The sequence below is a fragment of the Hylobates moloch genome, unplaced genomic scaffold (genome assembly GCF_009828535.3).
Source record: "Hylobates moloch isolate HMO894 unplaced genomic scaffold, HMol_V3 SCAFFOLD_1, whole genome shotgun sequence".
NCBI lineage: Eukaryota > Metazoa > Chordata > Mammalia > Primates > Hylobatidae > Hylobates > Hylobates moloch.
The window spans coordinates 135,831,001-135,891,948 of NW_026652276.1; the positions used below are offsets into that span (position 1 = coordinate 135,831,001).

General features: G+C 42.1%; 2 protein-coding genes and 1 long non-coding RNA gene across 6 annotated transcripts in view; 1 reads left to right on the plus strand and 2 right to left on the minus strand.

The window, feature by feature from the left end:
- BBS9 (Bardet-Biedl syndrome 9) overlaps positions 1-19,456 on the minus strand; it is a 547,551-nt gene extending 528,095 nt beyond the window's left edge. For 3 of the 4 annotated variants that reach the window (XM_058445811.1, XM_032758349.2, XM_032758348.2), the window contains exon 1: positions 1,264-1,935. The gene's annotated coding sequence lies outside the window, so the exon portion shown is untranslated. Of the gene's footprint in view, positions 1-1,263; positions 1,936-19,381 lie in introns of those variants that run through there. The other variant, XM_058445798.1, reaches the window with a different exon arrangement.
- A 2,361-nt stretch (positions 19,457-21,817) lies between these two features.
- On the plus strand, positions 21,818-36,724 carry RP9 (RP9 pre-mRNA splicing factor). The gene is made up of 6 exons (XM_032758352.1): positions 21,818-22,002; positions 30,953-30,983; positions 32,077-32,206; positions 34,154-34,245; positions 34,965-35,026; positions 36,090-36,724. The coding sequence occupies exons 1-6, from the start codon at positions 21,851-21,853 to the stop codon at positions 36,286-36,288; spliced, it is 666 nt and encodes a 221-aa protein (XP_032614243.1). The 5' UTR covers positions 21,818-21,850; the 3' UTR covers positions 36,289-36,724.
- On the minus strand, positions 22,715-35,669 carry LOC131384473 (uncharacterized). The gene is made up of 4 exons (XR_009215360.1): positions 35,547-35,669; positions 26,027-26,200; positions 24,663-24,861; positions 22,715-22,960 (listed from the first exon to the last, which is right to left on the minus strand). It is a non-coding gene; the product is annotated as an uncharacterized LOC131384473 (long non-coding RNA).
- Positions 36,725-60,948: the final 24,224 nt, after the last annotated feature.

Consider the following 60,948-nt stretch of genomic DNA (forward strand, 5'->3'; position numbering starts at 1 on the left):
CTTACTACATCCCTCAAAAGGTGTAAAAGTTTTAAAATTACTATATATACTATTGCTGTTGGACTTTTTTCCCTTCAATGAGCATTTCCATCAAGAAGTTGTACCATAAATATAAATGTATAGTTGTAATTTAACCACAACAATTACACACAAGGAAAAATCCCTTAAACTCTCACAAATAACTTGTAACTTATTTTCAAAATAAAGTTTTTTAAAATTCTTCTTTAAAAACTTCTGAGTTTTCTAGTTTCTTTTTTTAATTCGTCCGTATATTCATGAAAAAAACTCAGTAATTGTTTTCTTTTTTTTTTTTTTTTTTTTTTTGTGTGACAGAGTTTAACTCCGTCACCCAGGCTGGAGTGCGGTGGCGCGATCTCGGCTCACTGCAAGCTCCGCCTCCCAGGTTCACGCCATTCTCCTGCCTCAGCCTCTCCGAGTAGCTGGGACTACAGGCGCCCGCCACCACGCCCGGCTAATTTTTTGTATTTTTAGTAGAGACGGGGTTTCACCGTGGTCTCGATCTCCTGACCTCGTGATCCGCCCGCCTCGGCCTCCCAAAGTGCTGGGATTACAAGCGTGAGCCACCGCGCCCGGCCAGTAATTGTTTTCTTTATAAAATGCTACTAAGGTAGAAAATCCTTCTCTGAATGCTGGCCAACTTAAGACCCATAGCTTATCCTGCAGCATCTTTCAAGTTGTTTATCAATGAGGACATGTAAGATGTGTATACCTGTAAGATACGGTTTCATTTTTAAAGTAAAAGTGAGATACCCAAAAAAATACATTTCTCCAGGAAATTGAAGTCAAATGCAGGATTTGACCTACAGGAGGTGCTGATAAAATCAGCGCAGCTCATCTAAACTGTTGTGGTCTCCAAGTAAAAAGAGGAGAAACAATAATCCTATTACTAGAAGGATTGGGGGTATTAGTACATGCATCCTACTTCAGTCGTAGGCTGGGAACTGCTTTGCCCATTTACTCACAGACCTGTTGAAGTGTCTCAGGAGGATGCTCATGCTCCACGTGACATTCCTCAATGGAATCCTTAAAAATTCTCATCCCTTTTTTCTCAAAGGTATTCACAGAATCTCATACACTTTGTGCTCCTAATGTTTGTTTATTTCACTGCAAACATCTTTCTAAGAAATCAATCACCTTACAGCCTCCAAACTATTATACTGCATTGGAGGATCTTGTTCACAAAATAAAACATGGAAAGGGTATTCATGTACCCGAAGTTTAACACCAGACATACCATCTTACCTGATGCCACGTCAGATGAGCTCTGCCCCACCTTTCTGCGAACCCTCGTTCCGCAAATTTTTCTTTACGAACGCCTGACAAGGTCCCAGTGATGGAACAGAGGGAGCAAGAACGGAGGGTGCAGAGAAAAGCAACCTTTAGCTTCACTAGTCCCTCTCGTCTTCCAGCTGAAAGTTGTTCCACGTACCGGGCAAAGAGAGAGCCCCACCAGGCAGCACCACCAGCTCCACAGAGTTGGAGTGATTCCCCCAAGAAGCTCCCCTGCGCCCCCCGTCACCCCCAGAGACCAGCAGAGGAAACGGCATCTATCCCTTGGAAGACACTAGGCAGGCGAAAACAAATGCAAGTCCTGCTGCTCACACAGAGGAGGAAAGGATGGAGGAGGCGGCGAATGGTGTGTAGCAGAAACCCGACGGCCGCAGCGGAAGGGACACCTCCCCTCTCCAGCCTAACTCTGAGCCATCTTCGCCCTGTTGTCATAGCACTTACAACGGACGCCACTGCGCAGGTCACGCAGTGCCGCGCCGCCTTCTGGGGGCTGGAGTCCAGAGGGGCTGAGGCGCGAAGACGGAGACCGACTTCTGAGAGAGCTGCGGTTGGAATTAGATTACTACTGGGGCGGGGTTCGAGTGAACCACGGCCTGGTCCTCATTAGCAGAGAGTGATAATTACTGCAATCCTCTGCCCTGTCCTGACAGCAGTTCCTTAAAGAAGACCCGCCTCCTGCCTGGGCTCCGGGCGCAGGCCACGCCCCCCCGGCCGCGTGCCCGCCCTCTGCCCTCGGCGCGTGTGGGTGGGGCCTAGTGGGGGCGGGGCGTCGCTGGCTTGTCCGTGGTGCTCTGGGATCGCGCGCTTCTGAGAGTCCCAATCGCGGTGTTTTTTTTCCTGCCGGGACACTCATGAGGGCCCCGTCCATGCACCGCGCGACCGTGGCGAGGGTGGTCGCGGTAGCGAGCGCCAGCGTGTGCGCCCTGGTAGCGAGGGTGGTGCTGGCCTAGTACATATTCACCTTGGAGAAGAAGATGGGGCGGAAGACCAAGATCATCGAGATGATGAAGCTTTTGAACAGTTCCCAGTTTTTCCTTTTCTTACTATTTGAAACAGCGCTGCTTTGAAGTTACTTGTGCCTGCATCCTGATACACATGTGTTAAATATATTTTCCGTATATACCTTAGAGTGGATTTCCTGGTATATGGGATTGGATCTATGTCTTCTTTTGTTTTTTACTTATTTTTTTAATCTTTACATTAAAATTCAATGTAGCCAACCTTGAAGTTTTTCTTGTTTGCTTTTTTCAATGGATTCTAGTGTAGGCTTTAAATTTCCTGTATTTCACCACCAATCCACAAATCCCAAATCCACATTCCCAGTAGAAAATACCATTCTAGTTTTAGTTTTTTGGGTTTTTTTTTTTTTTTTCACTGAGACTGGGTCTCGCAGACAGGGTCGCCTAGACTGGAGTGCAGTGACACGATCACCGCTCACTGAAGCACTGAAGCCTCAACCTCCCGAGCTCAAACGATTCTCCCACCTTAGCCTTCCTAGTAAGCTGGGACTACAGGCACAGACCACCATGCCTAGCTAATTTTTGTATTTTTTGTAGAGACGGAGTTTTGCCATGTCCAGGTTGCTCTCGAACTCCTGGGTTCAAACGATCCACCCACCTCGGTCCCCCAAAGTGCTGGGATTGCTGGCGTGAGCCACCGTGTCAGGCCTCAATATTTTTAAAAATGACCTTTCAGTCAAAGCCTTGGTAACAACCAGTTTCCAATTGTATTCTGCTATATAGAGAGAGCAGATTTTTATTAGACTTATTGAAATGACCATATTACCATAAGAAGACTCACAAATGGTTTTCTAATTATGGAGGAATCAAGTAAAGAGAAAAAAGTTATCTTTTTTTACACAAGTATACTTTATCAAATTGCTGTAAATTATAAATAGCTCAACAGACAAGATTTTCTTAAATCTGGAAAAAACTATTTGAGTAAAGAACCAACAACATTTGAAATAAAATCATAAAAATATCATCTTCATTAGTTATTTAAACTCATGTAATTAATTCTTGTTCTGCCTGATCTTGATTAATAGTTTCATGAACCCACTTTTTTATTACACTTCTGGAAATTGTTATATTATCCATTGATCTTCAAGTTGTTAGAAACCTGTATTTAAGAGTATTTTTTTGGGCCAGGCGCAATGGCTCATGCCTGTAATCTCAGCAATTTGGGAGGCCAAGGCAGGAGGATCATTTGAGGCCAGGAGTTCGAGAACAGCCTGGCCAACATAGTGAAACGCCATCTCTACTAAAAATACAAACAATTAACCCAGCGTGGTAGTGCATGCTTGTAATCCCAGCTACTCAGGAGGCTGAGGCATGAAAATCACTGGAACCAGGGAGGCAGAGGTCGCAGTGAACCAGGATCATGCCACTGCACTACAGCCTGGGCATCAGAGCAAGATTGTCTCAAAAATAAATAAATAAAAATAAAAGAGTACTTGTTAGAATATTTTCCAGGAGTCTGTTTTTTAAAAAAGAATTCAAAACAATAATATGGATGACAAAGACTTAAAATAGCCATGGTTAAAAATCTGATGAAGTTAACGACTGAGAAGAAATTTATTTATTGCTATTATATGCAGTATTTTAAGATAACAACCAGAATTATGACTGGTAATATAATACATTTGTATGAATTTTTTTAAAGATAGGGTCTTGCTCTATTGCCCAGGCTAGAGTGCAGTGGCACATTCATAGCTCACTGCAACCTCAAACTCCTGGACTCAAGCAGTCCTTCTGCCTCAGCCTCTCAAGTAGCTGGGACTACACATCCGTACCACCATGCTTGGCTTTTTTTGCTTTGTTTTAATAGAGACAGAGTCTTGCTTTGTTGCTCAAGCTGGACACAAATTCCTGGCTATAAGCAATCCTCCAACCTCAGCCTCCCAAAGTGTTGGGATTACAGGCATGAGCCATCATTCCCAGCAGACTTGTATGGACTTATATAATTTTTCAAACATTCATATCAACAATATTCCCGTAAATGCAAATAAAAGAAAAATCTACTATCAGTTATCGTTTGACAATGTTCTCATAAAATTTACCAAATAACCCAAATCATTTAATACCTCTAAAAGGTGAGAAAGATATGTTTTAATGCTTTCCAGGAGTCCAGCTGGAAAATTCCAAAGTTAATTCTACATTTAAAAAACTTAAATTGGAATTTGATTTTGAGGAAGTTTTTTAAAAGGCTCAAAACACTGTATCAATACAGAATCACAAGTTACTTGTGAAATAAGTCATTTATATCACCAGAGTGATAATCAAAAGCCTTAAAAAGCCATACAAATAATTATATTAAAATTATCTTCACCATTTTAAACTTCAGGTTTTAAAAAAAATCAAATCTAACAAAAGCAACACAGGAAATTATGTTGATAAAATGTATAATCTTCCTTAGGCCAGGTACCAAAAAAGTAAAGAAAAACTTTCTGCAATGTGATTGTTTCTCCTTTTGGGGAGCTCATTTAGATAACCTGGAGGTTGAATCTGATGAAAAGAGTACTTGAATTTAATGAGATACAGGAAGATGTGTCCCAGGTCATGATTATAACAATTCACATGTATCAAGAAAAGCCAAGAGTACAGAGTCAAGTTATATTGAAAAAGAGCATTGATTTCTAGGCCTTCAGGATAAACCTTTAGTGTCAGGCCATACCAGCAGCAGTTAGAACCAAAAGAAAAAAAAATTGTATAGCAACTGATGAAAAAATTGAAGGAGAGAGTTACCATCCCAGGCTTTCTAAAGAGGAGAAAAACCTGAATGCAATGATTTATGACCTGCAAATCAAATAGCAAGACATGGCAAATTTGAACCGCTGAGATATGAATCTGAGAAATTTCAAAAGCAAAACTCTACCTCAAGAAATGATATTACCAGACAGGTGCAATGTCTGTAATCCAAGCACTTTGGGAGGCCAAGGTGGGCAGATCGCTTGAGCCCAGGAGTTCAAGACCAGCCTGGGCAACATGGCAAAATCCTGTCTCTACAAAAAATACAAAAATTAGCTGGGCGTGGTTACATGTGCCTTTAGTCTTAGCTACTAAGGGGGATGAAGTTGGAGGATTGCTTGAGCCTAGTAGGTCAAGACTGCAGTGAGCCGCGATTGTGCAACAACACTCCAGCCTGCATGACATAGTGAAACCCTATCTCAAAAAAAAAGCAATGAAATTATTATTTTAAATGAAGAAGACAGCATTTTTAATGTGAAACTAGGGAAATTAAATAAATCTCAGTGAAAAAAAGTGTTAGAAATAGAAACTGCCTGCAGTTTAGGAGATAGCTGTTAAAGAAATAGATTTTAGAATTCAAAATGAAAGTTTCTTACAATTTTATCAGGAGCAGATCAATACTTCAAGAAAGTGTTGTTTTAAAAATGGAGGGCCAGGCTCTGGTCCTGTATCAGTGCACCTCCAACATCAATGTTTAAATTTTAGAAAACCACTTATAAACTATTTATTTTTAATTCCAGCCAACCTGATCATTCATAAAAGTTTTCTCATAGGCCTATTATTCAGAAATACTCTTTGACTTGCTTAGACATTTTCTCATTTTTTTTAACCCCCAAGTCTTTGTCCTACCATTTTTCATTTTCTATAAAAGCCAATTATTTTATAGGACTAAAATTTACTGTTCAAGATTATCATACAAAAGTATTTTTTCCTAAATTCATTTTTGATTAATAGATACAAATATATTTATAATTTTATAAACTTTAAAAAGCCAAAAATGAACTTACATTTATTCAGTGGTTTGTTTCCATTTTTATCTTATTTGAATGTGATCCAGACATTGTATCTACTATTTAACATAACTTCAGAATTTTAAATTACATAAAAATTTCATTTATAAATATTTATTCTATTTACAATTAACTAATTTATTTTTTATCAATTACATCTAGATTACTTCTTAAAACTGAAATATGAGACAAAGCTAGTCATTGTTGTGTTTATTAACAAGTTTCATATCTGTTAATATCAAGTATTTATCTAAGTAAAAACTTTAAAGTTAAATACATGGGTATCCTGTTGATAACTCAGAAGATATAGCTGTTTTAAGTATATCAACAACATTAAATTAATCTTATATATTAAAGAATTTCACAACAAGGTCATTCTGTTTTAGACTGGGCTTATAGCATCATGACCTTAAAACATCTAGCAAAAACAAATACAAAATGATCTGACCAGTAAACCTAGGCAAAAATGTATGCTGACAATTTTAAAACAAATTAATTAATGAAACAGTTAAGTCACATAAACTAAAAAGGGGGGGTTATTTGCTATATATTTTATATGAGCACTCATTTTTCTCACTGTTAATAAAATGTTTATGGATTTTGGGCTATGACAGATTTTATTATGTTAACACACCACATAACACACATAGACATGCATAAACACATTTAAACATGTTTCCATAAGTAGAAATAAAGTTCTTATAGCTTTTATTTTAGATTTTTAATCATGACATAGTAAATTATATAAACTCAGATGAGAGGTGGAGCAAGATAGCAAAACAGAAGCCTGCACCAAGCATCCCCCAACAAGGACAGCAATTTAAAACTCCCTACACAGAAAAAAAGCACCTTCACGAGAATCAAAATCAGGTAAACAGTCACAGTACCTGGTTTTGGTTTTGTTTTTGAGACAGTCTCACTCTGTCACCCAGGCTGGAGTGCAGTGGCACAATCTAGGCTCACTGCTACATCCATCTCCCAGGTTGAAGCGATTCTCCTGCCTCAGCCTCCTGAGTAGCTGGAATTACAGGCACGTGCCACCATGCCCCGCTAACTTTTTGTATTTTTGGTAGAGACGAGGTTTCACCATGTTGGCCAGGCTGGTCTCGAACTCCTGAACTCAAGTGATCCTCCCACCTTGGCCTCCCAAAGTGCTGAGATTACAGGCGTGACCCACCACACCCAGCCAGTACCTGGTTTTAATTTAATATTGCTGAAAGAGGCACAGAAGAGGTAGAAAAAAGTCTTGAATTGCCAAAACCATTCCTCCCACACTCCCCAGCAACGGTTGCATGGTGTAAAGAGCATTTCTGTGCACTGGGGAAGGGAGAATGCAGCAAATGTAAGGCACTGAATTTAGTGCTGCCCTGTTATGGCAGAAAGGAAAACCGGACAAAACTCAGCTGACACCTGCCCATGGAGAAAACACTTAAAGCAGCCCTAGCCAACAGGAAATCACCAATCCCAGCAGTCAGAAGTTGAGTTCCCTCAAGCATCATGACAATGAGCTAAAGTACTTTGGGGCTATAAGTAAACTTGAAAGGTAGTCTAGGCCACAAGGACCACAACTCCTAGGTGAGTCCTAGGGCTGAAATGGTCCCAGAGCCAGTGGACTCAGGGGGCACATGGCCTACTGAGACACCAGCCAGGGCAGCTGTGGGAGTGCTGGCATCAACTCTCACCTAGTCCAGGCTGCACAGCTTGTGGCTTCAAAAGAGACTCCTTCCTTCCACTTTAGGAGAGGAGAGGGAAGAATGGGGAGGACTTTGTCTTGCATCCTGGATACCAGCTCAGCCACAGCAGGATAGGGCACTGGTCAGAGTCATGAGGCCACCCCCCATTTCAGGCCTTAGTTCCCAGATGGTGTTTCTACACACAATGTGGGCCAGTAGGGAACCTGCTGCCTTGAAGGGAAGGACCTAGTTCTGGCAGGATTCATCACCTGTTAACTGAAGAGCCCTTGGGCACTAAATAACCAGCAGTAATACACATGTGCTACACTGAGGGCCTTCGGTGAGACTCTGAGACTTATTGGCTTCAGGTGAGACTCAGCACATTCCAGATGTGGTTGCTATGGAGCAAGAGTCTTTATGCTTGAGAAAAGCAGAGGGAAGAGTAAAGGGACTCTGTCTTGCACCTTAGGTACCAGCTCAGCCAGAGGTGAGTAGAACCCAAAGTTGGCTCTTGGGGTCCCCAATTCCAAGACTTGGCCCTTGGATGATATTTCTGCACCTGTCCTGGGTCAAAGGAAAACCCACTGCCCTGAACCCAGGCCAGGCAAATTCACCACAAGCTGACTTAAGAGCCCTTGGGCCTTAAGTTAACATCAGTGGTAGTCTGGCAATCCTCTCCATGGGCCTGTGGCTGTGGTGACCACAGGGTGAGGCTCCTCTGCCTTTGGAAAGAGGAGGAAAGACTGGGAAGGACTGCATCTTATGGTTTGATGCAGCTCAGCCACAGTACACTAGAACACCAAGTAGACTCTGAGGTTTTTGACTGTAGTCCCTATCTCCCTGACAGCACCCCCACCAGAACCTGGGAGAACTCATTGCTCTGAAGGGAAGGACACAGGCCTGGCTGGCTTTGCTACATGCTGACTGTAGAGCTCAAGGGTCTTGAGTGAACATAGGTAAGTAGACAGGCAGTGGTTATAGCAGGCCTTGGGTGAGACCCAGTGCTGACTTCAGGTCTGACCCAGTGCAGTCACAGTGGTGGTGGCCACAAGGGTGCTTGTGTCACTCTACCTCCAGCTTCAGGTGGCCCCGAACAGAGAGAGAGACTTCATTTGTTTCAGAAAAAGTAAGGGAAGAGAATAAGAGTCTCTGCCTGGTAATCCAGAGAAATCTCCTGAATCTTGACCAAGTCCATCAAGGCAGTACCTCTACAAGTCTTCAAGAACCACAGGATTACTGTGCATGAGTTGTCCCCTAAAGCAGATAAAGCTTTAGATCACAACACCCAAGTCCTTTCGAATATCTGGAAAGCCTTCCCAAAAAGGATGGGTACAAACAAGTCCAGACTATAAAGACTATAAGAAATACCTAATTATTCAATGCCCAGACACTAAAGAACATCTACAAGCATCAACACCATCCAGGAAAATATGAACTCACCACAAGAACTAAATAAGGCACCAGGGACCTATCCTGGAGAAAAATGGATATGTGACCTTTTGGACAGAGAATTCAAAATGGCTGTGTTGAGGAAACTCAAAAAAATTCAAGAAAACAGAGAAGGAATTCAGAATCCTATCAGACAAATGTTACAAAGAGATTGAAATAATTAAAAAAGATTAAGCATAAATTCTGGAGCTGAAAAAATGCAATTGGCATACAGAAGAATTTATGTCTTTTTATAGCAGATTTGATCAAGCAGAAGAAATAATTAGTGAGCTTGAAGACAGGCTATTTGAAAATACAGTCAGTGAGACAAAAGAAAAAAAAAATGAAGCACGCCTACAGAATCTAGAAAATGGCCTCAAAAGAGCAAATTTAAGAGTTACTGGCCTTAAAGAAGAGGTAGACAGAGGGACAGGGGTAGAAAGTTTATTAAAGGGATAATAACAACTTCCCAAACCTAGAGAAAGATAACAATATCAAGTACAAGAAGATTATAGAACACCAAGTAGATTTAACCCAAAGAAGACTACTTCAAGGCTTTTAATATTTGAACTCCCAAAGATCAAAGATACCTACTAAAAGTAATACAAGAAAGAGAGAAAGATGGAAGAAAAGATCAAAGAACAACTGGAAAACAAATGACAAAATGGCAGGAGTAACTTATCACTTATCAATCGTAACATTGTACGAATATTGGAAAAGAAGTATAAAAAAGTAACATTCAATGTAAATGTACTAAACTCTCCAATCAAAAGATATAGAGTGGCTGAATGGATTAAAAAATCAAGATACATTGATCTGTTGCCTACAGGAAATAGTCTTCACCTGTAAAGACACACGAAGACTGAAAATTAAGATAGGGAAAAAGATATTCCATGCCAATGGAAACCAAAAAAGAGCAGGAGTAGCTATACTATTTTATATATTACATTAGACAAAATAGATTTATATATCAGACAAAATAGATTTCAAAACAAAAACTATTAAAAAAGAAAAAGAAGGTCATTATATAATGATATAGGGGTAAATTTGACAAGAGGATATAATAATTTGTAAATACATATGTGCCCCACACTGGAGCACCCAGATATATAAAGCAAATATTAGAGCTAAAAAGAGAGGTAGATTCCCCAAAAATAACAGCTGGAGACATCAATATCCCACTTTTAGCATTAGACAGATCATCCAGACAGAAAGCCAACAAAGAAACATCGTACTTAATCTGCACTACAGACAAATGAACCTAACAGATATCTACAGAACATTTCATGCAATAGCTGCAGAATACACATCCTCTTCCTCAACATAAGGATTATTTTCAAGCGTAGACCATATGTTAAACCACAAAACAAGTCTTAAAACATTTCAAAAAATTGAAAATGTATCAAATATCTTCTCTCAACACAATGGAATAAAACTAGAAATCAATAATGAGGAGGCCGGGCGCGGTGGCTCACACCCATAATCCCAGCACTTTTGGAGGCCAAGGCGGGCGGATCACAAGGTCAGGAGATCGAGACCATCCTGGTTAACACAGTGAAACCCCGTCTCTACTAAAAATACAAAAAATTAGCCGGGCGAGGCGGCAGGCGCCTGTAGTCCCAGCTACTTGGGAGGCTGAGGCAGGAGAATGGCATGAACCTGGGAGGTGAAGCTTGCAGTGAGCTGAGATCATGACACTACACTCCATCCAGCCTGGGCAACAGAGCGAGACTCCATCTCAAAAATAATAATAACAATAATAATAATAATGAGGAATTTTGGAAAGTAGACAAATACATGAAAATTAACCAATGTGCTCCTAAATGACCAGTGGGTCAATGAAGAAATTAAGAAGGAAACTGAAAAATTTTTTGAAACAAATGAAAATGAGAACACAGCATACCAAAACCTACAGGATACAGCAAAAGCAGCACTAAGAGGGAAGTTTACAATAAAAAGCGCCTACATCAAAAAAGTAGAAAAACTTCAAATAAAAAACCTAATGATGCATCTTAAAGAACCAGAAAAACTGGAGCAAACCACCCCCAAAATTAGTAGAAGAAAAGAAATAATAAAGATTAGAGGAGAAATAAATGATTTTGAAATGAAGAAAACAATACAATCAATGAAATGAAAAGTTGGTTTTTCAAAAAGATAAATGATATTGAAAAACCATTAGCCAGATTGAGAAAAAAAAAAGAGAGCCATCCTGGCTACCACAGTGAAACCCCGTCTCTACTAAAAATAAAAAAATAAATACATAAATTAGCTGGGCATGGTGGCGGGCGCCTGTAGTCCCAGCTACTCGGGAGACTGAGGCAGGAGAATAGTGTGAACCTGGGAGGCAGAGCTTGCAGTGAGCCGAGATTGCACCACTGCACTTCAACCTGGGCGACACTGTCTCAAAAAAAAAAAAAAAGAAAAAAGAGAGTAGACCCAAATAAAAACCAGAGAGGACAAACAAGACATTACAACTGATGATGCAGAAATTCAAAAGATCATTAATGGGGCTTCTTTCTTCTCCCTTCTTTCTTGTCTATTAAACTCTCCACTCCTTAAAAGCAAAAAGAAAGATCATTAGTGGCTACTGTGAGCAACTATATATGCCAATAAGTAGGAAAACTAGAAGAAATGGACAAATTGTTAGACACATACAATCTATCAAGACTGAACCATGAAGAACTCCAAAACCTAAATAGACCAGTAACAAGTAACGAGATTGAAGCCATAATAAAAAAGTCTCCCAGTAAGGAAAAGCCCGAGACCCAGTGGCTTCACTGCTGAATTCTACCAAACATTTAAGGAAGAAATAATACCAGTCCTACTCAAGGTATTCTGAAAAATAGAGGAGGAGGAAATATTTCCAAACTCATTCTATGAGGCCAGTACCCTGATATGATAACCAGACAAAAACACATCAAAAAAAGAAAACTACAGGCCAATATATCTGAGGAATATTGATGTAAAAATCCTCAACAAAATACTAGCAGACCAAATTCAAGAATATATTAAAAGATCATTCATCATGACCAAATGGGATTCATCCCTAGGATGCAAGGATGGTTCAACATATGCAAATAAATCAATGTGATACATCATATCAACAGAATGAAGGACAAGAACCATGTGATCATTTCAATTGATGCTGAAAAAGCATTTGATAAAATTCAACATCCATTCATGATAAAAACCCTCAAAAAACTAGGCAAGGAAGTAACATACCTAAACATAATTAAAGCCATATACGGCAGACCCATAGCTAGTATCATACTGAATGGGGACAAATGGAAAGCCTTTCCTGTAATATCTGGAAAACAGCAAGGGTGCCCACTGTTATTTAACATAGTACTGAAAGTCCTAGATAAAGCAACCAGACAAGAGAAAGAAATAAAAGGCATCCAAATTAGAAAGAAAGAAGTCAAATTACCCTTGTTTGCAGATGATATGACCTTATATTTGGAAAAACCTAAAGACTCCATCCAAAAATTATTAGAACTGATACATTCGGTAAAGTTGTAAGATACAAAATAGACATACAAAAATCAGTAGGATTTCTATATGCCAACAGTGAACACTCTGAAAAATAAATTCAAAAAGGAATTCCATTTATAAGAGCACACATAAAATTAAATACTTAGGAATTAACTTACCCAAAGAAGTGAAAGATCTCTACAATGAAAACTATAGGCCAGGCACGGTGGCTCATGCCTGTAATCCCATCACTTTGGGAGGCCAAGGGAGGTGGATCACCTGAGGTCAGGAGTTTGAGATCAGCCTGGCCAACATGGTGAAACCCCATCTCTACTAAAAATACAAAAATTAGCCAAGTATGGCGGTGCACACCTATAGTTCCAGCTACTTAAGAGGCTGAGGCAGGAGAATCACTTGAACGCAGGAGGTGGAGGTTGCAGTGAGCCGAGATTGTGACACTGGACTCCAGCCTGGGCGACAGAACAAGACTGTCTCAAAAAAAAAAAAAAAGAAAAAGAAAAAAAAGAAAAGAAAAAGAAAACTATAAAACATTGAGGCAAGAAATTGAAGAGGACAGAAAAAAAATGGAAAGATATTCCACGTTCATGTATTGGAAGACTCAATATGGTTTAAATGTTCATATTACCCAAAGCATTCTACAGAATCAATGCAATCCCTATCAAAATACCAATGTAATTCTTTACAGAGATAGAAAAACAATCCTACAATTTATGTGGATCCATAAAAGACCACAATAGCCAAAGCTATCCGGAGCAAGAAAAACAAAACTGGAAAAATCACATTACCTGACTTCAAATCAAACTACAGAGCTATAGTAACCAAAACATCATAGTACTGGCCCAGAAAACAGACACATAGGCAATGGAACAGAATAGAGAACCCAGAAATAAACTCATACACAGTGAACTCATTTTCGACAAAGGTGGCAAAAACATATGCTGGGGAAAAGACCATCTCTTCCATGAATGGTGTTTGGTAAACTGAATATCCATATGCAGAAGAATGAAACTAGACCCCTGTCTCTTGCCATGTACAAAAATCAAATTAAAATGGATTAAAGACTTAAATCTAAGACCTCAAACTATGAAACTACTCCACAAAACATTGGGGAAAATACATAGTACATTGGGCAAAAATTTCTTGAGTAACTCCCATAAGCACAGGCAACCAAAGCAAAAATGGAGAACCAGGAACACATTAAGTTAAAAAAAACTTCTGCACAGAGAAGAAAACAATTAACAAAGTGAAGAGACAACCCACGGAAAGGGAGAAAATATTTGCAAACTACACTTTTGACAAGGGATTAATAAGCAGAATATATAAGGAGTTCAAACAACTCTATAGGAAAAAATCTAATAATCCAATTAAAAATGGGCAAAAGATTTGAATAGACATTTCTAAAAAGAAGACATGCAAATGGCAATCAGGCATATGATCATCAGAGAAATGCAAATCAAAACTACAATGAGATATCATCTCACCCCAGTTAAATGGCTTATGCTCAAAAGACAGGCAATAATAAATGTTGGCGAGGATGTGGGAAAAAAGGGAACCCTCATATACTGTTGGAGGGGATATAAATTAATATGGCCACTATGGAAAACACTCTGGAGGTTCTTCAAGAAACTGAAAATAGAGTTACCATATGATCCAGCAATCCCACTGCTGGCTATATACCCAAAAGAGACGAAATCAGTATGTCAAAGAGATATCTGCACTCGCATGTTTGTTTGCAATAGCCAAGATTTGGAAGTAACCTAAGTGTCCATCAGCAGATGAATGGATAAAGAAAATGTGGTACATATACACAATGGAGTACTATTCAACCATAAAGGAAGAATGAGATCCTGTCATTTGCAACAACATAGATGGAACTGGGGACCATTATGTTAAGTGAAAAAAGCCAGGCACAGAAAGACAAACATCACATGTTCTCACTTATTTGTAGGATCTAAAAATCAAAGCAATTGAACTCATGGATACAGAGAGTAGGGAAGGTTCCCAGAGGCTGGGAAGCACAGTGAGGTGGTGGAGATACTTAATGGGTAAGAAAAATTTAAAAAAAAATAGAAAAAATGAATAAGACCCACCATTTGACACCATAACATGGTGAGTATAGTCAATAATAACTTCTTTGTGCATTTTAAGAGTTTGTCACACAAAAGATAAATGCTTATGGGTATGGATACCCCATTCTCCATGATGTAATTATTAAGTTTTGCATGCCTGTATCAAAACATGTATCCCATAAATATTAACACCTATTATGTACCCACAAAAATTAAAAATAAAAATTATATATATATATGGACTTGCAAGTTTATAACAAGACAGTTGGATCCAAATTATGTTTCTGAAAAAATCAGATAAGGTTAACCTTTAAGACTTTTTAAATGGGTAATAATATGAAGGTGGAGAACCAAATTTTGGGTAGAGCAGTTTAAGTCAATTACCAGATTGGACAAATAACAATTAGCTGTGAAACTGTGACTGGAGTTATGTCAGGAGGCCCAAAAGATAAGAGTTATTCTAACAAGGTCTGCACAGCATATTATTTGCCATTGAAGATGAGAATGCTGCCATTCCTCAACCTTTTTGTAGTTCATGATGATTGGGTGCTCACATAGGTGTGTGAGATGTGCCACCCATTGCCAGTCTGAGGTTAAAAAAAAAAATGTTGCCATTCCTTTTAGTATAGGGAAGACTTCTTTTATATGGGAATTTTATCTTTTGTTCTTAAGAAACAGCACAAGGGTCAAAATGATTTTCTTTTGAATCTGTTGGTTTTCTTGTGTTGTTACTTAAATAGTATGTCACAATAGCTGAGGAGTTTTGGAAGAAACAGTTTAGTTTAGAGAAGGATAGAAGCAATTGTAGAAAAAGATCCTGAAAAAAGACTCTCAGCCAGTTTTGTGCCAGTGTTTTGTAAAAACGCAATCTTTGAGTCATGAGAATTTTTTTGAGCCTCAAGATATCAATTGAGATATAAGTATTATTTGAAGTGTATGATTTTATTGCTGGTGTCTTAGTTTAGTTTGAAGAATAACAGACTGTTTGAATGATCCCATAATGTTTCAACATGTTACCAGCTGAAGTCCCAGATAATATTTTGGCATGCTGTGAAACTTTGACTTCCCATTTCTAACTAAATTGATCTAGATGATTCATTTTATTGCCAAATGCACAAAAGCAAATTAAAACACAAGGACTGAATACACCAAAGCCACACAGACAGAAAATAAAATACATACTTACCAAGAAGGACGATAAGCCGCCTTCTCCAAATGAGGGGAAATCCCTACACCTAAACCTCCCAGCTGAGACTGACAGGAAGATGATGACCCCTCCCAGCAGGAGAGCTCCCGGACAGAGCGGGAAAGATGCCTCTAGGAAAAAAAGCTGGGAAGGCTCTCCTCAACCAAATTCCAAGTAAAACACCATTTGACCAAAGTCAGAAGTCTGGTCAAAGAGAGACTCACCAAAGGGAAAAGAGGCAGCTTAGGGAAGCAGGAGGCTCCAGGGGTTCGAGTGTAGGCACATCTCATCATAGTTCCAGGGGCTGGGATTTTCCCCAAGGTGAGGCAGCTTTGGATCCATGCTTCTGACACCAAGTATGTTTAAGTCAAATATTATAGACAGATGAATCTCTAAGGTTAAAACGTTTTATTAGGGAAGCAATAATCACAATTCAGGGCATACACATAGACCAGGTGGTCTTTGGTATGTGAGATGAACAAAGAGAAGGTTGAAAGTTTTATCAGAAAGAGAAATGTTGACGGGGCATGGTGTCTCATGCATGTAATCCCAGCACTTTGGGAGGCCGAGTCGGGCAGATCACGAGGTCAGGAGATCGAGACCACCCTGGCTAACACGGTGAAACCCTGTCTCTACTAAAAACACAGAAAATTAGCCAGGCGTGGTAGCAGGTTTCCTGTAGTCCCAGCTTACTTGGGAGGCTGAGGCAGGAGAATGGCGTGAACCCGGGAGGTGGAGCTTGCAGTGAGCCAAGATTGCACCACTGCACTCCAGCCTGGGTGACAGAGCGAGACTCAGTCTCAAAAAAAAAAAATAAATAAATAATTAAAAATAAATAAATAAATAAGAAAGAAAGACAAATGTTATGTAGTGTTTTGAAAGAAATCTCAGGCCAGGCGTGGTGGCTCACACCTGTTATCCCAGGACTTTGGGAGGCCGAGGTGGGTGGATTGCCTGAGCTCAGGAGTTTGAGACCAGCCTGGGCAATAGGGTGAAATCCATCTCTACTAAAATACAAAAAATTAGCCAGACGTGGTGGCATGCGCTTGTAGTCTCAGCTACTCTGAAGGCTGAGGCAGGAGAATTGCTTGAACCCAAGAGGTGGAGCTTGTGGTGAGCCAAGATCGCACCACTGCACTCTAGGGTGGGTGACAGAGTGAGACTGTCACCAAAAAAAAAAAGAAAAAGAAAAAGAAAGAAAGTTTGGCCGGGTGCGGTGGTTCACACCTGTAATCCCAGCACTTTGGGAGCCTGAGGCAGGCGGATCATGAGGTCAGGAGTTCGAGACCAGCCTGGCCAACATGGTGAAACCCCATCTCTACTAAAAACACAAAAATTAGCTGGGCATGGTGACGCGGGCCTGTAGTCCCAGCTACTCGGGAGGCTGGGGCAAGAGAATCACTTGAACTCAGGAGGCAGAGGTTGCAGTGAGCCGAGATTGCGCCACTGCACTCCAGCCTGGTGACAGAGCGAGACTCTGTCAAAAAAAGGAAAGCAAGGAAAGAAGGGAGAGAGAAAGGGAGGGAGAGAGGGAGGGCGGGAGGGAGGGAGGGAGGAAGGAAGGAAGGAAGGAAGCTCATTGGCACTAAAGAAGTTTTTGGGAGCTGGCAAGCTCTGATAGGTGAGTGACCACAGTAGTTAAAACCAGTCGCAGAGCCAGGGCAGGCCGTTTCAGCAGCTACCAGGTAAAACTGATCTTAGAGTTACAGCAGTCCATTTTAGCAGCTGGGCTTCTGGAAAATTTAATTCTTGGAGCAGGTCCTGTGACCCCAAGTGCTTTTCCCCCCTGACCCCTTGATTCTCTTTTACTTATGACAAAAATTACCCAATTTGTATAATTAACTTTCACACAAACGTGAGACAGGGACTAGAAGGAATGAAAGGTTATTGGAATAAGAAAAAGAGGGGAAACGAGAGAGAAAGATGGCAGGGAGAGAAAAACAAGATAACAATCAGTGAGAGAATGCAGAGGCAGGGTCCAGAAAATGTGGTAAAATCAGACAGAAGGACACAATGAGAGGAACAGCAAAATCTGAGGCCAAGGTGGGCATGGGAAGCAGCATGGAAGAACGGGGAGAAGGGGACCTGAAAAAGGACTGGTCTGAATCAAAGTCAGTAAACCGGGTTCTGTCAAATCCCCCTCAGACAGTACAGGAACCTCAAGTGTTAATGGTAAAATCCAACGTAATCCAGTAAGGCCAGGCCCTAAAAAAAAATTTCCACCTTTCATTGAGTCTGAAATAAAGGCAGTTTTGTGAATCAGAAAACTTCTGTGGTTTTGAGAACAGTAAACGCTGGAGGCTAAGCTATGCCAGTTGTTAACTTTTGCTTGGCACACACAGGATGGCTAAAGAAATGACCAGCCTTAGTCAGATCACTTGAGGTCAGCAGTTCGAGACCAGCCTGGCCAACATGGTGAAACCCCGTCTCTGCTAAAAATACAAAAATTAGCCCAGCGTGGTGGCACACGCCTGTGGTCCCAGCTGCTTGAAAGGCTGAGACACGAGAGTCCCTTGAACCTGGGAGGCGGAGGTTGCAGTGAGCAGAGATCACACCACTGCACTCCAGCCTGGTCAATAGAGTGAGTCCCTGTCTCAAAAAAATGAAGGGAAGGGGAGGGGAGAGGAGGGAAGGGAAAAGGCCAGCTGAGGAAAAACACCTCCTCACCCCCATCAACATAGCAAGGCCCCATCTGTATTGTTTTTAATTATTAAATAAATAAATGGAATGAAAAAACATCCCCAAAAGTCCATCTGAGCCGATTTGAGGCCAATGGGACATCAGGGAAATTTGTTTCCAGCAGCTTCCTATCTATCCTCTTCTTTACCAAGATTCTCCAAGGGTTTCCAAGAGATTCTCCCACTCCCACTATTCCCACACACCTAAATTCATGAGGTTTGATGAAAAACTCTGGACTAGAAATCAGACCATTTTGGTTGTAGGGCCACACTCTCCTTCTGAGCCTCAATTTCCTTATCTTATATTGTCTTGCATGCCCCCATAGGGTTTCTGTGAGAATCAACTGGGACAACATATGTGGGCAGGGGGAGATCTGCACAACACTATATAACTGTAAAGAATCACATTTATCTATGAGTAATAGAAGACCCAACTCAAAATCACTTCAATAATAAAGAAATGTACTATCTCCCAGAATGAGAAGTATAGATAGGCAGCAACACCAGGACTGGTTGATCAAATGTCTCTATCACATCCCCAAGGACCCAGGGGTCTCCTTCTGTCCTCTGCCATCCTCTGGGGGTTGCAGGCAACAACATCTGGAGGTAGAAAAGGGATCTTTGGCACTCCCAAACATCATTTATTAAGAGCAAAGACAACCTTACCCTGAAAGCCACCTCCACCTGACCTCTCCTCATACCTCATTGGCTAAAATTGCATCACAGGTCCATTGCTAAAACAATCAGTGGAAACGAGAACAAAATTACTATGACTGGCTTAAGACAAGTCAAGACTCACCTCTAGAGAGGAATGAAGAGGCCTCCACTCTCTAACCAGCTTCCTGTAGGATTCCTGAACAAAATCAAAGCTGGTAGCAAGGAAGAGAAGGAGAAATGTCAACTGAGTTGCCAAACATTTGCCCCAGAATACCAATTAAGTTTTGTGTCTGCCCTTCCTCCCTCAGTCTTTCGTACCTGCAAGACTAAAGTAAAGCACGTTGTCTGCCATTTTCCCTCCGATCCTACTGGTTAGCAACTATTGATAGATAGAAATAATTTTTTTTTTGAGACAGGGGCTCACTCTGTCACTCAGGCTGGAGTGCAGTGGCACGATCATGGCTCACTGTAGCCTCCACCTCCTGGGTTCATGCAATCCTCCCACCCAAGCTCCACAAATACCTAGGACTACAGGCACAAGCCACCATGCCTGGCCCTAGAAGTAATTTTAACAGCTGTTTTTAGTGCATGACCAAAGGGCTTCTTATGTTTCTACTGCGCTGCAGAAGACCGTAGACATGCACGCCTGAGGGTCCACTTCACCATGAGAGTTCCTTGAAGACTAGTATTTTGGGTAGGAAAAAAAAAGAAAGATTTTGCATTGTACTCTCTAATCTAGCCATGTATTAGAATGTGATCTTTCCCTTCTCCTACTTTTTCCCTCTCCTCATCTCCCCAGTGGGGAAAGGTCACTGATAAGATAAGAGCTTGTAAAAATACACCTTAGCAGCAAAATAATGGTGTCAAGGTTACACTGTGAAGGGTGATCAATACAAACAGGAGAAAATCTATTCTTTTTTTAGTTGCTCCATTCTGAAAGGTTTAAAACCTGTCCAGTAGCACAGACTAAGGACCAAGTGCAGCTGCCCCACCACAAGTGGGCCAACACCAAGGCTGCTTGACTGGCCTCAAGAATGAATCTCTGGTGTCTTAGGAGGGGGCAGAAGAATAAAATGAAAAACAGAGGGGTTCATGGACAGGAGGGTACGTACAACAGAAAGAAAGCACAAAGAGAAGTCAGAGAATATCAAATCACAAAATAATTTCACAGTCAGGCGCAGTGATTCCCACCTGTAATCCCAGTGTTTTGGGAGGCTATGGCAGGAGGATTGCTTGACGCCAGGAGTTCAAGACCAGTCTAAGCAGCATAGCGAGACCCCGTCTCTATAAAATAAAAAATTTTAAAAAGTTAAAAAGAATTTTGGAAAGAGCAGTATAACATAGAAAATTAATGAGACTGTATAACTGAGGAGAGCCATGTCCTAAAAGAAAAAAAAAGCTATTAATCATGATGCAAGACTTCAAAATATGTTAATCATCATAAAAGTTGGGCAGTTCATGTGGACAATCGCCATGCAATTGCCCATAATCTATCCCTGCAATACACTTTTTCTATGTTGAATTTTCTTTTTAGTTTGCTTTTGTTTTTCTATTTTCTCTTTTAGCTTTTTCATTATTTTAAATTGTCAGCATTATATTTTACAATTCACTATGCTATGTATTACATCTTAACATCATTTCTAACACTGGAGGCATCAACTGTATAAAGACTTTTAGAGAGTTCAAATTTGTTTTATGCATTTTTTGCAAATATGACTCAAAGCTCATTATTACAACGGCGACTGTGTATGTAAGCATTCTACATATATGTAAAAATGTAGAAATTTCCTCGATAAATAAATAAGTGTCTTTTCTGCACATCTGCATTTGTGAAAGATGAAATTTCTCAAGATCTTGGCTGTTTGGGTGACTGGCACAGTGGTGATGTCACGGTGACCCATCCTGTCAAAAGAGGTTGTCTCTCATGGTATTTCAGATGACCGCAGTTATAAAGCTGGGTACACACAATTACCTAACATAATTATATGTTTATACATTTGACTTTTTGAATTTTTTTTTTTTTTTTTTCTGAGAGACAATCTCGGTTTTTCGCCCAGACTGGAGTGCAGGGGCACGTTCTCGGCTCACTGCAACCTCTACATCCTGGGTTCAAGCAATTCTCCTGCCTCAGCCACCCAAGTAGCTGGGACTACAGGCGCCCGCCACCACGCCTGGCTAATTTGAACTTTTTTTATGAATACAGTTCATCTGCTCCTTCCTATGTGACTGTTGCTACTATACCTGAGGTGGGTGTGGCCGGGCGGGAACCTCCAGGCTCCGGGAAGCTCACCCAGGCTCCCAAACAGCGCCCCACCCCGCTTCGGCTCCAGCTAGGCGGCGCTCCCCACCCACCGGCAGCAGCCTGCCTGGCGGCTGGGCCCGAAACACGGAGCCCTGACTTGGGGCCCGGCGCGGGGAGGCGGGGATCCGGCGGCCGACGCTGAGACTTCGGGGCCGCTGGGGTGAGTTGCGGGGCGGCGGCGGGAGGGGGCGCTGCGGGGCCCCGCGACCGCCGCGCGGAGGAAGTGCTCTCTTGGCCGCCGCCGCCGCCGCCGGAGCCGCGCCGCGGGAGTTGCCCGAGCCGCGCTGCGGGGGCCGAGATGTCGTCCCGGCCGGGGCGCGAGGACGCAGGGGCTGCGGGCGCGCGGCGGCCGCGTGAGCCGCCGGAGCAGGAGCTGCAGCGACGTCGGGAGCAGAAGCGGCGGCGGCACGACGCGCAGCAGCTGCAGCAGCTCAAGCACCTGGAGTCCTTGTGAGTCCCGAGCGCGGCCCATCTTCTGAAACTAGGGGCCCGGGGCGCGGGACGCCGCGGTGGGCGCTAGGCCGGGTCCTCCCAGCCCCTGCGAGCAGGCAGGGGGGCCGGGCCCGGCAGGAGCCTGGTGCGGGCGACCGATGTCGGGCGCCGCGGTCAAGGACTTGAAGTCCGTCCTCCTGGTGGGGAGCGAGGGGCGTTCAAGGAGCCAGCTGCCGCTCGGCATCAAGCCGAATCTGACTTGGGAGGTCCTGCGCTTCCGTAGCTACAGGGGGTTCCAGGAGAGTCCAGATGACCCGGCAGAGTGTGGTGTAAAGAAAATTCAAATGTAGGGGAAGGAAATATGGCTTCCTTCTACGCTTCTAAGTTCTTAAGCTGGGCCACAAATTAAATTGTCATAAGACAGATTAACAGCAGAAAAACTTTTAATTATGTACCCGTGCACTAGAGGGCCACAAAAGTGGGAGACTGAAAGAAGGGCCAGGGAATAGGGGCGTGGGCCTTTTGGGACGTGGTGGAGACCTTATGGAAGGGTGAGGGGGGAAATGTATGGTGAATAAAGGTTGCTTTGTTATCCCGATGAGGCGCTCAGGCGATAAAAGTTTCCCCCAAGCAGCTGTCTTCCTGATACAGATACATTTACTACAGAAAGTTTACTCTATAGGTGTAAATTTCTCTTTACAACAGGCGAGTCGAAAAATAATAGCAAAAGGAAAAAAAGCAGTCATACTTTATTTTAGGCAGTTGAAGGGTAGCTGAATAAGTTATCCTGTGTTGTTTGGTTCTGTTACTTATAGCTCAAAGTCATCAATATGCCAGGGTGGCATGTTTGGGGATGGTGTATTCTTGTCTTTTGCAGTCATTTATCAGGGTGGCGTTTCCTAAATTCGAACACAGACCTCAGGTGGAAAGTTCAAGCAGCAACTCTTTCAGTTCTTGTCCGTGATTCTATAATTAGCTGCATAAAACAACCTTTTCTAAGTGTGGCATTCACTCAATTATTCAAGAATTCGTTTCTGTTTTAGGCACTTATAGTTACCTGTGCTAAGTAGGTGTTAAATTGAGTATAGCCTAAAGCTGCCTCCTTGAATATTTTAAGTTTAGCCTAAAAGTTTCTCTATACTTAGTGAACTGTAACCTAAGTGGATGTGTAAACAGACTGTAACCTACTATTATAAGTACCTGAGTCTCAGACAATCACAGCAGCTGATTTTAAGGCCGTCACAGGTGGTCAACCTTTGAAACTCTGTTCAAAGAAGGCAGACGCCAGGCTGTATGGAATCCAGCTTTTTCTCTACCTCATTTGCTTTTCTGTGCATCACTTTCCTTTTCCTGTCCATAAATGTTATCCCACCAGGTGGCAGCCTCAGAGTTGCTCTGGACCTATTCTGGTTATGGCGGTGCCCTCTTTGAAAACAGTTCTTTGCTCAAGTAAAGTTTAATTTGTCTACTTTTAAAAAAACATAATTCATATAAGAAAAGATCCTCAAAGAGTTAAAATCCTTTATAATTAACCTTCTGGGAGGTTTGATGTGAGATAAACTCCTATGTTGGGACCTGGCCTGCTCTTTTTCCAGTGTGGCCCGCTCTGCACGACTTTTCCCCTTAGCATGGCAGAGGTTGCAGGATAGAGACCCTGCATTGTGGGCATCCACGTTACAGGGCAGTCCTGGCCCTTTCAAGTCACTATGTGGCGCTCTTGCTCTCCCAGGGAAGTCAGGTGTTCAAAGAACTTCCCCTAGCATAAGCGCCAGAATGCCTGGCCCTGCTCAGCCCTCAATATATTTAGCTATAGGATGCTAGAGGATGGTTAATTCCACTTATTTGTAGCTCTGAGAGCTTTTTCACAGATGAGAGAGATTATAACCTACTTTTACAGATGAAAAACTGGAGGAACAGTGATTGTCATGTGATCAAGCATACATTGACCAGTTAACCAGCAAATCTAGAGCTGAACCCAGGTGTCTGATTGACTGGTGGGATTTTCCCAGCTTCTGAGATTTAAAACTGAATGAGCTGTTGAGACATTTGCTTTGGCTAGTTCAGAATCTTGTTTGAGCTTTAAATTGTATTTATACCAGAGTAATGTGTAGTTTTAAAATTCAAATAGTACTAAAAATGCTACCAAAAAATAGCAATAGGCTGCCCAGCTCCTCAGTAACCACTCATATTCCCTGTGTCCCTCTTCCCCCTCCCAAACCAGGCTTCTCTGTGTGAACTTTTAGGTTTTACTTCTGGGATTTAACTGTATATTTATTTTTATTTATTTATTTTTTGAGATAGAGTCTCGCTCTGTCACCCAGGCTGGAGTGCAGTGGCGCAATCTTGGCTCACTGCAACCTCCAGTTCCTGGGTTCAAGCAATTCTCCTGCCTCTGCCTCGCAAGTACCTGGGACTACAGGTGTGCATCACCATGCCCAGCTAATTTTTATATTTTTAGTAGAGATGGGGCTTCACCATGTTGGCCAGGATGGTCTCGATCTCTTGACCTAGTGGTCTGCCTACCTCAGCCTCCCAAAGTGCTGGGATTATAGGCATGAGCCACTGCGCCCGCCAACTGTATATTCCTGAATTGTATATTTATACTGTTTACATCAATTCAACATCTTAGACATACCTATTAACTTCTTGTCACAGTAAGGATTTAGTTCTTTACCTACCCTTCTTGTTTCCAATCTTCCAGTATAGTTCCATCATAGCAATTTTTGCTAAACGAATGCTTAGTATTAACATTATTATAACTAGGCTGTGCTCTGTGGCTCACGCCTGTAATCCCAGCACTTTGGGAGGTAGAGGTGGGAAGATCGCTTGAGGCCAGAAGTTCTAGACCAGCCTGGGCAGCATTTATAGACCTTATCTCTGCAAGAAAGAAGAGAAAAGAAATTAACCAGGCATGGTGGTACATGCCTGTGGTTCCAGCTACTCGGGAGGCTGAAGTGGGAAGATCTGCTTGAGCCTGGGAGGTTGAGGCTGCAGTAAGCCATGGTTGCACCACTGCACTCCAGCCTGGGCAACAGAGTGATATCCTGTCTCAAAAACAAACAAAAAAACAGCAATATAACTATGAATTATTAATCACTTTTGAGCCAAGTAGTGTACTCTGATTTATTTTGCTTTCTATACTATTGTTAACTTTTAAGTAGTTAATAAGAGTCTTTGTTTTTCACTTGCTTAATTTTCTACCGCTGTTTTTCCCCCAATGTCTCCAAAATCTGAGTACCATAAAGGTGAAAAGGTATCTTTCCTTACCTATCATAGGAGTCACAGCAGATACTCCTATAACAAAAGATAGGTCAACAAGAAAAAAGCATAAATGTATTTAATCAAAGTTTTATGTGACATGGGAACATTGAGAAAGGAAGACCCAGAGACCCAGAGGAAACTATTTTTATGCTTAGTTTGAATGAAGAATGTATAGCAGTGTAGAAATATAATTGGACAAAAAAGGGTATAATACAGTGGCAATAGGGAAAATCAGCAAGGCCTGTCGATTCAGATTTTTCAGGCCTCTCTATGTATGATAACTTCCTCCCAGGTATGGGGCAGGACCCTTTCTGGAATGAGGGGTCCTGAGCTATCAAACAAGGTAGGTCAGCTAATTTTTTTTATGGCCAGCTCCGAAACAGAAAGGCAAGGAAATGTTAGGGTAATATTTGTAGGAGTTTATTATTATTATTTTAAATATTTTTTAAAATGTTCCACTGAGATTTTATCTTTTTAAAAAAAAAATTAAAGTTATTTTTAGGTCTTCTGGCTTGCTTTGTGGGAGACTTGTTCCAGTTTTTATGGCCCACTTGTGGAAAAGAGGAATTCTGGCCTCTCTGACTGCTTTGGGGAAGAAAGAAGGGCAGGAGACAGGAGGGCAAGAGAAAGTCAGAGAGCAACTTTCTTCTGAGGCCTTCTCTAATCTCATTTAGTTCAAAGTACTCAGCATGCCAAAGCACCATACTTTGGGGTATCATTTTCTGAGCCCCAGTAGTACTTTTTCCACACATAACTACATATCAGGTAATTAATCTTTTACCTAGGCTCTTCATTCTGTTGTCCTTCAGTACACTGGTTACTTTTTAGACCTGGTCCAGCAGTGGTCCTAGGGCATCCTTTCCCACTCTCCTATCTTGCATCTCATTCCTGGATTCCACGTCTTCCTCTTTATATGTTTACTCTCACATTTTACCAAAGCCAATTCTGCAACTTCCTATGAAAGAGTGCATTGGAGGTAAAGTTTTTGACACCTTGCATATCTGAAGATGTCTTTATTCTATCCTAAAACTTGGTACATAATTTGACTAGGTATACAATTATAGGTCAAAAATCATTTGGGGGCTGGGCATGGTGGCTCACACCTGTAAACCCAACACTTTGGGAGGCCAAGGCAGGAGAATCATTTGAAGCCAAGAGTTCAAGGCCAGCCTGGGCAACAATGTGAGACCCTGTCTCTACAGAAAATTTAAAAATTAGCCAGGCACGGCTGGGCGCAGTGGCTCATGCCTGTAATCCCAGCACTTTGGGAGGCCGAGGCCGGCGGATCACGAGGTCAGGAGATCGAGACCATCCTGGATAACACGGTGAAACCCCGTCTCTACTAAAAATACAAAAAAATAGCTTGGCGTGGTGGTGGGCGCCTGTAGTCCCAGCTACTGGGGAGGCTGAGGCAGGAGAATGGCGTGAACCCAGGAGGCGGAGCTTGCAGTGAGCCAAGATCACGCCACTGCACTCCAACCTGGGCAACAGAGTGAGACTCCGTGTCAAAAAAAAAAAAAAAAAAATTAGCCAGGCACAATGATACGGACCTGTAGTCCCAGCTACATGGGAGGCTGAGGCAGGAGGAAAATAGTAACAACAATTTTCACTCAGTTTTGGCGATAGTACATCACTATCTTCTAGCTTCCAAAACTGCTAAGGAGTTTGATGCCATTCTGACTCCCTTTCTTTTATAAGTTACCTGTTCAAGTTCACCTCACCCTTAAATGTTAAGAAACTATTCTTTATTGCTGCCATCCTGAAGTTTCATGATAATGTTAGTCTTTTCCAATTGACTTTTTTTTTTTTTTAACTTTTATTTTAGGTTCAGGGGTACATGTGCAGGTTTGTTATACAGGTAAACTCATGTCATGGGGATTTGTTGTACAGATTATTTCATCACCCAAGTACTAAGCCTAGTACCCAAGAGTTATTTTTTCTGATGCTCACCATCCGCCCACCCTCCACCCTCAAGTGGGCCCCAGTGTGTGTTGTTCCCCAGTTTGTGCAGTTGACCCCTTTTTTCTTGACATGTCATAAATGCATTAACTACATACATAAATTTATGTCTTATTTCCTCTCCCCAATTTTGTTTTTTCCTTCTGTTGATTTTCTGTTGCTCTATCTCTTCTGTCTCCTTGTATTTTCATTGTACTTCGTAGATGTATCTTTTTCTCTACTAAACATTTAATTGTTATATTTCTAAATCAAAAAGCTTTTTCTCATTCTGCAAGTTTTTTATATTGTCCTGTTCTTGTTTCATAAGTGAAATATCTTCACTCATCTATGAGGATACTCACTCGTTTTTCTTTTTTGTTGTCTTTTGTTCCCCACATTGCCTCTATTTCTTGTTTGCCTTTTCTTTTGATTGCTGTCTTCCATTTAGTAATTTTTTTTCTTTCTCTAATATCTGGGTATTCTTGAATCTCAACCATATTTTGTTTTGTTTTGTGTTTTTTAGAGACAAGGTCTCGTTCTGTCACCCAGGCTGGAGCACAGTGGCACGATCATAACTCACTGCAGCCTCGACTTCCTGGGCTCAAGTGATCCCCCCTGAATCAGCCTACAGAATAGCTGGGACTGCAGGTGCACACCATGACACCTAGCTAGTTTTTTTACACTTTTTTTTTAGAGATGGAATCTTCCTATGTTGCCCAGGCTGGTCTCGAACTCCTGGCTTCAAGGAATCCTCTCACTTCAGCTTCCCAAAGTGCTGGGATTACAGGCATGAGCCGCTGCTCTGGCCTCAACTCATTTAAGAGTAGGCGCTATACAGCTCTTGTCAAGGGCAGCTGTGTGTGGGAGAGAAAAAAGAGAGAAGGTGTTGTTTGTTGATCAGATAGCTTCATGATAGGGCGCTCATGCTGCAGGGAACCCTTTTTATCAACAGACTTCCAAATGTCAGTAGTTGGAGATTTTTTTCTGGGGCTCCTAAGTTCCTCTAGAGAAGGGTCTTGAGTCCTCTGCCTGGGGGCCAGGGATCTCTGCCTGGCTGCCAGTGTTGCTGAGTTGGAGAGGCTAACCCTGCAGCCTCTTTCAAGTGTTGGGCAGGCAGCCTCCTGGCTGTAGGAAGGAAGCGTCATCTTCTGAAAACTGTTACTTCCTTTACCCCAGGAAGTCCATTGCTATTTCCACTGTCCCAAATTTGTTGAAAACTTCCTCTGATGTTGCCTCCTTTTGGGATATCTTTATGGCCTTTTTATTTCTTCACTGTCATTTTTAAAGCGTCTGGGGAAGGAGATAGATAAGCATGTTGGTCAGTTGGCCATGTTAAATGGGAAGCCCCACAGTGCTCTTTTATAAATTGAATTCATATCTTTTCATCCCTGATGTGATGGAGTCTCCTGAGTCTCCACCACAGTTTTCCCTCGGTGACCCTGCCTGCCAGGCCCCTGAGGGCATAGGAAGCTTCCACCTGCTCCAACACTCTCTGTCACTCAGTAGCTCCTGGGCTGCCAGGCATAACAGAGTAGACCTTCTGGGTGTATGTGGTAGTTTGACCTCTGCCACGCAGCCATTTGGATGCAGCTGCAGGAACAATTGTGTGGAATGGAGTACACTTGCGTTAGGGACTCTTCTCAAAGAAAACCCATCTCAACAGTTAACAGAAAGAGTAATTTGAAACACTTAACAAAAGATTTCTTACTCTGTACACACTTGAGAAGACAGCGTGTCTCCCCTCAGACATAATTGTAGTCTTCTTCCTACTCAGAGAAAGTTAGTACAGTCTGAATGACTAAGTAAGGCTTTTCAGATGGCACAAAATAATGCACCTCAATCAACTTTTTTTTTTTATCTTAAGAATTAACTGCAGCTGGACACAGTGGCTCACGTATACAATCCCAGTACTTTGGGAGGCCAAGACAGGAGGACTGCTTGAACCCAGGAGCTCGAGGCTGCAGTGAGCTGTGATCACGCCACTGCACTCCAGCTTGGGTGACAGTGACTGCAAAGATAAATGCGTACCTCTTAACTGTCACACCATAGAACCTAAACTGCGCATGAACATACTTCAGTTTTCTAGTCTGTATTTAGTAGTTAAATACTACTTTCAGAAATACATTTTTGAGTTTACTACATTAATGAATTGTTCAGCCCTAGGAAACAACATGAACCACCCTTCTTTAAACTTGTGAAACCACTTGTAAAATGGACTTTGGGAATGCCATTGCTGATAATATTATATTTCCAAATGTGCAGTTGCATCACACTCATTTTCATCTGGGCAAGAACAGTTACTTTTTTTGAGAATTTGGATCTCAGTTTGATTGGCCATATATTTTTTGTATAATGCTTGTGGCTCAAAAGGATTCATTTATTGGATTTTTGGATTTATAGACTTTACTGTCAAGCTCCTTCTAGTCTCTATGTATAAGGTATAGCATTAATGTTTCTAATGAATGGCTACAGATAAACTGTATCATCTTCACAAGTTGTGCAGATTTCCATTGTTTTTGCTCCGTTAGGCCTATGTCATGCCACAGCTTTTTGTTAGAAATATTTTAAGCATCTGCTTTGGGAAAGCACTGTACCACACTTACAAAGCTAATCCTGTTAATACACAGTTGTTTACTATTTAATCTTGAGGGAACAGATCCGGGATTAGTAGTATTTCTTATCCATTGTCCATCAAGTTGCTTTCTCCCGCATCTTATAGAAGGGGAGAATGAATTTTTTTTTTTTTTTTTTTTTTTTTTTTAAGACAGAGTCTCACTCTGTCTTCCAGGCTGGAGTGCAATGGCATGATCTCAGCTCACTGCAACTTCCGCCTCCCGAGTAGCTGGGATTACAGGCACCCACCACCATGCCCAGCTAATTTTTGTATTTTTAGTAGAGACGGGCTTTCACCATGTTGGCCAAGCTAGTCTCGAATTCCTGACCTCAAGTAATCTGCCCGTCTCGGCCTCCCAAAGTGCTAGGATTACAGGCGCGAGCCACCACGCCTGGCCGAATGAAAATTTTTTCACTTTTCCCTTAGTCTATTCTTGACTCCCTTTTCCAATATTCATTGTCTTCTAAAGGGTCCCTTAAACTATGCATAAGACGAGAGCCCGAATGAAGAAAACATTAAATCATTAAGTGTTTCTATATGTTGCAGCCATTCTGAAGTATTAAAATGAGAGAGCCAGGTGTCATGGTGCCATGGTACACAATTGTAGTCCCAGCTACTCAGGAGGCTGAGGTGGGAGGATTGCTTGAGGCCAGGGGTTTGAGACCAGCCTAGGCAACACGACAAGACCCTGTCTCAAAAAAAAAAAAAAAAAGTACTTCCCTAAAGGTTTAAAGGGTCAAGGGACAGACCTGAGCTAAAAATATTTGCATATTACTCTTTTGAGAGGAGGTACAAATTGCTTTAGGAGCCTGAGAGTTGCTCTTTGAGTGCACAAACACCTCGCCTTCAGAATTTCCTTCCCATCTCGCTGCCTGTCCCATCTGGAGACTTGGGTGCTCAGCATTCTGTGTCTCCTCTGGGTTCAGTCCCTGGAGGGAAATAAGGAAGGCCTGGCCAGTCTCAGATGGCAGGTGCCGCTCAGCACAGGGAGAAGTGTTCTGCTCTTCTCAGGCGATTGCTCGTCTGCAAACCAGTGATAAAAGCCTATTGTTGCTAAAATCTCTGATTAAAAATTCTACAGCCCCTTTTTTGCAGTAACTTGATGTGTTATGTTTACATTAACATGGTTGATAAGGTTTTGTTTTTGTTTTCCAGTTATGAAAAACCTCCTCCTGGGCTTATCAAGGTTAGTGTGAAGTTTGTACTCTTGGTTATTCCACCAGACATACTTGTAGACTCAGTAACTTGTTACGAAAAATGGTTGCATGATGTTAAATCTCCTTTTACCGAAAGCCTGTTTCTTTCCTGCAGATGACTGAGGGGTCATAATTTTTAGTTTTGTCACAAGCCTCTGCCTTTGTGGAAATTTCGTCAGCCTTGTTTCCCTTCCCTGAAGAACGAGTGCAGGCCCACGTGGATTCCTTGGCCATGCCCCTCTTCTCTCTTGCTAGGGATGGCATCTCTAAGCTCCTTTTCCTTGTCGGCCTCACCCGGCTCAGCCCCTCGGTCCATCCTGTGCTGGTTTCTTGAGCTCAGCAGCTCAGAGAGCAGTAAACTCTGAGGAGATCTGACAGCTATCCAGTCCCGCTTCTCGGTGCAGGCATCCCTCCTGCAGCTCCCTAGCCACGGTGCCAGGGTGTGTGTGCACGAGGGAGACTTAGAGTGGCAGGCCACGGCCAAGAAAACTTGCTGTTTCATAAATCTCAACGAAGAAATATTCTTTAAAAACATTAGTCTATTATAAATTTAATATGCATAGAAACTTGAAAAAAATCCAAAAGTTTGAAAACACATTAATTGTAAATGCAGTTATTGAGTGGTAAAAATGCACATCAGAGATACAGCATGCGTGTGCCTGTAAAACGTGACAGGGCCTTCAGGGTATAATAAGCTATTCTAGCATAACAGGCCATTTCTATTATTCCAGGAAGCCTGGTTTACTTTAATTCTACATTTTGAGGTACTGAAACTTTTTTTTTTTAATCTTAGAATCTAATTTGGAGCTCACCAGTCATTGCTATATAAGGACAGATTTTTCTGCTTCACCAGTAACTTTTCTCTAAGAACAGCTACATTGTTTTTGGTATAGTTCTTCTGGTACATTTGTTTCCTGTTTTTTCAATCAGGTGTAACTTGTCTTTTTTTCTAGTTTTGAGGGGTAACTAAGATGATGTTGGCACCGGAAGCCCAGGAAAAAGCCAGACAAGGGTGGCTCCAAGGGGAGCAGGAGAGAATCCCAGCGCTCTTGCCATGCTGTTTACACCTGTTCCCTTTTTTAGGAAGATGAGACTAAGCCAGAAGATTGCATACCAGATGTACCAGGCAATGAACACGCCAGGGAATTTCTGGCGCATGCACCAACTAAAGGACTTTGGATGCCACTGGGGAAAGAAGTCAAAGTTATGCAGTGTGAGTGTGGGAGAGTTTCCCTAATCCATGCAACTTACATGCCGCAGTTGACAAAGAGTGTTTACTTCTTTTATTTAACTTGTTCTCACCACAGCCTTCTTATTGCCAAGGCATGTTCTCCATCTTCTAGATGAGGAAGCATCCACCCCACCCCCCACCCCCATGCCATGTGAAGAAGAAAGAGGGCTGTCATCTTAAGCCAGGAAGAAAGCTCTCACCACAAACCCACCTTGCTGGGACCCTGATCTCAGATTTCCAGCCTACAGAATGAATGAGAAAACCAGTTTCTGTTGTTTAGGCCACCCAGAATACAGCATTTTGTTATGTCAGCCCGAGCTGACTAAGACACCATCTTTCTGCAGGTTCCCTTAGCCTCTCTCCTGTGTTGGATCACCCATTTTCCTGTGTCTTGAGTCTTCTTTATTATCATATCCTCTCCTTATGATATAACATCCCATGGCAGTTACCTTCAAAATGGGTTTATAGGAGATAAAAATGTCAAGACCTTTACTTTTCTGGAATCGTCTTTGACAGATTTTTAACTTTACCAGGATATTGAATTCTAATTTAAAAATCAGTTTCCTTGAGAATATTGATGGGAATGCTTCCCTTGATCATTTGTTAAGAGCAAAGACAACATGCCTCAGAGTTCAGTATCTGTCTGTTTTTCTTCTTTGGGTGGGTTATATTTTCCGACAGAAGGCTCCCACATGGAGGGAAAGCCATGCTATGAGTGTTCTGGGAGCCGAGTGGAGGGAGTCTGGAAATGTGTCCATCTGCTTTTCATTCATTCGCGTGACCCTTTGTGGCTATTGCAGCAGCTTCCTTCAGACCTACCTGATGTCTCCCTGGTCTCCCTGGCCAGAGAACCTCTGTTTTACCTTTTCCAAACATTAAACAACCTTCTACCGGGGTCGGGGAAACAGGGTCTCACTCTGTCACCCGGGCTGGAGTACAGTGGTGTGATCACAACTTACTGCAGCCTAACCTCCCAGAATCAGGTGATCTCACATCAGCCTCTGACATAGCTGGGACTAAAGGCGTGCGCCACCAGGCTTAGCTAATTTTTTTGTATTTTTGTAGAGATAGGGTTTCACCATGTTGCCTAAGCTAGTCTCTAACTCCTGGCCTCAAGCGATCTACCCGCCTCTGCCTCCCAAAGTGCTAGGATTACAGGTAGGAGCCACTGTGCCCAGCCAACATTAATAGTCTAAGAGAACTTGTGATTTTATTTACTTAAAAGTGAGAGTTTTGAACAGACTCAACCTGAGAAAGAAGCTTTTATAGTGTCTAAAATAGTAAATGAGAAGCAGAGATACTTTATGAAAACACTTACTCTGAAAAATATACTGAAACACACTTTTAAAAAAATTTACCTTTTGGGCCGGGCGTGGTGGCTCACACCTGTAATCCCAGCACTTTGGGAGGCTGAGGCGGGCGGATCACCTGAGGTCAGGAGTTCAAGACCAGCCTGGGCAACATGGCAAAACCCCGTCTCTACTAAAAATACAAAAATTAGCCGGGTGTGGTGGTACGCACCTGTAATCCCAGCTACCCAGGAGGCTGAGACAGAAGAATATCTTGAACCCAGGAGGCAGAGGTTGCAGTAGCTGAGATCACACCACTGCACTCCAGCCTGAGTGACAGAGCAGGACTCCATCTCAAAAAAAAAAAAAAAAAATTCACCTTTTGAAGTAATTTTCCATTGGATTGCTTCATAAATACTTGGTGATACAATATTATTCCTAAAGGTATAAGACTAAAGGATGCTTGGGGAAGCAATTAGTTTACCTCTGTTTCTGGGATCTTACATGGCTTGTCCATAATTATGTTTTGTTTTAGAATTAGAGTTTAATGAAGAAAAACTTGAATATATTCTGCTGATTCTTTATCTTGAGTAGGTGAAACTGTGTTATCTTACAGAAATATTTCTCTTTTTGTTTTTAGGTTGGCGTTGCAAACGGTATGGTCACCGAACGGGTGACAAAGAATGCCCTTTCTTTATCAAAGGCAACCAAAAGTTAGAGCAGTTCAGAGTGGTAAGTTAAGTCCCAGAGTGTCAATTTACATTTATCAGAGATAGTGAAAATCAGTGAAGCATAAAGTCACCAGTGAACTGAATGTTCACATAAAATACATTCCCAGAAGCCCTTTGACCAAAGTGTGTGCTGTTAACTACATGCTTATTAAATTACATTTGTATGACAAATTAGCTCTTTAACAAAAAAAGGAATTCTTATTAAAGTGGTCTTTGCTTATAACTTGGAACAGTGATTTTTTTTTTTCTGAAACAGACATTGTTATCTATTCAACCCCACTTTTTAAAATTTACTGTGTAAAAAAGTCATGTTTCATGACTAAAATCAGGGATTTAATTTCCCAGTCTTTAAAGAGTACATGTCTTTAAATTGTAAGATTAAAGTGTCCGTATATTTTTTCTTTAGATGACAGTTATTTCCTGTATTTTTCTTTTGTATTTGAGGTGGCAGTGTTACAGCTCTGTGACTGCTCCTGCAGAGCAGGGCTACCCCAAAGACAGTGTGCTGAGAGTAGCCATTTCCTGTATTTTTCTAATTGGAAAATCCATTTTTTAGCCTTAATGAGTTTTCAGTGATGTGACCTAGAACATGTTGAACATGCAGCTTCATGAAACAGTAAAAAAAATAAATAAACTGGTATTCATAACATAGGCATTTCGTTGTATTTAACTTGTGGTCCATGAAGCCTAACCAAACCTTAACCTTCTCTGACCCTTAAGGCACATGAAGATCCCATGTATGACATCATACGAGACAATAAACGACATGAAAAGGATGTAAGGTGAGGTCGTCCTGATGATAACAATATTCCCTTAAAGTTTTAAAATTATATAAAGTTGGAGAAAACCACTCTAGTGTTAGAGGAATGGTGCAGTAAACATGGTACTTCAATTGTGAAAATATGTGGAGTGCAGGAGTCATGGCTGAAAAGGCCAGTGTTGGGGAATGAGCAGGCCAGCCTCCTCCTTGGGTTAGCTTAAAGCCATGGGCTTGGTCCAGCTCTCTGGCCACTGCAGTTGATGTTGGCACCCCATGTGGTGCTGTCTACTTGTACAGTATAATTGATATTTTCATGTGATTCAGTTTATCTTCTCCAGAGTCTTTAGGGATCTGAGCTTTTGTTAAAAATTATACTTAGGCCAGGCTCAGTGGCTCACACCTGTAATCCTAACACTTTGGGAGACCGAGGCCAGCGGATCGCTGAAGTCCAGGCGTTTGAGACCAGCCTGGGCCATATGGCAAAACCCTATCTTTACAAAAAAATGTAAAAATAAAAAGTAGCCAAGTATGGCAGCACGCACCTGTAGTTCCAGCTACTCGGGAGGATGAGGTGGGAGGATCTACTTGACCCCAGTAGGTTGAGGCTGCAGTAAGTCACGATTGCACCACTGCACTCCAGCCTAGGTGACAGAGGAAGACCCTGTCTCTAAAAAAAATAAATAAATAAGACATGATTAGAAAGAGGTGGAAAAAATTGGAGGGTTTGTTTTTTCAAATTGGTGGCATTGTAACTGTTAAAGATGTAGATTAAGAAATTGAGCAGTAGGGGAATGGTTTAGTAAAGTATGCGTCTGTTAGAAATTACAGTTGTAAGGACTGTGGAAACATGCAGAAATGTCTAGGACAATGAAAAGAATACAAAGTGGCTTGTACACTGGTTACAGTCACGTAAAGTAGGCATTCAGGTGGAGAAGAATGAGAAAACAGGTAAAATAAAAATACTGTCTTTGTGACATGGTTATTCATCATCCTTCTATACTGCTTTTGAATGACATATTTATCTAAGAAACTGTTATAAGTTAAAGCTAAAACTCACTGTTCTTTGGTCAATTTTGAATGTTTAGGATACAGCAGTTAAAACAGTTACTGGAGGATTCTACCTCAGATGAAGATGGGAGCAGCTCCAGTTCCTCTGAAGGTAAAGAGAAACACAAGAAAAAGAAGAAGAAAGAAAAGCATAAGAAAAGGAAGAAAGAAAAGAAAAAGAAGAAAAAACGGAAGCACAAATCTTCCAAGTCAAATGAGAGTTCTGACTCAGAGTGACAAGGATGTGACTTGTTCAACATTCTCTTCTCAAACACTGACCAAGGAACAGAGGAAGATGCAGTCAGAGAAAGTAGCAGGGTAGAGACGCTGAGAGAGGAGGATATGTGGGTCACAGCAGTGAGCTCCCACCCGCCTTCAGTGAAGATGTGACCCCAGGAGAGGGAGTGTCTCCTTCCAGGTGCTAGCTCTGGACAGCAGCTGATTTTGGGCAGGAAAGTTTCTTCAGTGTTGTCCTCCCTGCTGGTCACATGAGTTTACGATTCCTTTGAAGTGTCTCCCACGGGGTGGCAGGACTGGGAGAATCTCTGCGGCGTGTCTTCCAGGCCCTCCCACAGCTTGTGCCCTCCACAGTGTGGACTCAGGTCCCATAGACATCAGGCTGGAGTTTTCTCTGTTGTTGAGAATAATAAAAGCTCATTATTTATTTTTTAAATGGAATGTATTTATTTATGAATAATACATAAGTACAAATAATACATAATACAAATTTAAAAGGTACCTAAGATTTAATCATGAAAACTCTACTTTCTTCCTTTCCACTCCAGTTACCTTCCCCAGTGTCTACCAGTGGTACTAGTTTCTTGTGAATATTTTATATATCACAAGCAAGTACAGGGCTTTTCTTAGCAAATGCTACCCACATTCACTCACACATAGTTACATTTTAAACTTAGAAGTATGAACGTTACAGTGGTCAGTATCTGAGGGGGGTTGGATCTAGGACCAACTCCCTCAATCCCTCACAGATACCAAAATCCGTGGATGCCCAAGTCCCTTATATTAAATGGCGTGCTATTTGCCTGTTGCCCACACACATCTTCCCATATACTTTAATTCATCTGTAGATCACTTACAACACCTAATACAATGTAAACAGTTGTTATAATGTATTGTTTAGGGAATAAGGGCAAGAAGAGTCTGCAAATGTTCCACAGAGACAGAACCATCCATTTATTTTTTTGAATATTTTCTATCTGTAGTTTGATGAATTCACAAATGTAGAACCTGCTGATAGGGTGGGCCCACTGTTTTTATATATCAAGTATGTTTTGGATTTACTGCCATATCAGAAGTGTGCATTTCTATTTACCCGACATGATTTGTTGATGTGGGGACTAGGGAGTTCTTAAAACAATGAAAAACCTCGTATGGCTGCATTCTAATTCACTTGCTTTCTACTGCCGAAGTCCCACAATTTTCACAGAGTGACTCAGAAAAAGTTTAAGAATATACAGGGATTTCCATACTGGGTCAGGTACCCACATCCCAAAATCTCTCTCTCCCTTTCTTCCTCTTCCTGTTGCCTGACCACAGCCCACACATGCTCTTGTAGCTGAGACTAGGCCACAGTAGAGGCATCTCAGGAGGCCAAGGTGTTCCTGCAGCTAGAGGAGAGGAAGTCCATCGTTTGCTGAGCCAAAGTGAAGCCGGATCTTTCTCGTAGGCAAGCGTGTCCCTCTGTGGCTAACACTGGTCTCTTGCTGCTTTAGGCACTCAGTCAGGGTCCCAGAAACTCACTCCCATTTTCTGCCACTTTTCCTGGATTTTGGATTCCCTCCTTTTTAAGGAACAGCCAAGCCAGGCCCCGACTGACCCTTCTCCAACTCTCATCAGTCAATGCTACTATTCTTGGCCTTGGAATACAACCTCACGAACACAATCAAGAATGGGATGGCCAGGACTTACTATTTCTGAAAACTGTAAGGCCAGTGATTCAGCCTTGTCTTACACTTATCCTTGTCATGCAGAACACAGGCCATCTGTCCTCTGCCATATGCTCAGCATTTCCCACCCAGGTAGAGCTAGTCCTCTTCCAGGAATTGGCTACTGTCCCTCCTCAATCCCATTCATGATAAAAAGCATTCTTACACAACACGGGAGATGCTGCATCAATAATTCTCAAGCCTTTGAAGCATCCAGATCAACTAAAGATGCAGATTCCTGTGCTCCATTCAAAAACTACCAGAATTTTCCATTTCCTAGGTCTGGGATGAACCTGGGAATCTGCCTTGCTAACAAGTGATGCTGACGCTGTTGGTTCAGGAACCCCACTTGGAAAACCTGTGCTCTAGATCTCTACCCTCTTACTGAAGACTTCTTCCACTTCCTGCTTTAACTGGAATCCAGCCATCCACCCCTGCAGCCCTTACAAGTAAATTGCTATCCCTTCTCTCTCACTGGTTTTCTCTGTCTTGTCTGTTTCTGGCCTAGATTCTGGGGAACATCACTTCAGCCTGTCATCTCCTCTGACCTGTCATCCTTTTGTCCAGCTTTCCCAAAAGAAACTTCAATTAAAATCTTTCACTTCTGCTTGTATATACAGACTGCACGGGGAAAACACATACCCATGTGGATTGATGTCCCCACAAATTCATCATCTCCAAACTCAAATATTTAAGAACTGACCCCAAAATGCTGACTAGCAAACCAAAAGCTTGTTAGTCATCTATTTAAACCTTCTTCATTCTCAGGCATTTCCTTCAGGTTCTGCATTTTCTACTCCTATCCAGGAAGACAATATCAGCCCTCAGACCTCCCCTCACTAATGCATACTACCATCTCACCATCATGGTGTGCAAGTTCGGCAAAATTCTAAAATGACCCATGATCTCTCCCCCTAATCTTCAGTACTGTTATTAGGATGCATTTTACTCCTGTGACTGGATTATGTTACAAGCACAAGGATAGGGAGACCATCTGGGTGTTCCTAACCAAATCATAAGAGCCGTATGGAACTCCAAAGTTGTCTATGGCTAATAAAGAGAAAGTAAGAGAGTCCAAGGCTGTGAAAGATTCCACACATCATCACAGGCCTTAAAGTTGAATGGGCCCACATGGTGAGGGATGCAGCAGACTCTAATCAAAGGTTCCTGACTAACAGCCAGCAAGGAAATGGAGCTCTCAGTCCTACAGCCGAAAGTAAATGAATTCTGCCGCTCTCAATGATTCTGGATGCATATTCTTCCCCAGAGCCTCCAGATGGAAGCCCCCCTCTGCTGACATCTTGGGTTGGGGCTTGTGAGATGCAAAGTCGAGAGCCCAGTTGAGCCTGCTCAGGCTTCTGACCTACACCACCGTGAGGTAATCAATGATGGTGGTTTTGAGCTTTTACGTTTGTGAGAAAGTGTTAATACAGCAACAAACTGATCCAGAGGTTTAATGAGCTTTCCCTCTTCCTCTCAGGCCAGTCCATCACCTGTGCTCTGGACCCCACCATCAGCCAGCAGTAGGGGGCAGTGGCTGGAGCACTGGCCCTGCATCCAGACTGCCTGGCTTTGAGTCCCAGCTTTGCTAGCTGTGGAGTTGCTCCACCTCTCTGTGCCTCCATGTCCTTGACTGATCATATCCACCTCCTAGACTCCTCGTGAGAATGAGGGGACTTGATATGCGTAAAGCATTTAGAGCAGGGTGTGGCACATCTCAACTCTAAATGAATGTTACCTGCTTCTGCTGCTACTGGTACTGCTGTCACCATCATCTGATCCTTGGGGAGCTTCCTCCTTTATCCCATGTCACTCACGTCTTGAAACTCTTCCTTTCTATTGTGATCTTGCCACCAGTATTTAAAAACTGTTTTAAAATTGTAAAATACATGCTCATAAAGAGTTCACAATTCTGAACCATTCAAGAATAAAAAGTGAAAGAGGAGTCTACTAATGATGTTTTGATACAGAACTCCAGATCCTGATCAAAATGCATCAGCAAACAGATGTACAGGAAGGGTTTTGAATTGCTAGTTTCACATAACTGATAAACACCAGGAATGCTATTCTGTGACTCCATTTCACTCTATGTTGGTAATCTTACTTGCTCACTACAAGCTTCAGGTGGCTACAAAATTCCTCAGTTTGAATGTGCCATGATTCATTTAACCATTAGTCTACTTATCACAATTCATTTGTCTCCTATTTCTCATTCCTGCAAATAAGACTGAAAAGAAAATCTTGGGTAAATATCTCAGTGTACATGTGCAAGTATTTCAATAGAATGGTTTCATAATGAGGCAATTGCGTATTTTAATTGTTACAGATACTACCAAATGAGTCAATGCTGTGGTTTGATTATGTCTCCCAGAATTCATATGTTGGAAACTTAATTCCCAATGCAAAAATATTAAGAGGTGGGGCCTTAAAGAAATGATTATGCCATGAGAGCTCTGTCCTAACAAATGGCTTAGTGCTATTATCGCGTGAGTGGGTTACTTATCTCTAGTGGGCTCGTTATAAAGTGACCCTGTGTTCCACATGCTCACAATTCCATGTTTTCTCTATTTTTTTTTTATATGGAGTCTCCCTCTGTCACCCAGGCTGGAATGCAGTGATCTCGGCTCACTGCAACCTCCACCTCCCGGGTTCAAGCAATTCTCTTGCCTCAGCCTCCTGAGTAGCTGGGATTACAGGCGTGCACCACCATGCCTGGCTAATTTTTGTATTTGTAGTAGAGACAGGGTTTCACCATGGTCAAGCTGGTCCGAACTCCTGACCTCGTGATCCGCCCACCTCAGCCTCCCAAAGTGCTGGGATTACAGGCATGAGCCACTGCGCCTGGCCTCTCCCTTTAAAAGCAGTCCTGTCTTGGCCAGGTACAGTGGCTCACGCCTGTAATCCCAGCACTTTGGGAGGCCAAGGCGGGTGGATCACTTGAGGTCAGGAGATCAAGACCAGCCTGACCAACATGGTGAAACCCTGTCTCTACTACAAATACAAAAAATTAGCCAGGTGTGGTGGTGGGCACCTGTAATCTCAGCTAGTCGGGAGGCTGAGGCAGGAGAATTGCTTGAACCCGGGAGGTGGAGGTTGCAGTGAGCCAAGATTGCTCCATTGCACTCCAGCCTGGGTGACAAACAAGACTGTCTAAAAAAAAAAAAGAACACCATTTCTATTAATTAGGGCTGCACTCTCATCACCTCATTTAACCTTAATTACCTCTTTAAAGGCCTTAGCTCCAAATACACATTGGGGGTTGGGACTTCAACAAATGAATTTGGGAGAAATACAATTCAGTCCATAACACACCTAGCGCCACCAAAAGAGCTCTTGCGAGGACCATCATTATCTCATTGTTATCAAATCTACCAGATCCTCTCTAGTCCTTTCTTTGACTTGTTTGGCCTTTGACTTTTTGGGACACTTTTTCTTGAAAGATCCTCAACATTGGATTTCATGGTTCCTCTCTTCCAGGTTCTCCACCTAACTACTTCAGTGGCTGCTCCTTCCTAGTCTCCCTTAAAAGTCTTGGTCTCCATCCTTTAAATATCAGCGTTTCTCACAGTTCTGGCCTAGGCCTTCTATGCACTCTTCTGTGATCTCATCCATTTTCATGGCTTCAAATATCATCAATATTCTGATGACACCAGCCCAGAACTCCCTTGAGCCCTGGGTGTATCCACTTAGATGTCCCATGGAGACCACACCATCTATCCCCCTCACAAACATATTACCCTCAGCATCTTTTCATCTAACAGCCACCTCAGTGCCTGAGTCAGAAACCTACCCTGGGCTCCCAGAGGTGGTCAGGTGCCCCTCCCCTGTGCTTCAATATCCAGAATAGCCAGCACACTAGTGCAAACATTTCCTTGCCTCACTGCCCACAAGTCTGGAAGCTTCTTGAGGATACAGATTATTCTGTGTTGTATGCTAAGCTTCTAACACAATGCATAGCACATAGTGGTTTTCAATACGAAGTTATTGCATGTATACAGAAATGGTCCAGTTGGAACACAACTTTGAAGCAGTAGTGGATGCTATGTCCCCCCACTCTTATCTAACCCCACCCCACTCCGACTTTGGCATGCAAGTGCTTACTCTCCCAACAGCCAACAGTTTGCACTCACTTCCAATTTCTAGAGATCACCCGCCCATGCCTGAAGACGAAGAGGGATGCCTCCCCACCAAGGTCACACTCCCCTTTCAAGGGCATCATACATCTCAATGACAAGGCAGCACAGAGGTATAAAATGTGACCTGTGGCCGGGCGTGGTGGCTCACGCCTGTAATCTCAGCACTTTGGGAGGCCGAGGTGGGCGGATCATAAGGTCAGGAGTTCGAGACCAGCCTGGCCAATATGGTGAAACCCCGTCTCTACTAAAAATACAAAAATTAGCCAGGCGTGGTGGCACACCAGTGACCAGCCTGACCAACATGGTGAAACCCCATCTCTACTAAAAATACAAAAATTAGCTGGGCATGGTGGTGCACACCTGTAGTCCCAGCTACTCCAGAGGCTAAGGCAGGAGAATCGCTTGAACCTGGGAAGTGGAAGTTGCAGTGAGCTGAGATGACGCCACTGCACTCCATTCCAGCCTGGGCAACAGAGCAAGACTCCATCTCAAAAAAAAAAAAAAAAAAAAAAAAATCACCATTCCTCATGGTGATTCCTCAAAGACCTAACAACAGAACAACGATTCAACCCAGCATTCCCATTACTGGGTATATACCCAAAGGAATAGAAATCATTCTATTATAAAGACACATGCACATGTATGTTCACTGCAGCACCATTCACAATAGCAAAGACATGAAATCAACCTAAAGGCCCATCAATGGTAGACTGGGTAAGGAAAATGTGGCACATATCTACCACGAAACACTATGCATCCATAAAAAAGAGTAAGACCATGTCCTTTGCAGGGACATGGATGCAGCTGGAGGCCATTATCCTTTGCAAACTAACACAGGAACAGAAAACCAAATATTGCATGTTCTCACTTATAAGTGGGAGCTAAATGATGAGAACACATGGACACATAGAAGGGAACAACACATACTGGGGCCTACTCGAGAGAGGAAGGTGGGAGGGGGGAGAGGGTCAGGAAAAATAACAAATGGGTACTAGGCTTAGTACCTGGGTGATAAAATAAATAATCTGTACAACAAATTCCCATGACACAAGTTTACCTATGTAATAAGCCTGCATATGTACCCCTGAACTTAAAAGTTAAAAAAAAAAAAAAGAAAGAAACTCCATGACTCTCATTTGGATGCAGCTAGACAAAATTTTAGGCTGCAAATGCAGTTTCCCAATGGTCCCACAGCAACCCTGCCCAGTTTAACTTCCAATTCAGGGATTTAGGCCCATGTAACCTCCTGACTAACAATCCTAGGTAGGGTCAACTCTACATCTCTGGCCAACAGGAAGCAGTTGGAAGATAAGACCTTCACCCACATGCCAAAAATTTGTCATTGTTGCTCTGTCAGAGGTGAAATGTGGAGTCCTAATTAAGGAAAAGGAGTCAGGCTGGCAGGACTGAGGGAAAGCAAAAGGAGAAAGCAGAGAAGCTATAAGTTGGCCTTTCTTCATGTTCCGGGATACGTAGCACTCCTGCACCTTACTATCTCCAAACACCTGCAGGTTAGCTCATGGCAACCTTGGCATTATCAATACTCAAAGTAGAACTATCCTATAGAGTCTCCAGCTAGCCTTTGTTTCTTTGCAGTCAACTCTTTTGTTGGCTGCCCATTGCAACCCTGCAACATATTTTCATACTTTCTTTAATAAATCTGCCTTCTTTACCTACAAATATCTTGGTAGATTGTTTTATTCCTGCACCACTGGCCTGGATAGTCATTGCTCACCTGCAACAATATACCCTTGGATTCTGTCAACCAAGAAGAGGCAAAATTCCAGACTGCAAAGCAGTAAGACAAGATGTTTATTGGCATCTTAGGAATTCCAGACTTGGGAGAAACAGATTAGGTTAGAAGCCAAATTGTATTCCAAAGTACTGAAGTAAAGTAGGAATTTTTTAAGGACACTGAAAGTGATTATACAAGTTGTTTTGAAAGAATTATCACTGATGGAAATGGCTGGCTTAGTATACAACTCCATAGTTCATTGGTTGTTGCTGTTTAGGAGTAGTTGCAGTGCTGGAGGAATTCAGTTGTTTTCCAAGGATGTTATGGTCCTGGAAAGTGGCAGTTTGCCCCTGTTCAAAGGTTTTAGGCAAGGCAAATTCCTGAGTGGTTGTGATTTTTGTTTTTGTTTTTGCAAGGTTGCAGGTCATGCAGGTAGTCCTTCTTTTTTTTTTTTTTTTTTTTTTTGAGACCGAGTCTCGCTCTGTCGCCCAGGCTGGAGTGCAGTGGCGCAATCTCGGCTCACTGCAAGCTCCGCCTCCCGGGTTCACGCCATTCTCCTGCCTCAGCCTCTCCGAGTAGCTGGGACTACAGGCGCCCGCCACCGCGCCCGCCCCCACGCCCGGCTAATTTTTTGTATTTTTAGTAGAGACAGGGTTTCACCGTGGTCTCGATCTCCTGACCTCGTGATCCGCCCGCCTCAGCCTCCCGAAGTGCTGGGATTACAAGCATGAGCCGCCGCGCCCGGCTCAGGTAGTCCTTCTTAGTATGGCTTTCCAACTCCATTTTAGGGCTCTGAACCAGAGTGATGCCATTTTGTATATCACATTTCACAATTTTTATTATTATTATTTTTTTAGAGCTTGGATCTTGCTCTGTTGCCCAGACTGGAGTGCAGTGGCACAATTATAGCTCACTGCAGCCTCAAACGCCTAGACACAAGCAATCCCCCTGCTTCATTCTATTCAGTAGCTGGGACTACAAATGGGTGCCACCACGTGTAGCACATTTCACAATTCTAAAATAATTTGAAACAATACTTCAATAACCTCTAAACTAGACAAAATTATTTTCTCTTTTACAAAAGCCATTCTCATACCTTATTTATAACCTTACTTTCCAAAAACACATCCTACTTTTGTTGTACACTTTGCAAACGTGTTTCTCTTATATCTAACAGTTTTAATTACATATATTAATTATAATGTTAACTCTTTTTTTTTTTTTTTGAGATGGAGTCTTGCTCTATTGCCCAGGCTGGAGTGCAATGGTGCGATCTCGGCTCACTGCAACTTCCGCCTCCCGGGTTTAAGTAATTCTCCTGCCTCAGCCTCCTGGGTAGCTGGGATTATAGGCGCGCCACCACCATGCCCAGCTAATTTTTGTATTTTTAGTAGAGACAGCATTTCACCATGTTAGTCAGGCTGGTCTCGAACTCCTGACCTCAGGTGATCCACCCACCTCGGCCTCCCAAAGTGCTGGGATTACAGGTGTGAGCCACAGTGCCCAGCCAACAATGTTAACTCTAAGTAACCATAATTTTCAGTGAAAACCTAGGCAATTAGCAATTATAATTGTTATGTACCAGATGCAGAGCCCAGGACAATGAACAGAGCTTTGAGGACTGCCTAGAGAATCTGATCCCTCCTCGTGTGGCCAACAGGCACAGCTGGTCCAGAGAGGATGGGGCTTGGGTGCTAGGGACACATATGTGACCTCAGGCCTTACAAAGGCCACTTGTCTAGACTCCAGAATCTAAAGGCTCAAAATCAAAACATAAGCTCACAGACAAGTAAATATTAAAAAATATCACAGAAGTAACAGTTTCAGTACCTTAAAACATGTAGTAGAGACAGTATAAATCTGCTTGACCAATACACCCAGGCAAAAATGTCTGAATTCTTGGGACATTTCTATTTTATTTTACCAATAATTATTAAATTAGTGTTATTTATCAAAGGTTACTAAAGTCACATGAACATGAAAAGCATTTGGGCTTATTAACTTAATTTATGAGTATTTATTTATAAATCAATTTGGTACCATGTAGACAATATTCAGAGACATACACACGTATACAAAAAAAACAGACACAAGAATCTTATAGCTTTCATTTTAAATTTTAGCCATGAAACTGGAAAAACTCACTACTTTAAAAGGACAGTTGGATTAAATTGTGCCTCTGTAAATGGAATAAGTTAAAGTGTATCTATCCCACATGGCTGAAGCCCTTGCCAAGTTTTGGAAAAAACAGGGTAGGGGACAGGAACAGTGGCTCATGCCTGTAATCCCGGCACTTTGAGAGGCCAAAGCAGGCAGATCACTTGAAGTCCAAGAGTACGAGACCATCCTGGCCAACATGGTGAAACCTTGTCTCTACTAAAAATACAAAAATTAGCTAGGCTTTGTGGTGGGCACCTGTAATCTCAGCTACTCAGGAGGCTGAGGCAGAAGAATTGCTTGAACCTGGGAAGTGGAGGTTGCAGTGAGCCGAGATTATGCTACTGCACTCCAGCCTGGGCAAAAGAGTGAAACTCAACTCAAAAAAAAAAAAAAAGAAAGAAAAAGAAAAAACAGGTAGCAAACTTACATCTCAAAGCACAGAGAAAGAATTTAAGGTTTGTCAAGACAGAGTTTGGGTATGTTAATCGAGAAGATTAAAAATGGGGCCGGGCGCGGTGGCTCACGCTTGTAATCCCAGCACTTTGGGAGGCCGAGGCGGGCGGATCACGAGGTCAGGAGATCGAGACCACAGTGAAACCCTGTCTCTACTAAAAATACAAAAAAATTAGCCGGGCGTGGTGGCGGGCGCCTGTAGTCCCAGCTACTTGGAGAGGCTGAGGCAGGAGAATAGCGTGAACCCGGGAGGCGGAGCTTGCAGTGAGCTGAGATTGCGCCACTGCACTCCAGCCTGGGCGACAGAGCGAGACTCCATCTCAAAAAAAAAAAAAAAAAATGGATGCCAAGTGAATAAAAAATAGGAACTCATTACATGATTTTACAAGGAAGCACACAGATAAGCCTAGAGAAAAGTCAGAAACCTTTTCAAAATAAGCAGCTGAATGCCAGAAACTCATAATTTGGAGACCCATCTATTTAGATACATGGAGTTTTCAATTTCATTCTCTCTCTCCCTCTTTCTTTTTTTTTTTTTTTTTTTGAGAGATGGGGTCTCACTCTGTCACCCTGGTGACATGATCATAGCTCACTGCAACCCCAAACTCCTGGGCTCAAAGGCTCCTCCCACCTCAGCCTCCTAAGTACCTGGGAATACAGGTATGTACCACCCCACCTGGTTAAGATTTTTTATTTTATGTAGAGATGGGGTCGCATTATGTTGCCTAGGCTGGTCTCAAACTCCTGGCCTCAAGTGATCCTCCCAACTCAGCGTCCCAAAGAGCTGGGATTACAGATGTGACCAACCATACCTGAACAGTTTCCAATTTATAACTAGACCATTGAGCTCAGGGTGAAGCCATTAACAAATAGGGCCAATAAAGCACCTGCAGTTTTTAGGAACTAATATTTAAATATGTGAAAACCAGGCACAGCTAGAAGGCAGAGCATCTAGATTCTTTGAAATAAAGGATCCCATTTTTTTACACTGAATACCAGGTTTCCCAAAACAGGGAAATGCCATGGGACCAGGTTACACAGTACTTCCACAGCGCATCCTGCTGCAAGGGCTACCCAATGGCAATCAGCCCAATCTACAATCAGCCCCTTCCCCATTAGAGTCATCCGTTGGTAGTGTTTCCATGGCCTCCAAATGTTCAAATTGTAACTTTTAATCCAGATGAGCAAAGAAATGAGTAGTCCCCTGTAATAACTATTCATGGCAACCACTCTCAGCCACCTACAAAACTGAAGCTTTTGTCAGTGACTTACCAGCCATCACATACAGAAAGGTCAAGTTCTCCCTCACATTACGAAGTAATGTCTGGTACACTCAAAAGACAAAGAGATCAGGTAACACAATCCATAAAAGAGCAGAGCTTTACACCTGCAAGGAACCTGCCTGATGACTCTTCGGACTGTAAAGAGCAGACAGAAGACCCAAAAAGTGAGTGAGTGGTGCCTTTTTCTGTGTTCCTCACTGGGTCTCAGCAACATTAGAAGTTCCCTTCTGGATCCACCCCCAATTCCTTTTTTTTTGAGACAGGGTCTCACTCTGTCGCCTAGGCTGGAGTGCAGTGGCATGATCACAGCTCCCTGTAGCTTAGACTACCAAGGCTCAATCAGTCCTCCCACATAGCTGGGACTACAGGCACGTGCCACCATGCCCAGCTAGCCACCATAGCTGGCTAATCGTTTTTTTCTTTCTTTTATTTTTTGTAGAGACAGTGTTTCACCATGTTACCCAGGCTGGTCTTGAATTTCTGGGCTCAAGGGATCTGCCTGCCTCGGCCTCCTAAAGTGCTGGGATTACAGGTGTTAGCCACTGTGTCCAGCCCCTTCTAGATTGTTTCATGTGGTACTGAAGATGACAAAGAGGAAAGAGGAGCAGAAGTAAATGGGAGAACAATTTAAATATATATATATATGCTACTACCACCAAAATCTGCACCTGCAAAGGCTCTACCTGGGCTTCAAGGCTCACTGCAGCAACCCTCCTACTCGTTGCCCGGTAGCATCCAGGGAGAACAATTCTTAAAGGAGCCAATTGGGGAAATTTTAAGCTTTCTAAAGGGCCAATAAAATGCATTTTTCTCAGTAAAAATCATATCAACCAGAAAGGAAGTGAACAGAGGACCAAATATATTTTCAAAAGTTGTTTCAGTTGACTGAAAAAAAAAAAAAAAATTCCCAGAAACAAGATCCAAAGAGAAAAAGTAGAAAGTCCTTTAAAATGAATAAATAAGTAAATAAATAAATAAATAAATATCTTGAATATCAGCTTTTAATTATGCTGCCTTCTGACCACAGAGCTCTATTTAAAAAAAAATTCCTTTCAAATTTCATATGATCAGAATTATCTGATTTTAGCCAGAACAAACAGCTGATAATCCTGGCTTTGGAACTTTTTTACCAAAGGTACCCCCCCGAGTGACTCACCACCAAAGTTATGACTTAACCAAGGATACACAAGACATCTCCAAAGAGGTGCAAAGCCGTCCTCACAAGATCCAGAACCACCCCAAAGATAGCTCAAAGAATGGGAAGTTTCACTAGCTGCAAACTGACAACCCACATTTCTGTCTGGCCATATTCTCTAGAGTCTCAGCTTCTCAGCTGACCATCTACACACAAAGACGTAAAAGTCCTGTGTGTCCCTACAGACAGAAGAAGACAAGAAATCAGAAGCTGTCGGTGGAAAGTAAAAGGATCAATAACAAATGGGTACCCCCCAAAAGTCAAAAGTCACAGAAATATCAAAACAAAAGGGACTAGTTCCCTGACTGGGAATCAAACCCAGGCCACGGTGGTGAAAGTGTAGAATTTTAACTAGACAAGATAGAGTAGTTATCGTTGCAAATCCTACAAAGGATCCAAAACTGGCAATTTGAGAGTACAAATCATTTTAAATTTGTTTTAGATCAGACTGTTGCTCTTTAATTTTGTCAAGAGAATTTCTAAGAATAGCCATGATACTATTACGTGTCTTTCTTTTAATTTAATCTTCCTATAAATACAAATAGGGCCACTGTTTAACAAAGATCCAGAACCACTCCTTCATCCCATTTAATCTTTTTTAAAATTTAGGGATCTTTCTAATGTATAGGATCCATCTTTCAGATTAGAATTTCCAATGGTGTACTTAGGCCTTTTTAAATTTTTTTAACTTTATTTATTCATTTATTTATTTACACACAGATGGAGTCTCACTATGCTACTCAGGCTGGCCTCAAACTCCTGGGCTCAAGGCATCCTCCCACCTCAGCCTCCTAAGGAAGATTCCAGGCAGGAGCCACCACACCCAGCTCTAATGGTGCACTTATTCCAATAGCAACTCAATCTAATAAGCCTTTTCATAGAAAGTCTCGGAGGTAATATTCCAGCATTGGAATAAGTTTTTAACAAGAGATGTTTCCTAGACAGGACATCACAGAGGCAATACCAAAGATCTCTTCCAAAAAATTTACTCCCAGTAATAAGCTAAGACAGCAAGTCTCTTGTTGCCACAGACGGCTAAGGATAGTACTTTCCCAGGACTAACCAGGCAACAAGAGTTGTGACGACAAAAGTTCCTTATGGATGGAACTTTTTTCTTTTGAGATGGAGTCTCGCTCTGTCACCCAGGCTGGAGTGTAGTGGCATGATCTTGGCTCACTGCCACCTCTGTCTCCCAGGTTCAAGCAATTCTCCTGCGTCAGCCTCCCGAGTGGCTGGGACTACAGGCGCATGCTGCCACGTCTGGCTAATTTTTTGTATTTTAGTAGAGATGGGGTTTCACCTGGACTTCTTATTAAGACAAAGGTCACTGGAAAGTTTGCCATTTTCGGAAAAACATACATACTGCCGCGTCTTGGGTTCCCAGCCAGTTTTAGATTGGCCACCTAATATGACCGCAAAATCACACCCCCAGATGGTGGAGACCAAGAGCAGGTGCTCCCACTTGGTCACAAGTCAAGCTCCCAAGGATATACAAGACAAGAGAGGAACTTCATCTGTTTTTTATTTTGGGGGCCCACAGAAAAATTTGTCTACATAGATGATGGTCTAGTCAGAACCACAAAACCGACCTGTCTGCATGGCTGGCATGGTTGGCTCAAACAGGGGGCTTATAGGGGTTTTAGGCCCATGTCCTACCAGAACAACATAGAAAGACAAAGATGATGGAAAAGACTATTTCTGGGAGGAAAGAAATCAATATTTGATCCCTAGTTTACACCAAAAAAAGTACACCAGAGTTGCGATACCCAAGACTAGTCACACAAATCCTTTTCTCCCAGATTTTGCATAGGAAAAAGGGACAGTGATTTTTTTGTTTTTTTAATATCTGCTTGGCCAGCTTTTCCAGAGAGACCAGAACCTGGCTAGTAAGAAACTCATACCCCATTCTACTGGCTTATCGGGTCCTGGGTTCTCTTGACCACTGTTTCCAGAAGAGCAGAGTGGCTTTGGTAATCTTGCTCACAGTGCCAAAACTATAGGGGCCAAGGGAAACTCCTTCACCCTCTGAAGTTTCACTAAAACAAACAACTCACAGAGAGGATTAATAGGATAAATGGAATACAAATGTGTTAATGTGCATGGGAAGAAATACAGAGTGATTAACCCACCCCTCCCACCCCTCTCTGCCTTATATGTGTCCCATATAAGGCACAGAACCTTATACACTGTCCTGAGGTTACAGAAAAATGAGGGCTTGGATTGTGACAAACAGGTTATGGGAGGGGAAGAAGAAGAGGCCTGACTAGCATAGGTGATCTTATAATGCAGACGAAAACTCACAGGTAGGCTGGGCAGGGTAGCTCATGCCTATAATCTGAGCACTTTGGGAGGTTGAGGCAGGAAGATCGCTTGAAGCCAGGGGTTCAAGGTTTCAGTGAGCTGCGATGGTGCCATTGCAATCAGCTTACATGACGGAGTGAGACCCTGTCTCTTAAAAAAAAGAAAGAAAGAAAAGAAATCTCACAGGTAGCAGCTATCAGAGAAAATAGATGGTAACTGTTTCTTTCACACCTTTAAAGGTGTCAGACTTTCAGTTAATCTTTCCTAGATCAGACAAAAGAGGGCCTCAGAGAAAGCCTGACTGCATCAAATCTCGCCCACAAAAGACAGCCTTTCAGCTATTCTTGTATTTCCAGCCTTTCTGCATAGCCATCTTGAAATATGTTAAAGAAGTATATTCTGGGGTGAAATCTTTTGGTTTCCTATACATGCCTGCTATGTTTCTAGAACAGCAAGGAACCCATGTTAACTGGAACAAATGGGATGAAGGGGAGGGTAGTAGGAGATGACAGTCAGAGAGGTTAAGGAGGGGTAGGCTGAGTAGCGTTACAGGCCACTGTGAGCACTTCAGCTTTTATTATGGGTGTACTGGAGAGCCATTGGAGGATTTCAAGCAAGGGAATGACATGATCTCATTCATTGTACAAATGATCACCCTGCCTACTGTGTTTCGAACAGACTATTAAAGGGTCATGGATAGATTACCAAGAGACCATTTAGAAGGCTATTGCAATAATCCAAGTATGACGGTGAAAATGACTGACATAGCAGCAGTAGAAATAAGTGCTCAAATTTTCGATATATTTTGAATTGATGTGGTGTGTGTGAGAGAGAGGTCAAAGATGACTCTGAGGTTTTTTCGTTAGAGTAGGTAGACAAGAGCAGAGCAGGAGAGGGCTCCCCTCCACACACACACCAGGAATGGCAGGTGACCATCTGGTGATGGTCAGGCAGTTGTGACCTGTCTCTCTAAAATACTAACTGGTCACAGCCAGCGCCAGGGAAAGGCCGGCTCCCAATAAATAGAATACACCTGAAACTGGTGATCAGCCGCTTCCCAGTAAGATCTCAGGAGCCGGGCGAATGGACTCACACATGCACACTAAGAAGGAAAATGGCAAAGTTTAACTGGGATACGACCTCCTAGGGACATGTGATTCGTTAAGGGAAGAATGTCTCAAGTGAGCATGTGTACAACTCCAGTAAACACAGTGGGCATGCTCCCCTCCCAGGTGACAGCCCACCCTAAGAGAAGAATCCAGGGAGAAGTAATGCAAGACTCTGGAAGTATGCCAACATATAAAAGGCCAAGCCAAAAGATCAAACCACACACTTGTCTTTCAAGTTACCCACTTGGCCCTCTTCCAAGTGTACTTTCCTTCCTTTCATTCTTGCTCTAAAGCTTTTTAATAAACTTTCACTCCTGCTCTAAAACTTGCCTTGTCTCTCCATCTGTTTTGTGCCTCCTCAGGTCAAATTCTTTACTCTAAGGAGGCAAGAATTGAGGTTGCTGCAGACTCATACGGATTCATCGCTGGTAACTTATTTTGGTGCCATGTGACTCAGATACTTTATACTGTTAACATTTTGACCTCACTAACTAACAGATGGACAGTTATTAATGAGATAGAGAATGTAGTGAGTGGCACAATTATGGAAGAAAAATAGAATGAGTTTGGCTTTGAACACATTAATTATGAGATGTCTATGAGACATCCAAGTGGAGATGCCAAATAAAAAGTTGGACATATCTGTCTGTAGTGCAGGATGCTGCCCTGGAAAAGAGACTTCTCAGCATACGCATGGTGCTCAAAGTCATAATAAGATAGAAGGAGACCTCATAGGGAGAGAGATATAGTGAAATGAAGATATAAAACTGGACTGGGCTCTGGGGTGCTACCAATAAAAGGAAAGAGGAGTCTGCCAAAAAGACTGAACAGAAGCATCCAACAAACTCAAGGGAAAACCAGAAGTCAGTTATCGGAAAGGAAGTTGTCTTAGTCCATTTTGTGTTACTATAAAAAAATACCTGGCCGGGCGCGGTGGCTCACGCTTGTAATCCCAGCACTTTGGGAGGCCGAGGCGGGCGGATCACGAGGTCAAGAGATCGAGACCACGGTGAAACCCCGTCTCTACTAAAAATACAAAAAAAAAATTAGCCGGGCGTGGTGGCGGGCGCCTGTAGTCCCAGCTAAAAAAAAAAAAAAAAAAAAAAAAAAAAAAAAAAAAAAAAAAAAAAATACCTGATGGATAATTTATAAAGAAAAACAGTTTATTTGGCTCACAATTCTGATGGATGTTAAGTTCAAGATTAGGCATATGCATCTGGGGAGGGCCTCAGGTGGCTTCCACTCATGGTGAAAGACAGAAAGGGACTTGGTGTGTGCAGAGTGCACATGGAGAGAGAAAGAAAAAGAGAGGGAGATGCCAGGTTCTTTGTAACAATCAGCTCTCATGGGAACTAATGAAAAACTCATTCACCTTTGAAGGAGGGCACTATTTTATTCATGAGGGATCTGCCCCCATGACACAAACACCTGCCAATAGGACCCACCTCCAACACTGGGGATCAAATTTCATCATGAGGTTTGGAGGACACAAATTTCCAAACCATAGCAGAAGTCAAAAAAGTATATCTCAAAGGAAAGTGTGACCAGCTATATAAAATGCTGCTAACATATTATAAAGAATGAAGAATTGGAGGCACAAATTCCATTTGGAGACATAGTCAAAGACAGAAATAAACAGTAACCAACCAAAAAGTAAGTGATCCTTTTTTATTCTAAGCTGTGTTTAGGTAGAGTAATACATCCTGGGTTTGCCAAATTCTTCATAGAATTGTTATCGCTTGTTCTAAATTGTTAGGAAGGAAGGACACAAGGTTAGGTTGACCAAATATTGCCACAGTTTGAGTGGTGGATCTTGTGGCTCAGCTCAATGTTTCCCTCTTTTCAAAGGCTATCTTCTACTTGCACGAACCCTTTCAGCTTCATATAAAAACAATTGAGATAAAATTGTTCTGAAGATAAGGGACATACACTCCCTCCACCCCAAACTTCAGGTTTTCTTAGGCAACTAAGAATCTTGTGGACCTTGGAGGGAAATCCCTGGTGATGTGCAACAGTCCATAGGGTTCCAGTATGAACAGAATAACATTCAAAATAGTCTAGCTCCTCCAGGAAACACTTATAAAGAGTGGTCATTCAGCACTACGAGCAGCTCCCTCTTTCAGCAGCGAGTTTTCCTGAGACATGTAAGCAAGCTAAATCCACTTGGGAATGCAAGCCTGAGGAGTAAAGCTCTAAAGCAACATATTTTTGACCCTACACATCCTTAGCTTAGGGCAGATGGATGGGGATAGGAAGTAACATGGGAAATTAGACATCAAAGATTGAAATCTTTGAAGGGTGCTTACCACCCCTTGAAACACCAGCTGGATTTATGACAAAATTATGGCACTACATATTGAGAATTTTTGATTCACCGGATTAACATGAACAATGGGAGAGAGCTGGCTCAAAGATGAAAGAGAAAGAGTGAGAAAGCTACTTTCAATGGCATCTAGAAGCCTCTAAAATAGGAAATGACAAAATCATTTCCATATGGGAGGTAAATCACAAGATTCTGGAAATTGTTTCTCAGTTGAAAAAAAGTCTGAATTGTCTACTGTTTTATCCTCTTCTACTACCGTTCCTGCTCTGTCCCCCAGAGCCTCTCCCATCCTCTGCTCTCAGAACTGCCCTGTCCAGACCTACCTTGACTTCCTCTCCCATTATCTGTGGAAGTTTTAGCAGCATCTTCCAAAGAAAAGCTGAATCCAAGGGAGGATCCTTCAGTGGTTTATACCACTTATACCTGGACCAAATCAGAACTCAGGGGTTTTACTAATTTCCTGATCCTACCCAAGATCCTATAGGCTTTGCTAAGGAACTTAGTTTGGCAGTAAAGACCTGGCTGGGTGTGGTGGCTCAGCCCGTAATCCCAGCATTTTGGGAGACCGAGGAAGGAGGATCACTTGAGCTCTGGAGTTTGAGACCAGCCTGTGCAACATAGTGGGACCACATATCTATAAAAAATAAAAATAATTAGCCAGGTGTGGTTTTGTGGTTCCAGCTACTCAGGAAACTGAGGTGGGAGGACTGCTGGAGCCCAGGAGGTCAAGACTGCAGCGAGCCATGATCACACCACTGCATTCCAGTCTGAGTGACAGAGTGGTGTGTGTGTGTGTGTGTGTGTGTGTGTGTGTGTGTGTGTCTCAAAAAAAGACCGATAAGCCAGTATATTCATATTTACGTCAACTAGTTCATATGTTACTATCTGAAAGGAAAGGTAGAGAATGGATATCAAAGGTTGATTTGAAGAATCCAGTAAGCAATTTCTATTAACAAAAGGCAGAGGACCGAGCAGAAGCCTCAGAACTGACAAATTGTCTAACACAGGTAATTCCCCAGATATTTCCCAAAGAACAATAATTGGTTTAAGGTGCAACAATGTAGACAAGGATCGGCCGGGCGCGGTGGCTCACGCCTGTAATCCCAGCACTTTGGGAGGCCGAGGCGGGCGGATCACAAGGTCAGGAGATCGAGACCATCCTGGCTAACACAGTGAAACCCCGTCTCTACTAAAAATACAAAAAATTAGCCGGGCGAGATGGCGGGCGCCTGTAGTCCCAGATACTCGGGAGGCTGAGGCAGAAGAATGGCGTGAACCCGGGAGGCTGAGCTTGCAGTGAGCCGAGATCGTGCCACTGCACTCCAGCCTGGGCGACAGTGAGACTCTGCCTCCAAAAAAAAAAAAAAAAAAAAAATGTAGACAAGGATCAAATGAGACTGTATTAAACTACTTTGAAAGATTTTAAAAGATGTTTAAACAATACTCTGGAATAAATGAGGCCAGTTGTATTAGTCCATTTTCACACTGCTATAAAGAAATACCTAAGACTGGGTAATTTATAAATAAAACAGGTTTAATTGACTCATAGCTCTGCATAGCTGGGGAAGCCTCAGGAAATTTACAATCATGGTGGAAGGCAAAGGGGACGCAAGGGACATCTTACATGGCAGCAGGAGAGAGTGAGAGCGAAGGGGAAACCAAACACTGTAAAAACCATCAGCTCTCATGAGAACTCCCTCATTATCACAAGAATAGAATGGGGTAATTCACCCCCATGATCCAATCACCTCCTACCAGGTCCCTCCTTCAACACGTGGGGATTACAATTAGAGATGATATTTGGGTGGGAACACAGAGCCAAACCATATCACCAGTCTAAGATAATCAAAATGATCCCCTACTAAATTCAAGCTTATTTAATGAGTTAGACAAACAATTGGCCAAGGTAGTCAAGTTACATTAAATAAATTGGGACTTATCACATATTTCTGAGCTTGTAAACCTTCTTGATAAGCCAGCCAGGGTGATACAACAGAGAAAGGATAACAATGCCACTAAAATTATAAATTTACAACTCCAGCGACTTACTGGCCAAGTTGCTATGTTTAAACAGAGGCCACCCTTTTGAAAGGCGTTTCAAAAACATCTAAGAATGTCTGTATTATAAAAAAACAAGACATCTTTTAAAACACTGTAGAAAGCTGAAATGGGTGCAAAAGCAAAAAGAGAAAATGGAAAGGAAGGACAGGGAGGTTCTGGGAAAATAAAGAGGGCTTTTCCCTTCCTCCTATGTTACACTTTAGGGGACGTAAATATGTTTATAAGCAAAAAACAAACTAAGGCTTTAGTTGATATGGAAGCCAGACTTTCTATTCTCAACCCTACCCTCCTAAAGAGCCCTCTTCCTTGGAGTAACCAACCACTTCGGATGGTAAGGATACCTAATCAACCTGTGACTGTACATAGATCAGAACTTTTAACTTTGCAGCTAGGGAATTTAGATGGACATCATTCCTTCCTTCTGGTGCCTTCTGTAGCAATATATCTTATAAGGTGAGATTTCTTAGAGCTTTATAACGCCCATATCTCTTTTTCAAAAACAGGAAGAATATTCTTCAAAATGAGAAAGAATCAGCTGAAATTGATGCTATAAACATTTTCAGTCAAATGATTATTCAGGTTCAATTATTAGGTACCAAAGGAGGAACTCCATGATTTGTTAGACTTCATTCCTGATTATCTATGGTCCTGTGCATCCATGAACATAGGAAAAATTCCGATGGCTGTACCAGTAAAAAATACAAGTAGATCCAAATAAACCAATTCCTGATATTAAATGATCCCCATTAAAACAGGAATCCATAATAGGCATAAAGACGTTAATTAAGGAATTCATTGATAATCATTCCTTGCATCTGCCCTTATAATATGCCCATCATCCCAGTACAAAAACCCAAGGGGAAGAAATGGAAATTTATGCCAAATTTAAGAGCCATTAACAACATTGTTGTCCTTTGACATCCAGTAGTTCCAAACCCTCATAACCTCTTGTCTAATACACCCATAAATAATAAATGTTTTACTGTATTTGACTTAAGTAGTGCCTTTTTCAGTATACCAGTAGATCCTGATAGTCAATACCTGTTTGCCTTTACTTGGGACAGTCCCTATACACCTGGACAGTCATGCCCTAGGGTTTCCGGGAAAGCCCAATCTACTTTTCACAAATAATAAAAGTTGATTTATCTGAACTAAATTTTGAAGAAAATTCTGCTCTGCTCCAGTATGTCAATGACCTCTTGTTATGCTTTTCCAACTTAGAAAAGTGAAAAAGGGACAGTCTATATTTATTGGAACTAGCAAAAAAAAAAAAACCACCATAAAGTCTCTAAGAAAAAACTTCAATTCTGTCTAACAGAGTGAAATACTTAAGACATTTTATTTCTAAGGAAGGGCTACACATAAATCCAGACAGAATAACTGGAATTCTTACATTCCCTACTCCAAAAACTAAAAGATAACTTAGTGGATTTTGAGATTAGCTGGTTCCTTTTTTTTTTTTTTTTTTGAGACGGAGTTTCACTCTTGTGGCCCAAGGTGCAGTGCAATGGCGCAATCTCGGCTCACTGTAACCTCCACCTCCCGGGTTCAAGCAATTCTCCTGCCTCAGCCTCCCGAGTAGCTTGGGATTACAGGCGCCTGCCACCACGCCCAGCTAATTTTGTATTTTTAGTAGAAACAGGGTTTCTCCATGTTGGTCAGTCTGGTCTCAAACTCCCGACCTCAGGTGATTTGCCAGCCTCAGCCTCCCAAAGTGCTAGGATTACAGTCGTGAGCCACCGCACCTGGTGAGATTAGCTGGTTCATGTCATAGCTAGATTCCTAACTTTTCCCTCATGGCACAAACTTTATATATATTATTATTTTTAACACTCTTTTATTTTTTATGTTTTTAGAGACAGAGTCTCACTCTGTCACCCAGGTTAGAGTACAGTGGCACAATCATAGCTCACTGCAGCCTCAACCTCCTGGGCTCAAGCAATCCTCCTGCCTCAGCCTCCCAAGTAGCTAGGACTACAGGTGCATGCCACCACACCCAGCTAATTCTTTTATTTTTTGTAGAGATGAAGTCTTGCTATGTTGCCCAATTATACATATATAATTTTATATATAAAATATATATTTATATATACTTATATATAATAAATTATATAAATAATTTATATAATTTATATTATATAAAATATATATGTATCTTTATGTCCATGAGTACTCAATGTTTAGCTCCCATTTATAAGTGAGAACATGCAACACTTGGTTTCCTGTTCCTGCATTAATTTGCTTAGGATAATGGCCTCCAGCTGCATCAATGTTGCTGCATATGACATGATTTTGTTCTTTTTTTATGGCTGTGTAGTATTGAATCATGTCCATGTACCACATTTTCCTTATCCAATCCATTGTTGATGGACACGTAGGTTGATTCCATGTCTTTGCTCTTGTGAATAGTGCTGTGATGCATGTGTCTTTTTGGCAGAATAATTTATTTTCTTTTGAATATATACCCAGTAATGAGATTGCTGGGTTGACTTGTAGTTCTGTTTTATGTTATTTGAGAAATGTCCAAACTGCTTTCCACAGTGGCTGAACTAATTTACATTCCCACCAATAGTGTTTAAGCATTCTCTTTTCCCCACAGCCTCACCAGCATCTGTTGTGTTTTGACTTTAAAAGCCATTCTGACTGGTGTGAAATGATATCACATTGTGGTTTTGATTTGCATTTCTCAGATGACCAGTGTTATAGAGCAGTTTTTCATATGCTTGTGGGCCATTTGTATGTCTTCTTTTGAAAAATGTTGTCCTTCATGTCAAGGGCAGTATGATCACTTTTTAATGGTTTTTCTTGTTGACTAGTTTGAGTTTCTTACAGATTTTGAATAGTTACCCTTTGTCACATGAATTCTTTGCAAATATTTTCTCCCATTCTATAGGCTGTATGTTTAGTCTGTTGATTATTTGTTTTGTCATGCAGAAGCTTTTTAGCTTAATGAAGTCCCATTTGTCAACTTTTTGTTTTTCATTTTTGTTGTTTCCTTTTGAGGACTTAGTCATAAGTTCTTCGCCTAGGCCAATGTCCTGAAGAGTTTTTCCCAGGGTTTCTTCTAGGATTTTTATAGTTTCAGGTCTTACATTTAAGTCTTAAATCCATCTTGGTTAATTTTTGTATGCAGTGAGAGATGGGGGTCCAGGTTCATTCTTCTGCATATGGCTCTAAAATTATCCCAGCACAATTTATTGAATAGGGTGTCCTTTTGCCAGTGTATATTTTGTCAAATATCAGTTTGCTGTAAATATGGGACATTATTTCCAGTTTCTCTATTTTGTTCCATTGATCTATGTGTCATGTCTATTTTTATACCAGTACCATGCTGTTTTGTTCACTATGGCTTTGTAGTATAATTTTAAGTCAAAATGTGATACCTCCAGCTTTACTCCTTTTGTTTAGGATTGCTTTGTCTACTTGGGCCCTTTTATGGTTCCACATGAATTTTAGGATTGTTTTTCCTAATTCCATGAAGAATGATGTTGGTAGTTTGCCAGGTATTGTGTTGAATCTGTATTTGCTGAATCTGTATTCCTGAGTCTGTATTTGCTGAATCTGTGTTGTTGAATTTGAATTGCTTTGGGCAGTATGGTCATTTTGATGAAACTAATTATTGTAATCCTGGAGCATGGGGTGTTTTTCCATTTGTTTGTGTCATCTATTCTTTCTTTCCTTCCTTCCTTCCCTTTCTTCCATTCTTTTCCTTTTTCTTGAGACAGGGTCTCACTTTTTTTTTTTTTTTTTGAGACACAGTCTTGCTCTGTCACCCAGGCTGGAGTGCAGCGGCATGATCTCGGCTCGCTGCAAGCTCCACCTCCTGGGTTCATGCCATTCTCCTGCCTCAGCCTCCTGAGTAGCTGGGACTACAGGCGCCTGCCACCACGCCCAGCTAATTTTTTGTATTTTTAGTAGTGACGGTTTCATCATGTTAGCCAGGATGGTCTCGATCTCCTGACCTTTTCACCAAGGCTGGAGTCCATAATCATAGCTCACTGCAGCCTCCAACTGCTAGGCTCCAGCAATCCTCCCACCTCAGCCTCCTGAGTAGTTGGGACTACAGGCACGCAGTGTCAGGCCTCTGAGCCCAAGCTAAGCCATCATATCCCCTGTGACCTGCAAGTTATATGCCCAGATGGCCTGAAGCAAGTGAAGAATTACAAAAGAAGTGAAAATGGCCTGTTCCTGCCTTAAC

Coding starts and splice junctions, on each gene's coding strand:
- RP9 (XM_032758352.1), top strand. CDS start 21,851: ATGTCGTCCCGGCCGGGGCGCGAGGACGCAGGGGCTGCGGGCGCGCGG. Junction 22,003..30,952: donor CTCAAGCACCTGGAGTCCTT/GTGAGTCCCGAG, acceptor TTTGTTTTCCAG/TTATGAAAAACCTCCTCCTG. Junction 30,984..32,076: donor CTCCTCCTGGGCTTATCAAG/GTTAGTGTGAAG, acceptor TCCCTTTTTTAG/GAAGATGAGACTAAGCCAGA.